The sequence below is a fragment of the Procambarus clarkii genome, chromosome 15 (genome assembly GCF_040958095.1).
Source record: "Procambarus clarkii isolate CNS0578487 chromosome 15, FALCON_Pclarkii_2.0, whole genome shotgun sequence".
Taxonomy (NCBI): Eukaryota; Metazoa; Arthropoda; class Malacostraca; order Decapoda; family Cambaridae; genus Procambarus; species Procambarus clarkii.
Window position 1 is genome coordinate 7,921,066 of NC_091164.1, and position 72,089 is coordinate 7,993,154.

The window sequence follows — 72,089 nt, forward strand, 5'->3', positions numbered from 1 at the left end:
ATGTTAAAACATCATGTTTTCAGTCGCCCAATCGAGCAAATACTGGCGAGACCATCCTGGTCCAGCGCGGAGGAAAGACAGCAATCTTCGTTAAGATATAAACAAGCAAGAGAACTGGTGTAAACACTCACACGAACGACAGTTGAGTAACTGTCACAGTTACTCAACCAATACGACAAAATCACACAGAAGCCTTAGAAGGAAAGCAAAATGCAGATGTTGTATACACAGACTTTGCACATTCGACAAATGTGACCACGAAGTGATAGCCCACAAAATGAGATCAATAGGAATAACGGGTAAAGTTGGGCGGTGGATTTTCAACTTTGTCAAGAAGAATGCAGAGAGTGACGGTCAATCAAATAAGATCAAGCCCAAGTGCAGTATACCTAGAGCATACCTGAAGACGGTTTTGAGCATTCTCCTACTCCCCGAGCCCGGCCAGGGAGGCCAGGCTCGACTTGTGATAACTTGGTCCAACAGGCTGTTGCTTGGAGCGACGCGCAGGGCCCACATATCCCCTACACTACATCTGCGACAATACTCAGGACGGGACAGCACCAGTGATATAAATAGTATTAGCATTGCTGTGGGATCTCTGGATCTGAACGTTCTCATAATCCATCTTAACATTTTCCTGGCCGCCGAGATATTTGCTCGGTTATGTTCACTAAATGTCAGGTCGTCAGACATCATAATGCCCAAATCTTTTACATGTTATTTTCCTTCTATGATTATGTCTGTGTTCTGTACCCTACGTTTCGTTTAACTTCCTTATATCCACAATACCTCAGTACCTGGAACTTGTCACCGTTAAACATGTTATTTTCAGTTGCTCAATCGAAGACTGAGCATATCTGAGTATATTTAATATCTTCCTGCAGTTTTTTCAGTGACTTCTACAGATGAAATTTCCATGCTCATTATTGTATCATCTGCAAAGCACGACTAAGCTGTGACTAGTATTTTTGTCTATTAATAGAAAAAAATATTAATATTAATTTTGACCAGTCACAGCTTCGTGTCATCCTTTACAGGTGATAAAACAATCAGCATAAAATTTCCTCTGTAAAACACATTCAAAAACTGCAGGCAGATATTAATAAGGTCTTCGATTGGGCAACTAAAAATAACATGATGAGGTTGATGTTGTGGGCCTGCGGGCCGCTCCAAGCAACAGCCTGTTGGACTAAGTTATCACAAGTCAAGCCTGGCCTCGGGCCGGGGCTCTAGAAGTAGAAGAACTGCCAGAACCCTCTCCAGGTCTGCCCACCACACGCTCATCCTGGCCAAGCCACCCACTCACCCGATATAAGCAATAGCCGGTACAAGCAAGAGGCGGTAAAGCCAACTAGGCCTTCAGTACAAGTCACAGCCGAACCAGTCACCCGATACAGGCCACTCGCTAAGCCAGTCTGCCAGCGAACCACCTCGCCGACACCAGCTGCTCTGGCTGATTAGGGGCGTGGGGGGCGCGGGCGGGCGTAGGGGGCATGGCCGGGCGTTGGGGAGCGCGGGCGGGCGGGCGCTGGGGAGCGCGGGAGGGCGGGCGCTGGGGAGCGCGGGCACGACCAGGCGGGCGGGCGCTGAGGCACGACCAGGCGGGCGGGCGCTGAGGCACGACCAGGCGGGCGGGCGCTGAGGCACGACCGGGCGGGCGGGCGGGCACAGGGTGGACTAGAGGAGAGAGTGTGAGCTTACCTTTGCCTCCTGGGGGGCGGGCCCTCCCCGCTACACACCACCTTCCGCTTCCCGGCCATACACGCCTTTATTCCTACGCTGTTCGATACAAACAGAAAACGAAATAAACTAATATGAATATAAAATAAGAGTAACAATAAACATAAAATAATAAGAGGTTTTAGATTAAATCTTAAAATGAGAGAATATAAACACACGAATCCACACCTACAAGCAACATCACCAGTGTAAATATGACATGACGGAGGGTTGGAAATAGCCTAAGCTACTCTATCCTGTTGAGATGTATTTTATAGTCTCAATAAACGTACTTCAATCTGACATAACGGGTTTAATGTCCCCGTACATGGGGAAGAAATACCTCCGTCAAGGCTGCCGCCACCTCGCGTCCCCAACCAACCTCACGGATGATAATGAACAAATCCACAAGTTTGAAAACAAATCCAAATAATGAACATCCCGTGCGAAGGTTCGAACCCTCATCACGGCCCTTGTGGATGTGTTCATTTGATATATCAGGTTATTGTGATTTCTCTGTGTTTCACAGATAATTAATTATCTACCACTTCAGCCCAGCTGAAAACCTCTACGGTGTTTACCTGCAGCATACCTGGAGAGGGTTTCGAGAGATGCACTCCCCGAGCCTGGCCCCAAGAGCTTGGTGAAGCAGGCTGTTGCTAGGAACGTCAACATGTGTACTTAAGACCACTTACACGATTACCCATACTGGTTGGCAGGTCCCCTGTGCTTCAACACTACGCCTGACAATTCCACGTATGTAAGACCAATCTTTTAGTATGCGACGCCAGCATGGAGTTCGTACCTTGTCAAGCATAAGACGAAACTGGAGAAGGTTCAGAGGTATGCCACCAGACTAGTCCCAGAACTAAGAGACATGAGTTACGATGAAAGCCTGAGGGAATTGCACCTCACGTCGCTAGAAGACAGAAGAGTTCTGGGAGACATGATTACCACATACCAAATTCTCGGGGGGAATAGACAGGATAGATAAGGACATTATTTAACACGGGCGGTACACGCACAAGGGGACACGGGTGAAAGCCGAGAACCCAAATGAGCCACAGAGACGATGTGGTGGAGGCCGATTCCATACACAGTTTCAAATGTAGATATGATAGAGCTCAGTATGCTCATGAACCGGTACACCAGTAGATTGACAGTTGAGAGACCGCGGGACCAAAGAGCCAAAGCACAACCCCCGCAAGCACAACTTGGTGAGCACCACTAGGTAAGTACTGGCGTCGTCATGAAACAAGACTGGCCACTCCGCCAATAACAACCATCACAGCACTAGTGACAAACTGCTTCACATCTATCAATATATCCAATGTAAACCATTATATACCTTTCCCGTAAAGTTTAAAAAAGGTATCATTGTGAAAGTAAGGCGCAAGATACTCAGTTTCAACACGTTACTCCACACTTGGGAGAGAAAAAAAAATGAATATTTGGTGGAGTGAATATCAGTAACTATATATGGCTAGATTTAAACAAAATAGTATTAAATCTTAGTATCGAGCTCAATAGTGATTATGAAACGAGTTATAAATGACAAATTCTCGCAAATGTGAATTAAAATGCTTAGCATTGACCATTTTATTATTATTCTTTTTTTGAGATATATACAAGAGTTGTTACATTCTTGTACAGCCACTAGTACGCGTAGCGTTTCGGGCAGGTCCCTGGAATACGATCCCCGCCGCGAAGAATCGTTGTTACAACCAAGTACACATTTTACTGTTGAGTTAAACAGAGGCTACAGTTAAGGATTTGCGCCCAGTAAATCCTCCCCGGCCAGGATACGAACCCATGACCAAGCACTCGCGGAACGCCAGGCGAGTGTCTTACCACTACACCACGGAGACTGTAAATTGAATATTGAATAACTGACGCTACGCCAGTGTTTAACTGACCTTAACATCATGTTAGGTGAACCATCCAGTGTTAACGGACCTCGCGCGTCTGATTCTGGACTGGCGTTAATGTGTTCTCGGTGACTTTAGTTACCCCGACATTCTACACTGAAAAAGATAAACTCAAAGCTCAGAGCAGCCAACTCGTTTTCTTTGTATCACGTCGCATTTGGACGCATACTTTACTTAAGGCCAAAATCTGTCGTGCAAGAATATAGTAGCGGCTAGCGAAATTGACAACGTCCCGTTTTCTGTTCGTGGGATACTCTGGTAGGTTGGGTTAGGGCACTTTAGTAGGACAGTTTCTTGACGGTGGGGACCCTGCCGAGAACGGCCTGAAGAAGCCAAGGGATTACGGTACCCCAACATCTTACCTTGCGGTTACCTTGCTATGATTCCGGGGTTCAGCGTCCCGCGACCCGGTCTTCGACCAGGCCTCCGTTATATAATGTCATATATAATAATAATGACCATATAACAACACGCCGCTATATAATGTGCTACTAAATATGACCAACGCGGTTTGATCTATATGACTAACAAACACTTGGGCTGGACGGTAGAGCGGCGGTCTCGCTTCACGCAGGTCGGCGTTCAATCCCCGACCCTCCAAAAGGTTGGGCACCATTCCTTCCCCTCCGTCCCATCCCAAATCCTTATCCCTTCCCAGTGCTATATAGTCTTAATGACTTGGCGCTTTCCCCTGATAATTCCCTTCCTCTAGCAAAAAAAACTATTTGCTATTAATGTTCTTCACTCAGGATGTTCAACAATTGTCTCTCCAAAGTTTATTGTAGTTTTATTAATCATAACGTGTTGCTGAAGAACGTATCAGGCAAACAAAATGTTATAATATACTTTTGATAACATTTTTGAGCTGCCTCCCTAAGTGAGGACGCTCAAAAGGTGAAGATGGATCTATAACATTCTCATTTTGTAATAAATAATTCAGTCAACTGCATGACTGGACACGCTTAAAATAAACAATGCGTTAGAATCCTGGAGTCGTGGTCAGAGACCGAGCCTCTGAGACATTGATCCTCGCAACTTCCTCAAGATCCTCCCGAACGCTGCTTCGTAATGTCCAGCCACACCATACCTTGAGGTGCTTCCGGGGCTTAGTGTCCCCGCGGCCCGGTCGTCGACCAGGCCTCCTGGTTGCTGGACTGATCAACCAGGCTGTTGGACGCGGCTGCTCGCAGCCTGACGTATGAGTCGCAGCCTGGTTGATCAGGTATCCTTTGGAGGTGCTTAAGAAATGAATGAAACCATGAAGGAAAAAAACTACCTGTTCCCCACCTATGGTAAGCCATGTATCAATACAATTCGATATAACCAGGGCATGTTTTCTTTATAAATACATATAGTAATAAAGATGACTATAACTGTATATCCTTGTGACGGGCACACCACCAGCTCGTCTCCCACTCAGCTTAACACACGGGAGGCGGGACCAAAGAGTCAGAGCTCAACCCCCGCAAAAACAACTAGGCGAGTACACGCTTGAGCAAGAGTTTTGGACACGCCACCAACAGTTACCTCAGGGAGAATGTTTAATCAAAGATGTCTTTATATCAAGACATTACAATCTTAAGTACTCGACTAATTTCAGTATCAACGACAGCAAAACTAATAATTTGTATGAAGTTTCGTTTCTTATTTTACAAACTGAAGAAATTGTTTCTAGCAACTTGTAAAGCGTTTTCAATGTCTTAGGATATTCTTAAACATTTATTTACAAAAAACTTATTGAAATGAGTACGTCTTGCAATTTGTAAATAAGGAAAAACCAGGGCTGTAGCTGGGTGTCAGTCTAGCAACTACCCACAGGTAAATCACAGGTAAACTAGTGCCACTGACCTCAGCTCCCAGACCACGCCTCTCCTGCCATATTGTTGTTGTTGTTGTTGTTGTTCAAGATTCGCTACCCGGAACAAAAAGTTCCAAGTAGCACGGGCTATGGTGCAACCCGTTCTCGCAAATTCGTAAAGTCAATATTGACTTATTAACTACGTGCATAGGTGATATACTAAACATAATAGATACCCTTAAAAAGATTCATAGAAAACACCGACCTTACCTAACCTTGTTAGTATCTTAAGATAAGCATCTTATTGCTTCGTAATTACAATTATTACTTAACCTATACCTATAATAGGTTAAGTAACAATTGTAATTACGAAGCTATAAGATGCTTATCTTAAGATACTAACAAGGTTAGGTAAGGTCGGTGTTTTCTATGAATCTTTTTAAGGGTATCTATTATGTTTAGTATATCACCTATGCACGTAGTTAATAAGTCAATATTGACTTTACGAATTTGCGAGAACGGGTTGTATGGTGAGCCCGCAGTATTCTCCTGCCATATCCTTCCCCCCCCCCACACCACACCACTACCACCTCATCCCGGAAACCCACTCGGTACCAGTTTACATGTAGTGTACCACATGGACCACCGGTAGCATTGCAGGGCGTGTCCATACTGGACTCATAGGCCAAGGGTCCTATAAGATCAGGGGTCCTATGAGGTCCCTACAGAGGTCACGAGTCATACAGCAAGGTGCGTGTATAGCCTATGAAGGGCAGACAAGGTTGGTTAATATGCCAGAGGTCTAAATGTAAGGCAACTGCCCAGGGAGGGGGGGGGGGAGCCCCGACGGAGCGCGCACACCCGTGAGCTAAACCTCACATCCCTGAAAGACAAAAGATAAGGGGAGACATGATCACCACCTACAAAATTCTCAGGGAAATTGACAGGGTGGACAAAGAAACTCTTTAGCACGGATGGTACATGAACAAGGGGACACAGGTGTAAACTTATTACTCAAATGAGCCACAGACATTAGAAAGAATTTTTTCAAGGTCAGAGTAGTTAACGGGTAGAATACATCAGGCAGTGATGTGGTGGAGGTTGACTCCATACATAGTTTCAAATGTAGATATGATAGAGCCCGGTAGGCTCAGGAATCTGTACACCAGTTGATTGACGGTTGAGAGGCGGGACCAAAGAGCCAGAGCTCAACCTCCGCAAGCACAACTAGGGGAGTACCCGCCTAGTGCCATCTCAAGACACCACCACCGACCGACAGCCTGCCGCACGAGCCACGTTGAGACCTGACGGTCAATGTAAATACCGTACCTCGACAACCCGGATGTTTGAGTGAATATCAAGACATTCTAGGTGCTGAAGAAACAAGGGCAGGAGCCGCGAACCACCACACTAACACGCTGCACGTCGCCAAGGTTAATGTGCATTCATAATAATTCATAATCATTCATAATAATTCTATTACGGCACCAAAGTGTAGGAAAATACAAGTGACATGCGCTGAGGAGAGGAGCACTCTAGTCCTGTAACTCTACACTTTGTTTCCTGTAGAGGTCATTAGCATTTACATGTAACACACAAACATGTCCCTGTTGACCTCCGTTTATAGGGCGGCGTTCCCCTTGTACCCCGCCTCCCTTGCCCTCTTATATGTTTATTGCCTGTGATGTGTGTCTATGTATGTATTAACACGATGTACTGAACGGGGTGAGAATAGCTTGAGCTACCTCATCCCTTTGTGTGTATTTTACCTCAATAAACTTTTTTCAATTTCCTTGCCCTCGCCCCACCACCATCAGGTCTTCCCTGTGACTGCAGCTCAACGCAGCACCGACGCCTAGACAACGTCCGCCTTGACCTTTATCAGTTCCTTGTCGTAGACCTGACGGTGACCTCGTTTCACCTCGACGACGTCTTTCACCCTCGCCTCCACCACTCCACTCTTTTGTCGCGGATTCGAAAAAATATCTGAGGAGTTTTACGCCCCTCCACAATAGAAGCAATTGTGTTCGCTGCCTCGCTCTCTGGCTCGAACAATGTTGTCTGACTTTCCATCGATGGCAAATCCAGACTCGGCCATGGACTTTCAAGTGATCCCAAATTTTGCTAAGAAACAAAAGATAATTGCCGTACACACAAATCACAATAGTGTTGCATCAAATGAACAAATCCACAAGGGCCGTGACGAGGATTCGAACCTACGTCCGGGAGCATCCCAGACGCACCAAGCATTTGACCATGTCGTAGCTCAGTCTATTAAGGCAGCGTCTGGGATGCTCCCGGACGTAGGTTCGAATCCTCGTCACAGCCCTTGTAGATTTGTTCATAATTGCCGTAGAAATGAAATCGACTCACAAAAGTGACGTACTGTTCCGTTTTCTGTTTGAGTCGTCCGGCCCTCCTCGGACAGCTTAGAAGAGGAACTTTCAATTAACGTTTTTCATAACGTTTTGAAACTTTATGAGAATTTCCTGCCCACCTAACCTATCAGAGGACTCTTAACTTACTGTTGTTGGAAAAAAAAAATCCCAAATTTATTTTCATTTTTTTTTTTTCATTTTCAAATTACGTCCAAATTCGGCCATACGGACAAACGGCCAAAAGCGACGTTCTTTTTAAGAGGACAGGTTGGGCGATCACCAGCGAGCTCAGGAACAACTATCAACATCAGAAGTTACACCATTGAGCGTCCACTATACAATTTACTTGGCATACGACTTCCACAACTCCCAGCGTTCAACTTCAAACATAACTGCAACAACCTCTCCCACAACAGTATTTGATCAGAGTCTGGTGTGAAGGTGCGAAAACGGGACACGAAGAGGGACGGGGAATCCGGATAGAAAGGGGACGGGGAATAACGGGACGGGGAATCTGGATAGTAAGGAGGAGATCCGGATAGGAAGAGATCCTGTAACTCGTGAACAAACTTATCAAGTTCCATTGTTTAAAGATTCAACGTTTGCTCCAGCACCATCTTAAGTTTCCTGCCAGAAGGTTGAAGAGTCGTGACCCTCTGATTCACACACACACACACACACCTGACTGGTCGCGGCTGAGTGTATACAGCGCTCGGGGGTCATAGACCCAAGGGTCCGGGTTCGATTCCCCGGCGGTGGCATAACCAAATGTAGTTTCACCCTGACGCTCCTGTTCACCTAGCAGTAAATAGGTACCTGGGAGTTAGACAGCTGCTACGGGGTGCTTCCTGGGGATGTGCGCGCGCGTTAGAAAAATATATGTAGTAGACATAATAGATTGGTTAGAAAGGCGGTGTCCAAGAGCTAATAGCACGATTCTGCAGACATAAATAGTAAATACACACTTATTCTCATCCTCAAACCTTGCCTCTCACTCCACCATCTTACATTTTTCTCAAGTTTTGTCACCTGTCATACAGGAACTGGTCATGTTCAGATTATATGATACAGCATCCATCTCATCATTATCATCATCCCAGAACACAACTTGAGAGCTTCCAGTCAGCCCCCCCCCCAATGTTTACATTAGTTGATTCCTTGCGGGCAGGAAAGGAACTTTGTATTTCAATTCTACTTCAGATGTCACGGATGCCAAGAAGGAAGAAATCAAAACCAATGCGAAAGTGGTAAATCTGATCAAAAGTGAGAGGGACAATCACCACTGGAGAGTAAGATGGGGGCCTTCAGGCCTAGAGACTGTTGCCAACTGTCTGGCCAGTTGACAAAACCAATACAAGCTCTGTGTAACGTCTACCAGACAGACAGAACCAAAGCTAGCACTTGCTGACCGTTTACTGGAGTGAACGATATGGAATGACATGCAGAATAGAACCAGTGAAGAATAGAGGTGCCATAAGCACAATAGAGGTGCCATAAGCACAATAGAGGTGCCATAAGCACAATCAGATAACACTGTACAGACATCAGAGGTTCAGGGTGGTTCAACATCCTCCCAGCAAGAAATATTGCCGGAACGAAAGTGGAAATCTTACAGAAAAAGCAAAAGTTTTCTGAAAGTAGTGCCAGACCAACCAGGTAAGTGAATATGTGGACTTGCGGGCCGCAACAAGCCTGTTGGACCAAGCTGGAGTAGAATAGCCACACCATCATCCAGGTACTAGTCCCATACCAGTATGGAAATGTTAGGCAGCATAGCATATGATCACGGTATTAAAACTATACCGGAACTAATGGCCGCCACACACCGGCGAGCCCGACCGTCAGCCAGACGGTTCACACTCTCGTACACGCAGGCTAACACTACACTTCTGGCTGGACGCGAAATGTGCGCGAATCACGGCTTTCTTACCGTTAAAACACACTACATCATGCCATGTAAAAACTGGAGGATCGGGAAGGGAAGGAGACGGGCTTGTTGGGGCGGGGAGGAGATGAGCTGGGTGGGGTCTCGCTGGGGTGGGACTGGGCTGGGCTGGGCTGGGCTGGGCTGGGCTGGGCTGGGCTGGGCTGGGCTGGGCTGGGCTGGGGCTGGGGCTGGGCTGGGCTGGGGCTGGGGCTGGGCTGGGCTGGGCTGGGCTGGGGCGTTACCTTGGAGTTGTTCCGGGGCTTAGCGTCCCCGCGGCCCGGTCATCGACTAGGCCTCCTGGTTGCTGGACTGGTCAACCAGGCTGTTGGACGCGGCTGCTCGCAGCCTGACGTATGAGTCACAGCCTGGTTGATCAGGTATCCTTTGGAGATGCTTATCCAGTTCTCTCTTGAACACTGTGAGGGGTCGGCCAGTTATGTCCCGTATGTGTAGTGGAAGCGTGTTGAACAGTCTCGGGCCTCTGATATTGATAGTTCTCTCTTGAACACTGTGAGGGGTCGGCCAGTTATGCCCCTTATGTGTAGTAGAAGCGTGTTGAACAGTCTGGGGCCTCTGATGTTGATAGTTCTCTCTCAGAGTACCTGTTGCACCTCTGCTTTTCAGAACCCGTTCTCGCAAATTTAATAAGTCAATATTGACTTATGTCACCTATGCACATATTTAATAACATAATAGATACCCTTAAAAAGATTCATAGAAAACACCAACCTTACCTAACCTTGTTAGTATCTTAAGATAAGCATCTTATTGCTTCGTAATTTCAATTATTACCTAACCTATAATAGGTATAGGTTAAGTAATAATTGTAATTACGAAGCAATAAGATGCTTATCTTAAGATACTAACAAGGTTAGGTAAGGTCAGTGTTTTCTATGAATCTTTTTAAGGGTATCTATTATGTTTAGTATATCACCTATGCACGTAGTTAATAAGTCAATATTGACTTTACAAATTTGCGAGAACGGGTTGGCTTTTCAACGGGGGTATTCTCCACATCCTGCCATGTCTCCTGGTTTCATGTGGTGTTATTTCTGTGTGCAGGTTTGGGACCAGCCCCTCTAATATTTTCCATGTATAGATTATTATGTATCTCTCCCGCCTGCGCTTAAGAGAATACAGATTTAGGCTTTTTAGTCGGTCCCAATAGTTTAGATGTTTTACTGAGTGGATTTTAGCAGTTTATTATTATTATTATTATTATTATTATTATTTTCTATCACAGACGTGGCCACACATTTACAATGCTAACCAGCATATATACATTTTCTTCTGTCCTCCATGGACAGGGTTAGAGATCTGTTAAACATATAGTTCAGGGATTTATTGAACAATCAACCACAGAAGGTGATTCGGCGTTTTTAAAATGCTAAGCTAACCTACATACGTAAATACATAGATACACAGATTTACGTATGGCCTACATAAAGTGTTCGAAGTGTCAAAGTAAAGGATCTCTGCACGCTCTCCAGGTCAACAATTTCTCCAGCTTTGAAAGGGGCTGTCATTGTGCAGCAGTACTCCACTCTAGAAAGCACTAGCGTCTTGAAGAGTATCATCATCGGTATAGCATCTCTAGTGTGAAAGGTTCTTGTTATCCAACCTGTCATTTTTCTTGCAGTTGTGACGGCTACTTTATTGTGTTCTTTGAAGGTAAGATCTTCCGACATGAGTACACCAAAATCTTTTACATTCCCTTTACGTCCTATGTTACGATTTGACTGCGTGTTGTACTGTACGTGGTTTCCGTTTTTATATTGTCATTTTTTCATTTTTGCACTGAGCAGCACCTCACACTACTGTCCAAGAGTCAAAATGAGATTATACTAGTGAAAATCACTGAGAAAGATGTGGGAGGGAAGACGCCATACACTTTGATCCTTGGTGGTGTGGAGCTTTGAACGTCTTATGAAATGTGTACAACTTTTCCTTACTCATGGAGATCTTTTCTACATTTACTGAACAATTTACGAGCTTCAAACCTTCCCAACGCAAGGTTATAAACAACCTCCTAGGTGCTTTGGAGCTCATAAACGGTTTAATAAAAGTAAACATGGTCCCCATGACCGGGGAAAGATGTACTGGGTTCGTAGGTGGTTGCGGAAATGCTTAATGAATCTTGTGCCTGTCAGGTTTCTGTTGGTGCTATTTTCTGCCACATACGTGGCCAGCCCAAGGAGGCCTGGTCGACGACCGGGCCGCGGGGACACTAAGCCCCGGAAGCACCTCAAGGTAGGTAGCCGTCCACAACACACACACCAGCGTGAACCCATCCTGGTGTGTGGGGCACAGGCGAGGCTAGAGCCGTGTTCTCGTATGGGTCTCAAGAAGACCAGGATAAACCTGTTACCTTGAGGTGGTTACCTTGAGGTGCTTCCGGGGCTCAGCCCGGTCATCGACCAGGCCTCCTGGTTGCTGGACTGATCAACCAGGCTGTTGGACGCGGCTGCTTGCAGCCTGACGTATGAGTGTCCCTTCCTGTCCTACAAACAACGTCGCTTTTCGCTCGTATGCGTTACACAAGGCCAAACATTGTCGTACTAGAAAATGGCAGCGGCTGGCGAAAGTACTGTGCCGTTTTCTGTTTTGGGTCCTCTGGTAGGTTAGGGGATGACACTTTAAATTAACCGTTTTCTTGTCGTTGGCAAACCTTAGGAGGACGGGCTGGGCGGTGACCTCCAAAATGGCCGCCCGTCTTGTGCCATGACAAACTTAAGCCTCCAAAAATCCTAATTACAAATAATTAACCATTTACCCGATCATGACAATTCATTACTGGCCCTTCCCCCAAAATGTTCTTAATCTCTGCTGTCAAAAAATAAAGACCAAGTGGGAAGCCAGTTGAACCTCCCGACCTCCTGCCGCTCTCAACACCGCCCTTACCACCACAACCACCACCCACCGCAACCACCACCACCACCCCACCACCGCAACCACCACCAACACCGCAACCACCACCACCACCCACCGCAACCACCACCCAACCCCACCACCAACACCGCCCTTACCACCACAACCACCACCCACCGCAACCACCACCACCACCCACCGCAACCACCACCCAACCCCACCACCAACACCGCCCTTACCACCACAACCACCACCCACCGCAACCACCACCACAACCACCACCCACCGCAACCACCACCCAACCCCACCACCGCAACCACCACCACAACCACCACCCACCGCAACAACCACCCAACCCCACCACCAACACCGCCCTTACCACCACAACCACCACCCACCGCAACCACCACCCAACCCCACCACCAACACCGCCCTTACCACCACAACCACCACCCACCGCAACCACCACCCAACCCCACCACCAACACCGCCCTTACCACCACAACCACCACCCAACCCCACCACCACCACCAACACCGCAACCACCACCACCACTGGACCTGAAGCGGCACACCCCAGCAGGGACTAACATCAGCAAAGCAGCAAGACGGCGTACCGCATGGCGGTGGCCTGGCCGGGGGCGCTCTTTTTTTTTTTTTTAAATTTATATTTTGCCCCGAGGGGCGAGTTTATTGGGCAGCGCCTTCATTACTCTCCATCACCCCCACCTCGCCACCTGTAGGTCTATATAACCTTGACATTGGCGCTTCACATCCTTTACCCAACCACCTGCGAAACCTGTACATCTTTCCTTAACCATGGCGGCTTTCTTTACATTCATTCAACATTTCATAATTCCTCAAGCAATATCAGATTGCTTTATAACAAAAATAACCTGTTCAACTAATGCAAACAAAGCTGCCATGCTTCAGGCAAGATGTACAGGTTTCGTAAGTGGTCGAGTAAACATGCGACGAGTCGTAGTCAAGGTATGAGGTCGAATTGGAGTGTGGTCCACACTTACAGAACCCCCCCCCCTCCCCGTCAGTCCCTCCCCACGCCCCCCCCCTCCCCGTCAGTCCCTCCCCACGCCCCCCCCCCCCCCCCACCCACTACATGCACACTGACACCCCTCCAGGAAGTAGCAACTGTGACACCTTTGTCAACAAAAATCCCGCCTGTGGCTTTTCGTAGCCGCTCCTTGAAGGCAGCCACGGAGATGAAGACAGTGTTTATGATGAAGGTACATCTTCAACACCCCCACCCCCCCTTCAGTCTCTCTCGCACGCACGCACGTAGTCCTGTGCGGCCAGGAAAAGATCTTTGTACATTTTCTTGTTCGGATATCGCGCATGCTTAGATGGGGGGAAATAACCAGTTGGAAATCAGATCTAAAGTGAAGGGGAAAATCAGGATCGACTTTAGGAAGATCAATTAAATGAACAAATCTGGGATGCTCCCGGACGCAGGTTCGAATCCTCGTCACGGCCCTTGTGGAGTTGTTCATTTGATGCATCACGTTAGTGTGATCTCTGTGCGTGAAAATCAATCAAGACACGGAGGTGAAGGGAGAAAATGAGAGGCGAGGAGTGTGTGAGGGGCGTGGACAGGCCAAGTCTCCATCCCACACCCGTGCCAGCTCTGACTGACCACTCGGGGTGAACGGTAGAGCAATGGTCTCCCTTCATGCAGGTCGGTGTTCAATCCCCGATTGTTCAAGTAATTTGGGCACCATTCCTCCCCCCCCCCTCCCCATCCTAAATTCTTATCCTGACCCCCCTCCCCCACCTTCCAGGTACTATATAGTGTAATGGCTTGTCGCTTCCTCCTTTACGGGCTCACCATAGCCCGTGCTACATGGACACTTCGTCCTGAATAGCTAAATCTTTAACAACAACAACAACAACGCGTCCTCCTGATAGCTTTCTTTCGACTCCTGCAAGCTTTAGGTGACACATTACGAGTCTGTGTCAGAAAGGCAGGTGCCGACAGTAGGTCAGTGCCAGATCAGATGGCAAGGAAAAAGAAGCGAGTCAAATGACAAATTATATATACCATTTATCCAAGGACAAGGTGGCAATAGATGAGTGTAAAGGGGGGGGGGGGGCGAGGGTCGCTCGATGCTGTGAACAAAGCCAAAATTACCCCACTGACCCCTTGTGTCTTGGAGGTTGGGGGGGGGGGGGGGGGAAGGGAATTATCAGGGAAAGCGCCAAGCCATTACGACTATATAGCACTTGGGGTCAGGATAAGGATTTGGGATGGGACGAGGGGAAAGGAACGGTACCCAACCACTTGGACGGTCGGGGATTGAACGCCGACCAGCATGAAGCAAGACCGTCGCTCTACCGTCCACTCCGAGTGGTTGGACAAGGAGGGGGGGGGGGGGAAGGAAGCAACTAGACCATGACGTAGATTCAACATTTCAATTATACAATTAAAATTTTATTTAAGCACTCGTACACTTAATTTACATTTATGTAGAATAACGGTTCAGTTTTAAGGCTGTTTCCCCGTAGCCAGTTTCACCAGGCTACGGGGGCCTCGTAGCCTGGTGGATAGCGCGCAGGATTCGTAATTCTGTGGCGCGGGTTCGATTCCCGCACGAGGCAGAAACAAATGGGCAAAGTTTCTTTCACCCTGAATGCCCCTGTTACCTAGCGGTAAATAGGTACCTGGGAGTTAGTCAGCTGTCACGGGCTGCTTCCTGGGGTGTGTGTGTGTGTGTGGTGTGGGAAAAAAAAAAAAAAAAAAAAAAGTAGTTAGTAAACAGTTGATTGACAGTTGAGAGGCGGGCCGAAAGAGCAAAGCTCAACCCCCGTAAAAACACAACTAGTAAACACACACACACACACACACACACACACACTAACGTGCCTGGCACCAAGGACATAATCCGTAGACGTCATGAGGATTCGAACCTATGCGCCGGGTGTTCCCCAGGGCACACGCTCTTAAGGCAACTATACAGCCATGACATGGTATAAGGATGGCAAACAGATGGCAAGCAGTTACGCAAGTACTTACCAACGTGTACATCTTTCCTCAATCTTTGACGGCTTTGGTAACATTTATAAAACAGTTTACAAGTATGAAAACTTCCCAATCAACTGTTGTTATTGTTATAAACAGCCTCCTGGTGTTTCCGAGCTCATTAACTGTTTCATAATTGTAAACAAAGCCGCCAAATTTTGAGAAAAGATGTACATGTTCGTAAGTGCTTGCGTAACTGCTTCGTGAATCTGGCCCCTGGAGTTCTACTGAACACACGAGGGTGTGTGTGGCACACTCCTACATGGTATTTACATTAGTGGTACACATGCTTCAAGGTAACGCCGGAGCCTTCACCTGAAAGGTCACCAGCCCACAACACCAGCCGCCCTCCCAGGCCACACTCCCACACCCACCAAATTACCGACTACCTAATGTGAGTTGGAGGAGGGCCCTGACGGCTGAGTGGACAGTGCCCGGGATTCGTAGTCCTAAGGTTCCGGGCTCGATCCCCGGCGGAGGCGGAAACAAATGGGCAGAGTTTATTTCACCCTGATGCCCCTGTTCACCTAGCAGTAGATAGTTACCTAGGAGTTAGACAGCTGCTACGGGCTGCTTCTTGGGAATGTGCGCGAGCGCGTGTTCGAGAAATATATGTAGTAGATATAATAGAGGAAAGAGAGATTGGCAAGAGAAGCGAGGTCCAAGAGAGCTAATAGTTCGATTCCGCAGACACAAATATTAAATACAGGCACACACATACAGGCGCTTGCTCGCTTGCTTGCTTGCTTGCTTGCTTGCTTACTTCCCAGAAGCTACCCCAGCCGCTGTCACACCCACCCACAACACCCAGCCAGGTTTATTCTGGCCCACACAAGTATATCCGCCACCCACGCGCCAAATGCTGACCCTATTTATACCTAACATTCTAATCTGAAATGACAACACACACACAAACTCTCAATGAAGAGCTGGTTCGTGTAGGGGCAGGCATGCCTCCACACCCTTTCAAATGTAGATATGATAGAGCCCAGTAGGCTCAGGAATCTGTACACCAGTTGATTGACAGTTGAGAGGCGGGACCAAAGAGCCAGAGCTCAACCCCCGCAAGCACAACTAAGTGAGTACCCTCCAAATACTTGTGTAAAGGAGGAAATGTATATGTTTATCTCTCAGAATGTTCGGTAATACGTTTATTGCTTGTGATGTGTGTCTATGTATGTATTAACACGATGTACTGAACGGGGTGAGAATAGCTTGAGCTACCTCATCCCTTTGTGTGTATTTTACCTCAATAAACTTATTTCAGTTTCAATACCCTCCAAGTGCTGTCCATGGAGGAGAGGGCCAGCAGTAGTGAGCAGTGTCCAGATGACCACACATCACATAGATGGAAAACGATCTGTGAAGACCCCGGGAATAATGCCAGATGACCTAACGTTTATCGAGCACAATACCCGGGGCATATACCTGGAGTGGGTTTTGGCCGCTCTTCTACGCCTGGCCCCAGGCCAGGCATTACTTTTGAGAGCCTGGTCCAACAGGCTGTTGCTTGGAGGGGCCCGCCGGCCCACATACCCACTACAAACAACATGGTTGGTTTGACGCTTCCCGAAGAAAATCATCTAATTTTATCTCAAATACGTACATTTTTGTACCGGCAATATTTCTTATGTTTGCTGGGAGGGCACCGAATAGCCTATCTACGGCTATTTTATACAGTGTTCTCTGGGCTTATGGCATCTCTACATTCCCCTGGCTCTAGTCTGCATTTCCTGCCATATTTTTCACTCCTGTATGTTATTCTACTGTGCACATTAGGAACCCGGGTCTTCCAGCATCTTCCATGTATATATTATCATCCTCTCTCGTCTCATTTTCCAGAGCTTCGAGACTTGATAATGGTCCAGGACGGACCGAAACGTGGACCTCTCCTCATCTCAGGACTGTGCCCTGGGGTACAGCGGAGCCAGGACTATGCCCTGGGGTACAGTGGTGCCAGGACTGTGCCCTGGGGTACAGTGGTGCCAGACTATGCCCTGGGGTACAGTGGTGCCAGGACTGTGCCCTGGGGTACAGTGGTGCCAGACTATGCCCTGGGGTACAGTGGTGCCAGGACTGTGCCCTGGGGTACAGTGGTGCCAGACTATGCCCTGGGGTAGTGGTGCCAGGACTGTGCCCTGGGGTACAGCGGTGCCAGGACTGTGCCCTGGGGTACAGCAGTGCCAGGACTATGCCCTGGGGTACACAGTGGTGCCAGGACTATGCCCTGGGGTACACAGGAGGTGACAGGACTGTCCCCTCGGGTACACAGTGGTGCCACGACTGTGCCCTGGGATACAGTGGTGCCAGGGACTGTGCCCTGGGCTACAGAGAATTTCACAGTGCTTGGACTTGGCCTTGTCTGACTGCTACTCTGTGCAATATTGACAGTTAAGTAAATATCCACCGCCTACTTTACCCGTTATTCCTACTGATCTCATTTTGTGGCCTATCGCTCCGTGGACACATGCATCAACTGTGCACACAACATCTGCATTCTGCTTTTCTTGCAAATGCTTCTACGATTTTTGTCATTGCGGTACTCTCTAGAATGGAGACGAGAAGGGGGACTGATATTTACGAGATACTGGAAGAGAAGGTTCCTTATAGGCAGAGTAAAATATCATACCGGGGCAGGAAAGATATGGCAGGAAATGCAGAACTTGTTTTCAGGGATATTCCTGCGCGGGCCTTAAGCCTATGGCTGGCCCACTATTAAGTGAAGAACATAGGTGCCATAGGAAGAATCAGAGAACGCCGGGATGAGCATCCGACCTCCACAGCTCTTTTAATAATAACCTTGCAACAAATATATATATATATATATATATATATATATATATATATATATATATATATATATATATATATTGCCCGAACAAAAGTGAATGCGTTTGAAAAGGGACTAGACAACTTGCTCCGGGATTTTGATTGCTGCCGCCGGAGTCCCCGCTAGTTCCTTGTGCATTCCATACTCATTCCTGTGAGCCGTAGCGCAAAAAAAAAGTATTAAAGAGAGCACAAAAGGTCTTTATCAGACCTTAACGTAGATTATTACATCTGTCCTGCACACCTTACATGTCAGCTAGTAACACATTATACCATTTCAATAGCTATGTATTTACAGTTAATCATTACACATTAATGATAGGTCCTTTTGCTAATATATAATTGTTTGAGCTTTGGAGATATTACAAGGTCACTGGGAAGCTGCTGTGTGTTATTATAAGTCTTCACAACACACACTACTTGCGTGTTAATCTTGCTTGTCACTTATCTACTGCAAGCTAAATATTGATACAATGAAAAGATTTCAGATATTTTATCCTTAAAATATCTTAAAGACACGTCATCGAGTCCTCTCGATCACGTGACTTCCTTAATCTAATTACCAAATTTTCCACAAGAAACCCCCCCCCCCCCTATGAGTTATGCTCAAGCGGTCGTTTTCTCCCCGCCGGGTTAGGTCTACCACTCAACCTACACCCAAACACCTGTGTTCTAATGGTAAACCCTCACCCAAACACCTGTCCTGCCGGTAAACTCACCCAAACACCTGTCCTACCGGTAAACTCTCACCCAAACACCTGTCCTACCGGTAAACTCTCACCCAAACACCTGTCCTACCGGTAAACTCTCACCCAAACACCTGTCCTACCGGTAAACTCTCACCCAAACACCTGTCCTGCCGGTAAACTCTCACCCAAACACCTGTCCTACCGGTAAACTCTCACCCAAACACCTGTCCTACCGGTAAACTCTCACCCAAACACCTGTCCTACCGGTAAACTCTCACCCAAACACCTGTCCTACCGGTAAACTCTCACCCAAACACCTGTCCTACCGGTAAACCCTCACCCAAACACCTGTTCTACCGGTAAACTCTCACCCAAACACCTGTCCTGACGGTAAACTCTCACCCAAACACCTGTCCTACCGGTAAACTCTCACCCAAACACCTGTCCTGCCGGTAAACTCTCACCCAAACACCTGTTCTACGGGTAAACTCTCACCCAAACACCTGTTCTACGGGTAAACTCTCACCCAAACACCTGTTCTACGGGTAAACCTACAGCCAAGCACGTCGTATAGCCAGATAATTACAAGCCTCCAGAATCAGGTGAATGAACCGATATACTTCCTGCTAGTTAACTCCACCCCCCCCCCTCCCCTCACAACCCCCTTCCTGGAGGTAAGCTGTGCCCACTCCTGAGGACACGCACATCTCTCCCCCCGAGGACACACTCACACATACATACATACATACATACATACATACATACATACATACATACATACATATCCATCTCTCTCTCTCTTTCTCTCCGAGGACACATCTCTTCTGCACCAGGTAAAGCCGTCCGTCCAGCCGTGTACAAGAGTGGTGTGTAATAATATTATATTATAAATATATATTATTACACCCCACATATTATATATATTATATATATATATATATATATATATATATATATATATATATATATATATATATATATATATATATATATATATAAATAATGAACACGTTGTACTGAACGGGGTGAGAATAGCTTGAGCTACCTCATCCCTTTGTGTGTATTTATACCTCAGTAAACATATTTCAATTTGGTGGCCTACGTCACGGCTGCCCCCTCTCACCCCCCCCCCCAATCTGGTGCCAACCAGCGGTCATCCAAGTCATAAATGCATTACAATTACAAACCCATCACATCTCGACACGAAACACTATGATGGCCGGTATATATATTGGTTAGTGTTACACCTTCACCCATAACGACGAGTCTGGCGAGGCACTGAAGAGGACAGTGGAGGTAAACCTTTACCTTGGAGGTAAACTGGGCCCAGCCTGCGGCGGCCAGACACCGTGTAAACTCTCCGGTCACCGCCGGCCAAGCTAATATTATCTGCCACCTGCTGACTGATGGCACAACCAACCAAGAGGGAACGCCGCCACCGTCCCTGGGAGCCGGTCGGCCGAGCGGACAGCACGCTGGACTTCTGATCCTGTGGTCCCGGGTTCGATCCCGGGCGCCGGTGAGAAACAATGGGCAGTGTTTCTTTCACCCTATCCCCCTGTTACCTAGCAGTAAAATAGGTACCTGGGAGTTAGTCAGCTGTCACGGGCTGCTTCCTGGGAGTGGAGGCCTGGTCGAGGACCGGGCCGCGAGGACACTAAAGCCGCGAAATCATCTCAAGATAACCTCAAGATGACCCACATACAGAAAACGGAACATTATATCAATTTCGCGAGCCGCTTCCCATTTTCTTGTACGACCGTTTATGGCCGTTAGGCAGGTTATACGTCAAAATGCGACGCGCTATTACGACGACGGCTTACTGTCCCACCTTAATTACTGCTCAATACTCGCTTCCTCTCTCAGAGTAGGAGGCGCCTGAAATAGAGGGAATACACAGAACATGTACACACACACACACCATTGGGGGGGGGAGGGAGCCGGTGGCCGAGCGTACAACACACTGGACACGTGATCCTGTGGTCCCGGGTTCGATCCCGGGCGCCGGCGAGAAACAATGGGAGTTTCTTTCACCCTAATGCCCCCCCTGTTACCTAGCAGTAAATAGGTACCTGGGAGTTTGTCAGCTGTCACGGGCTGCTTCCTGGTGTGTGTGTGTGTGTGTGTGTGTGTGTGTGTGTGTGTGTGTGTGTGTGTGTGTGTGTGTGTGTGTGTGTGTGTGTGTGTGTGTGTGTGTGGTGAAAAAAAAGTAACAGTTGATTGACAGTTGAGAGGCAGGCCGAAAGAGCAGAACTCAACCCCCGCAAGCACAATTAGGTGAACACACACACACACGTGCATGGAATCTTGCAAATTATCATAATTATATCCAATTGCACAAGACAAAATCCGTGATCACAGACAAAAATAGCGCTGCAGTAGGCCTCCTGGTTCACTCACAGAATAAACAAGTATCAACAGAAACCACTGAATAAGAATGAGTGTTTCTCCTGTGTGGAGCCTCGTGGCTCCGCAGTGACACAACCGACCACCTGAGCACCCACCTCGTACCCAAGGTAAGCCAGGTGCAACTCTTCCCCCCCCCTACATTCCCTAGTATAATGTTGCTGTGTTTATGGTACTCGCTCACGACACACACACACACACACACACACACACACACACACACACACACACACACACACACCATATCTCTTCATATCTCAAGTGTAGATATGATAGAGCCCAATAGCCTCAGGAACCTGCACATCAGTTGACTGACAGTTGAGAGGTGGGACCAAAGAGCCAGAGCCCAACCCCTTGCAAGCCCCCCGCAAGGGGAGTACACACTTAACATACATTATATATCTCTCTCGTACATAACAAATGGTCAACAAGATCACGCAGAGTCATGAACTTAACATTTTCTTTCTTACGGACTAGCAACAACGAGCATCGTGATATTTATTATACCTGATGTTTGCTGGTCACGTGAGCCCCCTGGCGGAGGAGTGTGTGACCGTGTGCTCGTGCCTGACCTTCCTCTACACCGAGTAACCACTCGAGACAAGGTACAAAGCAGCAAACGGTAAAAGTGCACAGGAGACATCTCCCGTCACGCAGGGTGCAGTCGCACCTCCACAGATCTCCAGTATCATCTATTGATACTGGCGATGGGTCAAAAGGGCCACTACTTACGGGCTATTCATGCCCGTGCCACCTTTTGGATGGCTTAATCTTCATCAATCAATCAATCGGTAAAAGTGACTACAGCAGCAGCACACTTCTCCAATACTACACTGGCACCAGGGATTAAGCGCCCATGTCGAACCTCGGGGGTTATAGGCCGTGTTGGAACATGAGCAAATATGTTTGCCTCAGGTTCCGCGGGCCAGCACTAGGTCACTTGGTCAAAGGCCCTCCCACATGCCCCCCGCCGCCACCCTGCTGATATTTCCAGCACACAAACACACACACCCATACTTAAGGGCCCGCATGTTTGCCTCCGCCGGCCGCCACACCCGAAACATTACACTACGCCAATACTCCAAACCTGCAAATATTGCGGCACTCTCAAACATCCACATCGCTAAGAAACATTAATTACGTGAGCAAACACAAAGCCCTGTTGGCTTTTACGTAAACGTTTTACGATACTATTTTATGGCGGTGTGTCCACTCACAGGACGAGTGGCGCTGCCCAATACTGTCACTATGGCGGTGTGTCCACTCACAGGACGAGTGGCGCTGCCCAATACTGTCACTATGGCGGTGTGTCCACTCACAGGATGAGTGACGCTGCCCAATACTGTCACTATGGCGGTGTGTCCACTCACAGGACGAGTGGCGCTGCCCAATACTGTCACTATGGCGGTGTGTCCACTCACAGGACGAGTGGCGCTGCCCAATACTGTCACTATGGCGGTGTGTCCACTCACAGGACGAGTGGCGCTGCCCAATACTGTCACTATGGCGGTGTGTCCACTCACAGGATGAGTGGCGCTGCCCAATACTGTCACTATGGCGGTGTGTCCACTCACAGGACGAGTGGCGCTGCCCAATACTGTCACTATGGCGGTGTGTCCACTCACAGGACGAGTGGCGCTGCCCAATACTGTCACTATGGCGGTGTGTCCACTCACAGGACGAGTGGCGCTGCCCAATACTGTCACTATGGCGGTGTGTCCATAAGAACATAAGAACATAAGAACAAAGGTAACTGCAGAAGGCCTATTGGCCCAAACGAGGCAGCTCCTATTCTATAACCACCCAATCCCACTCATATACTTGTCCAACCCGTGCTTGAAACAATCGAGGGACCCCACCTCCACAATGTTACGCGGCAATTGGTTCCACAAATCAACAGCCCTGTTACTGAACCAGTATTTACCCAAGTCTTTCCTAAATCTAAACTTATCCAATTTATATCCATTGTTTCGTGTTCTGTCCTGTGTTGATACTTTTAATACCCTATTAATATCCCCCCGGTTATGTCCATTCATCCACTTGTAAACCTCTATCATGTCACCCCTAACTCTTCGCCTTTCCAGTGAATGCAACTTAAGCTTTGTTAATCTTTCTTCATATGAAAGATTTCTAATTTGGGGAATTAACTTAGTCATCCTACGCTGGACACGTTCAAGTGAATTTATATCCATTCTATAATATGGCGACCAAAACTGAACTGCATAATCTAAATGGGGCCTAACTAGAGCAAGATATAGCTTGAGAACCACACCAGGTGTCTTGTTACTAACGCTGCGATTAATAAATCCAAGTGTCCGATTTGCCTTATTACGAACATTTATGCATTGATCCTTTTGTTTTAAATTCTTACTAATCATAACTCCCAGATCCCTTTCGCAATCCGACTTCGCAATCACAACACCATCTAGCTCGTATCTTGTAACTCTATCATCATTACCTAACCTCAGAACTTTACATTTATCAGCATTAAACTGCATCTGCCAATCCTTTGACCATTTCAAAACCCTATCTAGATCAACTTGAAGTGATAGTGAGTCCTCCTCCGAATTAATTTCCCTACCGATTTTCGTATCATCGGCAAATTTGCAAATGTTGCTACTCAAACCTGAATCTAAATCATTTATATATATTATAAACAACAGAGGTCCCAGGACAGAGCCTTGAGGCACTCCACTTACAACATTTTCCCACTCTGACTTGATTCCATTTATACTAACTCTCTGTTTCCTTTGGTATAGCCATGCCCTAATCCAGCTTAATATAGCACCCCCAATACCATGAGACTATTTTTTTAATCAGTCTTTCATGTGGCACTGTATCAAAAGCTTTGCTAAAGTCAAGGTATACAACATCGCAATCCTTACCACTATCAACTGCCTCAACAATGCTAGAATAAAAAGATAACAAATTTGTTAAACATGAACGGCCATTTATAAAACCATGTTGCGACTCAATTATTAATTTATGTTTTTCAAGATGAAGACGAATTTTATTTGCTATTATAGATTCGAGTAACTTTCCCACAATAGACGTTAGGCTAATTGGTCGATAGTTAGACGCAAGTGATCTATCTCCTTTCTTAAAAACTGGTATCACATTAGCAACTTTCCAAAACTCTGGCACTCTGCCTGACTCTATTGATTTATTAAATATGGTTGACAGTGGGTCACAAAGCTCCTCTTTGCATTCTTTAAGCACCCTAGCAAACACTTCATCCGGCCCTGGGGATTTGTTTGGTTTGAGTTTTACTATTTGTTTAAGAACATCCTCCCTGGTAACTGCTAAACTCGTCAACCTGTCCTCGTCCCCACCCACATAGACTTGTTCGGCTGAAGGCATATTGTTAAGTTCCTCTTTAGTAAATACAGATACAAAATATTTATTAAAAATACTACTCATCTCTTCATCACTATCTGTTATTTGACCTGTCTCAGTTTTTAATGGACCTATCCTTTCCCTAGTCTTAGTACGATATAACTGAAAAAACCCTTTAGGATTTGTCTTTGCTTGCCCTGCTATGCGAACTTCATAGTTCCTTTTTGCTTTCCTTATCTCTTTTTTAACATTTCTAACCAGTTGTACGAATTCCTGTTCTAAAGTGACCTCCCCATTTTTAATCCTTTTGTACCAAGCTCTCTTTTTACCTATAAGGTTCTTCAAATTCTTTGTTATCCACTTTGGGTCATTAGTATACGATCTATTCAATTTGTATGGTATACTACGTTCCTGTGCTTTGTTTAGAATATTCTTAAATAAGTTATATATTGAATCCACATCGAAATCCCCATTTAAGTCACCTATCGCTGGGTTCATGTCTCGCTCCAAGACCGGCCCACACCCCATACCCAAGCCTTTCCAATCAATTTGACCCAAAAAATTTCTTAGGCTATTAAAATCAGCTTTTCGAAAATCTGGCACTTTAACAGAATTTTCTCCTACTGGTCTATTCCATTCTATGCTAAATCTGATTTCTTTGTGATCACTGCTCCCTAGCTCACTCCCTATTTCGATGTCATTAATTTGCGTTTCCCTGTTAGTTAACACTAAATCTAAAATATTATTTTCCCGTGTTGGTTCCTTAATGTGTTGCGTAAGAAAGCAATCGTCAACTAATTCTAGAAAATCTTCTGCTTCACTATTCCCTGTTTTGTTCAACCAGTTTATTCCGCTAAAATTAAAGTCACCCATGACATAAATACTGTTAGATCTAGATGCTCTAGATATTTCATCCCATAGATGCTTTGCTTCCATTCTGTCTAAATTTGGTGGCCTATATATTACTCCTATTATAATATTATTAGCTTTTTCGTTTAATTCAATCCAAATAGTTTCTGTGTGTGGCTCTGTTTTGATTCCCTCTTTGAGACTACATTTCAAATTGTCCCTAACATATATGGCTACTCCACCTCCTCGTCTAATATATCTATCAGTGTGAAATAGTTTAAATCCATATATTTGATATTCAGCTAATAGTTCTCTATTTTCTACATTCATCCACGTTTCGGTAAGTGCAATAATATCTATTTTTTCTGTGCAGACAAGAGCATTTAATTCGTTAATTTTATTTCTTAGACTTCTACTGTTAGTGTAATATACCCTAAGTGAATTGTTATTTTGCGGACCTTCTCTTTCCCTGATCGTTTTGCCAATTCCTTTCTCCCACAAACACATACTTTTATTACCTCCTTCCTCCAAATCAATTCCCATACCTCTATCTACTAACAGTTTAAACCCAAACAAACACCTCTAACCACTTCTTCTAGCGAGTTCGCAACAGCAACAACCCCAGCTCTCGATAGATGCACCCCATCACGAGCATACATTTCATTTCTTCCATAGAAGTGTTCCCAGTTGTCTATGAAAGATATTGCATTTGATTTGCAATATCTTTCCAGCCGGCAATTGACACCAAGTGCCCTCGATATCCATTCATTTCCCACTCCCTTTCTTGGAAGAATGCCACATATGATCGGGATTCCTCCCTTGCTCCTAACTAACTCTATGGCTGTTTTATACCTCTGAATCAGTTCCTCACTCCTGACTCGACCAACATCATTTCCTCCCACGCTAATGCAAATAATGGGATTGTTCCCATTACCAGCCATAATATCATTCATGTTGTTTATAATATCACCAATGCCAGCTCCGGGATAGCAAACCCTTAACCTGTTCCCCCTATCTCTAGCACAAAACGTTCTATCCAAATACCTTATCTGGGAATCTCCCACAACTAATGTTTGCTTAGGTACTTCCTTTACTTTCTGAGGGGCCTGCGCTTCCTTTCTCTTCGTTGCTTTCCCTTTTGCGCGATCCACAGTCTCTCCACAGCACTCGTCCTCCAAAACGTCAAATGAATTTGAAGTTGCTATGGCGTTTGAAGGCGGCTTTATCAAAGTCTTCTTAAGGCCCCTGTCTTTCGCAACTCTCCAAGACGAGGTCCCTTTACTGCTGGTCTCCTCCTTCGTTACTTCTCGTTGTTTTTTAAGCTGACGCACCTCCTCCCGCAGAGAGTCCAACTCTGTCCTCAGGGCTCCCACTAGAGTCACCAGGTCCTTCACTACAACTTCCATATTTGCTATGATAATATAACAACACTCAGGAGCTCCGGTTAACACAACCTCTCACTGTGACTTCACCTGACCGACCTAGTGGACACACCGCCATAGTGACAGTATTGGGCAGCGCCACTCGTCCACTCACAGGACGAGTGGCGCTGCCCAATACTGTCACTATGGCGGTGTGTCCACTCACAGGACGAGTGGCGCTGCCCAATACTGTCACTATGGCGGTGTGTCCACTCACAGGACGAGTGGCGCTGCCCAATACTGTCACTATGGCGGTGTGTCCACTCACAGGACGAGTGGCGCTGCCCAATACTGTCACTATGGCGGTGTGTCCACTCACAGGACGAGTGGCGCTGCCCAATACTGTCACTATGGCGGTGTGTCCACTCACAGGACGAGTGGCGCTGCCCAATACTGTCACTATGGCGGTGTGTCCACTCACAGGATGAGTGGCGCTGCCCAATACTGTCACTATGGCGGTGTGTCCACTCACAGGATGAGTGGCGCTGCCCAATAAACTCGCCCCCATGGGGCAAAACTTAAAATGAAACGTTTTTCAAAAGCTTAGTTTACGCTACGGGAATGTCTTATTAAACTTTTTTTAATTTTCTAACAGGACATAGATATTTAGGTTAACCCGGTTGCTATAAAAATAAGCGTCTCAATACAAATAATAAGGAATATTCTCAAGATAAATACTACCATTAATACTGCAAATGTATATTACTACCATAAATAATTACAATAAACTATTATACAACTGAGCGTGTATGTCCTGGGATATACAGTGCTTGCGTGTGATTGTGCGCATGTAACCATAGAAGCTGATGATTGATTAATGAAGATTAAGCCACCCAAAAGGTGGCACGGGCATGAATAGCCCGTAAGTGGTGGCCGTTTGGAGCCATTACCAGTATCAGCTCTGTATCAAGAGCTGATACTGAGATGAGATGAGATCTGTGGAGGTGCGACTGCACCCTGCGTGACGGGAGATGTCTCCCGTGACAGAAGCCGAGGAACGATGAGTCTCTTAAAACCTCGATGGGGGGAACAGGGGTCAATAATCGCACGTTTAGGCTAATGCCGGGTTTATTGACACTCCAGTGAGGTGGTGATCTCCAGCCGTCGTCGCTGGGGAGTGCCAGGAGGCCATGAGGGTGCCAGCCCCACACTCCACCGAGCTTCAGGCCAACTCCCCAGAATTGGTGAAGATTCGCACGTTATCGCCTCCCTCTGCCCTGCTGACTGGGGATGAAAGGAAACATGTGCTGACGAGACGCTGCCAGCGCAACTTGGGGACGAAATATTGTAGTCTCGCAAGTTGGTTGTATTCTGGCCTCGGGATGGTCATGCTAACCTACACAGACTAGAGAATCCGTATTATCTGGCATACAATACACTCCTGTACCAACGTCGCAACGCATCGTGTCCCACAAGGAAACGTCTAAATAATACATCTCTCACACTTATTATATAACACACACTTCCATACACACACACACACACATACACACAGAAATCACAATAACGTGATATATCAAAAGGCCCTCGTGGATTTGTTCACACACTTCCATCGTGACTATCCCTTTCATCCCGACTCCATCACTATCCTCCCACAAGCTCCAATTATTTATAACACGGGTGGTACACTCACAAGGGGACACAGGTGGAAGCCGAGTACCCAAATCATCCACAGAGACATTAGAAAGAACATTTTCAGCGTCAGAGTAGTTAACAGGTGGAATGCATTAGGAAGTTATGTGGTGGAGGCTGACTCCATATACAGTTTCAAATGTAGATATGATAAAGCCCAGTAGGCTCAGGAATCTGTACAACAGTTGATTGATAGTTAAGAGGCGGGACCAAAGAGCCAGAGCTCAACCCCCACAAGCACAACTAGGCGAGTACAAGGTCGCCTACTCCTCCATACTTTATCGCCCAGAATCATTCAGTCTAAGGTTTCCCAACGTCAAGAAATTGTCGTACTAAAGTGTCCACATGCTAACCAACCAGACGACTCTATAGGAAACATGACGATATGTCAATTTCGCGAGCCGCTATCATTCTCTCGTACAACAATCTTGAGGTTATCTTCAGATGATTTCGAGGCTTTAGTGTCCCCGCGGCCCGGTCCTCGACCAGGCCTCCACCCCCAGGAAGCAGCCCGTGACAGCTAACTAACACCCAGGTACCTATTTTACTGCTAGGTAACAGGGGCATAGGGTGAAAGAAACTCTGCCCATTGTTTCTTGTCGGCGCCCGGGATCGAACCCGGAACCACAGGATCACAAGTGCAGCGTCCTGTCCGCTCGGCAGACCGGCTCTGGCCCATCACAATGTGGCCTTAAGTAAAGTTTACGTCAAAATGCGACGTTCTATTAGGAGGACGGGTTGGAATCTTCCCAAGAGTACAAAGGACACTCGTAAAATGGATGAGAGACTCATTAGAGCACACTCGAGGAAAGGCCGAGGTGTTGAGAGCCATCACCCGGGCCACCACAACCAGACCTGGCAGCCACGGAAGGGCTCACATTCTCCCGCTCCCGTGTACATTCTCCCACCAACCACATGCTCCCAGATACGACCATTGCTCTCCTTACTACTTCCTTACTCCCTGGCACCTAGATCCCATCTTTCTAGGAAGTTAGATATTCTACAGCGGCCGGTTACCTATATTTGACCAGTTGCGGTTTAGTTCCTCCAGTGTACCAGCTATTGGTACTGGTAATGGCTCCAAAGAGCCTCCACTTACGGGCTATTCATGCCCGTGCTACCTTTTGGGTGGCTTAATCTTTATCAACCAATCAATCAATCTTAGTGCCTTCATTATGCAACCTGTCCTCTAACAGAGAACGTCGAATTTCGCTCGTATGCGTTACGTACGCCCAACAATTGTACTAGAAAATGAAAGGTGATCGCGAAAGTGACGTATTGTCTCGTTTTCTGTTTTGGGTCCTCTGGTAGGTTAGGAAAGGACACTTTAAATTGACCGTTTTGTTGACGTTGGGACACCTTAGGAGTCCGGGCTGTATTACGGGCGCCACATCCCGTGAGTGACAGTAAAAACGTTAGTCACATAATGGACTCTAGAACTGAAAACCCATGTTCAATAGGCTAAGCATTTTACATTTGGGCTGTATTAGCAACGGGCTTCATATTCAGCCCGTCCTCTCAAGCGTTCACGACGTCACTAAACTGATGTGCTTAGTTTAGGGGTTAGGAAGAAATAAAGCAGTTGGACCTGATGGAGTTTCACCTTGGGTACTGCGAGAATGTGCAACCGAGCTGAGCATTCCACTCCAATTAATATTCCAGACATCCTTATGCACAGGAATTTAAGCAGATATATGGAAAACGGAAAACATGGTACCAATCTATAAAAATGGTAGTCGAGAGGAACCTGTATAAACTATAGACCTATATCATTAACAAGCGTGGTGGTTAACACACTAGAAACACTAGTTAAAGCCAAATGGGTTGAACACCTAGAGAGTAATGGCCATGGCAATCATCAACGAGGGGCCTTCCGGCTGAGTGGATAGCGCTTGGAGGTCGTAGTCCTAACGGCCCGGGTTCGATTTCCGGCGGAGGTAGAAACAAATGGACAGAGCTGCTTTCACCCTGATGTACTTCTTTACCTAGCAGTAAAAAGGTACCTGGGAGTTAGACAGCTGCTACGGGTTGCTTCTTGGGTGTGTGTATGTATTCACCTAGTTGTGATTGCCGGGGATGAGCTCTGCCCTTTCGGCCCGCCTCTAAACTGTTACTAACTACTATTTTTTTTCCAACCCCCCCCCCCCCCCAGGAAGCAGCCCGTAGCAGCTGTCTAACTCCCAGGTACCTATTTACCCAGGTACACTAATTATATATATATATATATATATATATATTTTATTAAATATGACCGAAAAAGTAAGATTAATAATTCTAACACGAATTTTCTCAATCTTTCGTACATTATGCTTCACTGTTGGAGGTAAATCAAAAATCACTTCTCCAAAATTCATTTTTATTTCTAGTCTGACGCGACACGGGCGCGTTTCGTAAAACTTATTACATTTTCAAAGACTTCACAAATACACAACTGATTAGAACTTGCGTTTCCCTGATTTTATATCTACATTTGAGTGAGGTGGGAAGGGTGATGTGGCATTACATTTGAGTAAGGTGGGAAGGATGATGTGGCATTAGAGGATATTAATAGGGTATTAAAAGTATCAACACAAGACAGAACACGAAACAATGGATATTGAATAGAAGTGTTTGTAGAAAGCCTATTGGTCCATATTTCTTGATGCTTCTATATTGGAGCGGAGTCTTGAGGTGGGTAGAATATAGTTGTGCAATAATTGGCTGTTGATTGCTGGTGTTGACTTCTTGATGTGTAGTGCCTCGCAAACGTCTAGCCGCCTGCTATCGCTGTATCTATCGATGATTTCTGTGTTGTTTACTAGGATTTCTCTGGCGATGGTTTGGTTATGGGAAGAGATTATATGTTCCTTAATGGAGCCCTGTTGTTTATGCATCGTTAAACGCCTAGAAAGAGATGTTGTTGTCTTGCCTATATACTGGGTTTTTTGGAGCTTACAGTCTCCAAGTGGGCATTTGAAGGCATAGACGACGTTAGTCTCTTTTAAAGCGTTCTGTTTCGTGTCTGGAGAGTTTCTCATGAGTAGGCTGGCCGTTTTTCTGGTTTTATAGTAAATCGTCAGTTGTATCCTCTGATTTTTGTCTGTAGGGATAACGTTTCTATTAACAATATCTTTCAGGACCCTTTCCTCTGTTTTATGAGCTGTGGAAAAGAAGTTCCTGTAAAATAGTCTAATAGGGGGTATAGGTGTTGTGTTAGTTGTCTCTTCGGAGGTTGCATGGCTTTTCACTTTCCTTCTTATGATGTCTTCGATGAAACCATTGGAGAAGCCGTTATTGACTAGAACCTGCCTTACCCTACAGAGTTCTTCGTCGACTTGCTTCCATTCTGAGCTGTGGCTGAGAGCACGGTCGACGTATGCGTTAACAACACTCCTCTTGTACCTGTCAGGGCAGTCGCTGTTGGCATTTAGGCACATTCCTATGTTTGTTTCCTTTGTGTAGACTGCAGTGTGGAAACCTCCGCCCTTTTCCATGACTGTTACATCTAGAAAAGGCAGCTTCCCATCCTTTTCCGTCTCGTAAGTGAAACGCAGCACGGAACTCTGCTCAAATGCCTCCTTCAGCTCCTGCAGATGTCTGACATCAGGTACCTGTGTAAAAATGTCGTCAACATACCTGCAGTATATGGCCGGTTTCAAGTTCATGTCGACTAAGACTTTTTGCTCGATGGTACCCATGTAGAAGTTTGCAAACAGGACACCTAGGGGAGAACCCATAGCGACCCCATCTACTTGCTTATACATGTGCCCATCCGGGCTCAAGAAGGGTGCCTCTTTAGTACAAGCTTGATCACGATACACTCTGTCGGCTATCATTCCGATTGTCTCGTCCACAGGTACGTTGGTAAACAGCGATTCTACGTCCAACGAGGCTCTTATCCCTGTGGCCCGTGCGCCCCGCAGTAAGTCCACAAATTCCTTTGGAGACTTCAGGCTGAAGGCGCAAGGAACATAAGGAGTCAGCAGGCCGTTGAGTCGCTTCGCCAATCTGTACGTGGGTGTGGGTATCTGGCTAATGATTGGCTGAAGTGGGTTTCCAGGCTTGTGCGTCTTGACATTTCCATACGCATATCCAGGTTTATATTCCCCAATGATCTTTGGCAGGTGGAGTCCGGATTTCTTGGCGTTCACAGTTTCGATCAGTTTGTTGACCTTTGCTTTTAATTCGGCTGTAGTGTCCTTCGTTACCCTTTGGAACTTAGTTTGGTCAGAGAGTATGATGTTCATTTTCGCCAGATATTCGTCTTTTTTAAGAATGACATATATTGGCGACTTGTCACCTCTCCTGACAACTATCTCCTTGTTCTCACGAAGGCTTTTAGCTGCCGCTCTAAGCTCGGGGGACAGTATGGTGCTTCTGTAGTTGCCTCGATTCTTTCCTCCTTCTGCAATAAGTTCAGCTTGTAAGGTATCTTTGGTAGTGACCTTCTTTTGTGTCTCGAGGTCGAATATGTCGTCCAACAGAATTTCCAACTCCACTTTCCGGGCCATTTCACTCGGTCTGGACATAACATGACAGTTTATGCCCAGATTTAGGAGAGTGACTTGGTCCTCAGTGAGGTTAATTCCTGCAAGGTTCAGGAAGCCATTTCTTGGTCGTGGAATTATATGGAGGACCTATGGCAATTCCACGACCAAGAAATGGCTTCCTGAACCTTGCAGGAATTAACCTCACTGAGGACCAAGTCACTCTCCTAAATCTGGGCATAAACTGTCATGTTATGTCCAGACCGAGTGAAATGGCCCGGAAAGTGGAGTTGGAAATTCTGTTGGACGACATATTCGACCTCGAGACACAAAAGAAGGTCACTACCAAAGATACCTTACAAGCTGAACTTATTGCAGAAGGAGGAAAGAATCGAGGCAACTACAGAAGCACCATACTGTCCCCCGAGCTTAGAGCGGCAGCTAAAAGCCTTCGTGAGAACAAGGAGATAGTTGTCAGGAGAGGTGACAAGTCGCCAATATATGTCATTCTTAAAAAAGACGAATATCTGGCGAAAATGAACATCATACTCTCTGACCAAACTAAGTTCCAAAGGGTAACGAAGGACACTACAGCCGAATTAAAAGCAAAGGTCAACAAACTGATCGAAACTGTGAACGCCAAGAAATCCGGACTCCACCTGCCAAAGATCATTGGGGAATATAAACCTGGATATGCGTATGGAAATGTCAAGACGCACAAGCCTGGAAACCCACTTCGGCCAATCATTAGCCAGATACCCACACCCACGTACAGATTGGCGAAGCGACTCAACGGCCTGCTGACTCCTTATGTTCCTTGCGCCTTCAGCCTGAAGTCTCCAAAGGAATTTGTGGACTTACTGCGGGGCGCACGGGCCACAGGGATAAGAGCCTCGTTGGACGTAGAATCGCTGTTTACCAACGTACCTGTGGACGAGACAATCGGAATGATAGCCGACAGAGTGTATCGTGATCCAGCCTGTACTCCTCTTGACATGCCAGAAAGTATTCTGAGGAAACTACTCCAAGCTTGTACTAAAGAGGCACCCTTCTTGAGCCCGGATGGGCACATGTATAAGCAAGTAGATGGGGTCGCTATGGGTTCTCCCCTAGGTGTCCTGTTTGCAAACTTCTACATGGGTACCATCGAGCAAAAAGTCTTAGTCGACATGAACTTGAAACCGGCCATATACTGCAGGTATGTTGACATTTTTACACAGGTACCTGATGTCAGACATCTGCAGGAGCTGAAGGAGGCATTTGAGCAGAGTTCCGTGCTGCGTTTCACTTACGAGACGGAAAAGGATGGGAAGCTGCCTTTTCTAGATGTAACAGTCATGGAAAAGGGCGGAGGTTTCCACACTGCAGTCTACACAAAGGAAACAAACATAGGAATGTGCCTAAATGCCAACAGCGACTGCCCTGACAGGTACAAGAGGAGTGTTGTTAACGCATACGTCGACCGTGCTCTCAGCCACAGCTCAGAATGGAAGCAAGTCGACGAAGAACTCTGTAGGGTAAGGCAGGTTCTAGTCAATAACGGCTTCTCCAATGGTTTCATCGAAGACATCATAAGAAGGAAAGTGAAAAGCCATGCAACCTCCGAAGAGACAACTAACACAACACCTATACCCCCTATTAGACTATTTTACAGGAACTTCTTTTCCACAGCTCATAAAACAGAGGAAAGGGTCCTGAAAGATATTGTTAATAGAAACGTTATCCCTACAGACAAAAATCAGAGGATACAACTGACGATTTACTATAAAACCAGAAAAACGGCCAGCCTACTCATGAGAAACTCTCCAGACACGAAACAGAACGCTTTAAAAGAGACTAACGTCGTCTATGCCTTCAAATGCCCACTTGGAGACTGTAAGCTCCAAAAAACCCAGTATATAGGCAAGACAACAACATCTCTTTCTAGGCGTTTAACGATGCATAAACAACAGGGCTCCATTAAGGAACATATAATCTCTTCCCATAACCAAACCATCGCCAGAGAAATCCTAGTAAACAACACAGAAATCATCGATAGATACAGCGATAGCAGGCGGCTAGACGTTTGCGAGGCACTACACATCAAGAAGTCAACACCAGCAATCAACAGCCAATTATTGCACAACTATATTCTACCCACCTCAAGACTCCGCTCCAATATAGAAGCATCAAGAAATATGGACCAATAGGCTTTCTACAAACACTTCTATTCAATATCCATTGTTTCGTGTTCTGTCTTGTGTTGATACTTTTAATACCCTATTAATATCCTCTAATGCCACATCATCCTTCCCACCTTACTCAAATGTAATGCCACATCACCCTTCCCACCTCACTCAAATGTAGATATAAAATCAGGGAAACGCAAGTTCTAATCAGTTGTGTATTTGTGAAGTCTTTGAAAATGTAATAAGTTTTACGAAACGCGCCCGTGTCGCGTCAGACTAGAAATAAAAATGAATTTTGGAGAAGTGATTTTTGATTTACCTCCAACAGTGAAGCATAATGTACGAAAGATTGAGAAAATTCGTGTTAGAATTATTAATCTTACTTTTTCGGTCATATTTAATAAAATATGTCTACAGGAAAGACTGCTACCAAAATATACTAATATATATATATATATATATATATATATATATATATATATATATATATATATATTATATATATATATATTATATATATATTATATATATATATATTATATATATATATATTATATATATATATTATATATATATATATATTATATATTGTGACAATAATCTCCTTCAAGAGATTGAGCCTGCTCTTCCCTCCACAAACACGTCGTTGAAATTATATAAAACGACTATGGAAGACATGTCCAACAACAACAACAACACCAGCAAGGCTTGCCAGGGTGAGCAAAACATATGCAGCCAGCCACCTGTTCGGACTCAAACCACCAAACTACATGTTGATCGCTACCGGCTCCGCTGATTGGTCGCCGGTCTGGCTGCACCTGCACTCGCCCCCCCATACTACTTGATGTCTGGGGTCGCCCCAACCTCCTACCTCAGAATGTTCAGTGCTCTCGTTGTCACCACTCCTCCCGGCTAGACGCTAGCGTGTACTGAGAGAAGTGGTGGCTTAAAGCCAATATTCCAGCACCTTCCCATTTACTTGTATATTGCACTTCTTGTTATTTTGCCTTAACGTAACTTTTCATTGTGTCATCTAATTATTCTTATTATTTTGATTGATTTTATTATAAGAATTTGTTTGTGCATTTTATTCATGTTTTGATTTAATTAACGTAATTAAAATTTCATTGTTAAAGTTTACTTGTGTTTTGTGTGTCTTCTCCTTACCTTACCACAGACGAAGTTCCAGTATTTTCTATTTTTTTTTATAACTATGTGACGAGGCCATACCCCTAGCCTTAAACAGCCGAACACCAACGCGTTACCGTCATATATATATATATATATATATATATATATATATATATTATATATATATATATATATATATATATATATATATATATATATATATATATATATATATATATATGTGAGTGAGAAAAATACAAGTAGTTGATTTAATAGAATAAAAATATTGGTTAGAAAGGCAGGAGTCCAAGAGCTAATAGCTCGATTCTGCAGACACAAATAGTAAACAGTTAATACCCATGAGGTTGTTCTGGAAACTGGAACATGCTGGAGGGGTGACAGGGAGACTTGACAGGGATGAAAATTTTTCTAACTGACAGACAGATGAGGGTGATAATCAGAGACAACGTACTGTATATGGCTGGAGGAGTGTTACTAGCGGAGTACCACAGGGTTCAGTGCTTGCACCAGTAATGTTCATCCTCTACATAATTCTGATTTCCTTCTGGTAGATCGTTTAAGATACTGGGGAAGATAGGAAGGAAGGAAACTATCAAGGGGAAAGCACCAAGCCATTACGACGACGGACGACTGTAATGCCCTTCAAATTGATCTAGATAAAGTAAGTGCTTGGAGCGTCAAGTGGCAAATGGAATTCAATGTGAATAAATGCCATGTTGTAGAATGTGGAATCGGAGAAAATAGACCACACACAACTTACAAATTATGTGCAAAGGAATTACAGAACTCTAATAAAGAACGAGACCTGGAGATGGTTTTGGATAGCAAGCTGTCGCCAGAGGAATACAAAAAACATTGTGAGAGGATGTTGTTGTTAAAGATTCGCTACCTGGAACAGAGTTCCAAGTAGCACGGGCTATGGTGAGCCCGTAGTGCCTTAAGCGTATGCGTCGCTTTCCAACATTACACTGGCTTTTAATTATATGGATGGTGAGATACTAAAGAAACTGTTCATGACTTTTGTGAGACCTAACTTGGAATATGCAGCAACTGGAATAGACACGGTTCAAGCCAAGAAAATAGAAGTGCTGAAAAATATATTATACCAGTTCTTTTGCCGAGTGGTAGACGGTTGGAACAAACTAAGTGAAAAGGTGGTGGAGGCCAAAGCGTCAGTACAGTAGTATCAAAGCGATATACGACAGAGTACTGGGAAGACGGGACACCACGAGCGTAGCTCTCATTCTGTAACTACACTTAGGTAATTACACACGCACGCACGCACACACACGGCTGCACAAACTGTGTTGTTTTGAGGAATGTCCAAAGTATACATTTATTAACTAAATAAAATTGACAAATTTAACCATAATAAAAACATATGATTTAAAACAAATCCGAATGTTAAATTTAAACTGTAACTGTCAACTTAACCATAAAACATTATGTCTTACACAAAGCACTACAGAACACTACAATTTGTTCACTAACTCAAATGTTATCAAATACTCACCGCAGACGTCGTGAGTCACTACCTTCAGCTCCACGAATCACTGGAATGAGTTACACACAAACACACTAATATTTCTATACCTCTCAAACCCCGCATCACTGTGGCAGGAGGCCAGGCAGGAAGGTAATCCTTGGTGCGAGGCGGACCTCTCTCCCCTTCTCTCTCTCTCTCTCAACCCCTCCAGACCTTCTTGGCTTGCCCCTCACACTAGACGGCTTGCCCCTCACACTAGACGGCTTGCCCCTCACACTAGACGGCTTGCCCCTCACACTAGACGGCTTGCCCCTCACACTAGACGGCTTGCCCCTCACACTAGACGGCTTGCCCCTCACACTAGACGGCTTGCCCCTCACACTAGACGGCTTGCCCCTCACACTAGACCGCTTGCCCCTCACACTAGACCGCTTGCCCCTCACACTAGACCGCTTGCCCCTCACACTAGACCGCTTGCCCCTCACACTAGACCGCTTGCCCCTCACACTAGACCGCTTGCCCCTCACACTAGACGGCTTGCCCCTCACACTAGACGGCTTGCCCCTCACACTAGACCGCTTGCCCGTGAGCAGGACTGGGCAAGGAGAGCAGAGGTTGTATCCTGCTGTTCCTCCACGGCCCGTTCAGAGTTCGTCAACCTGGAATCGTCGTCCTCCAGTCTTAGTTCGTCAACCTGGAATCGTCGTCCTCCAGTCTTAGTTCGTCAACCTGGAATCGTCGTCCTCCAGTCTTAGTTCGTCAACCTGGAATCGTCGTCCTCCAGTCTTAGTTCGTCAACCTGGAATCGTCGTCCTCCAGTCTTAGTTCGTCAACCTGGAATCGTCGTCCTCCAGTCTTAGTTCGTCAACCTGGAATCGTCGTCCTCCAGTCTTAGTTCGTCAACCTGGAATCGTCGTCCTCCAGTCTTAGTTCGTCAACCTGGAATCGTCGTCCTCCAGTCTTGATTCGTGTTTCATTGTCACCAACTGAATTCCTTCGGCTTCGCTGAACTCTAAACTGCTCGATTCCGTCCACTTCAAGTGATTGACTTCACTTGGCCAATACAAACCGAATCATTCCACTTCAAGTCACTAGTTCAATACTTCCACTTCAAGTTAATTTAAATCATTTTTTTTTTATTAATCATTCACCAGTCACATCAGTTACGCTATCTTAGCTTCAGCTATTTTCAAGACGTCCAACTCTTAGATCAACATCATCTGCCTCCTCCTCCTCCTCCTCCCCCAGAACATTGACAGCTGCTCCTGTCTATCAGGGGGGGGGAAGAAACAAGAACAGTTGAACATGAACAGCCATGAAACGTCAGTCAAAGATATCCTTACCCCATCCATCACCCAAGAGATATATTTCTGGGGTTGCTGATCCATGGATGTATATATTATTCCATCAACAATCCCTGAAATATAGCCATTACATCTGTGATCCCTGAAATATATCTAATACACTTCTGATCCCTGAAATATATTCACAGATTTATATTATATATATATATTATATATATATATTATATATATATAAAATCACACACACCTCTCAACAATCCTTAAAACACATCCCATCCCTTGTGATATATCGATCAAGTTCTCAGATGATGACTGATGAAGATTAAGCCACCCAAGAGGTGGCACGGGCATAAATAACCCGTAAGTGGTGGCCCTTTTGAGCCATTACCAGTATCAAGAGCTGATACTGGAGATCTGTGGAGGTGCGACTGCACCCTGCGTGACGGGAGATGTCTCCCGTGAGTTCTCAGAGAAGACCACTACCCCCCAAGCCTGGCTCCAGGAGACCACACACCACCACCGGTGCTTGGAGAGTACACATTGTCAACCCACGTGGCAGAGGAGCAACACAGGACAGCCAGCTCCCGTGCGCTGCGCCCCCCTGCTTCAGGAGCGCGCGCAGCCCCCCGCGTCAGGAGGGCGCGCACCAGTTGCCCCCAGTCTGGGTACCTTGGCGGCAACAGGAGTCGCCGCCGCTCGCCCAGCACGCCAAAAGGCAAGTGACTTCTCCCCTTTCTCCTGGTAGTGGAGAGTTTGTACAGGCAGATAAGGCCGGGACTTTAGTAGTTCGCACATGCATACTCAAATTCGCACAGCGTTATGCTCGTACACAATACTGTGCCATATTCACATATAAAGTATATTTATTATACATATATATATACATATTTATATATGTACACGCTCGAAAATACTAGTAGTCATGTTCACAGTACCGTTTCCCAACGCACTCCTCATTATCTCCAGTGTCGCGTGTGAATATTCTGATGTCTGTATTCAGTGTCGTGTTCGTAAGTACTCCTCTGTGTTCGAATGTGCAGTTTCAGCAGTGCTATACTGCCACTGTCAACACTTCACCGCCTTAATGCGACATGCAGCTCAGCCACTTCAGTGGTAACGACCACGATACAAGCCGTTTTCAATGATTTTATAGCGTTAACCACCTCAAACACCCACTCGTGGTACCTGTGTACCCTTTCTATGTAACTTGTAGGGCAATGCGCGGGGCCACTGCTGCAGAATTCAAGGATTGCGTTGGTCAACTAAAATTCGCAGACACGTTGACTCCACTAGTGTGGTTAGTGTATGGGTGCGCGCGACTCGCGGTCGCGGCCACGACTGAGCGATGGCCGCGAAACGTGCGCGCGCACGTCTTCCGGCCCCTACCTGGCTCTTTTTACCGCGCGCACGTGTGTTCCGGCCCCTAGCTGGCACTCTCTTGCCACTATGGCCTGCCACATGCCACACTCCCTCGCTCCCATACTACGTCCCACACCCACTTTGGTCAATAATCTTGGCTTCCTCTTGGACGGTCACCACAACTCTGTATCTTACCTATTAACCCCACTTGGGTCAATAATCTTGGCTTCCTCTTGGACGGTCACCACAACTCTGTATCTTACCTATTAACCCCTCTTGGGTCAATAATCTTGGCTTCCTCTTGGACGGTCACCACAACTCTGTATCTTACCCATTAACCCCACTTGGGTCAATAATCTTGGCTTCCTCTTGGACGGTCACCACAACTCTGTATCTTACCTATTAACCCTTCACAGGCTACCAGATCACCCGTGTTGTAATGCACTGGTCAGGTTGCCGGCAGCGGTGTCAAGCAGCATGGCCCACCAAACTACCAACCAGGAAGTCTAGTCAAAGACCGGGCCGCGGGGACATTGATCCTAAAAACCACTCAAGGTAAGTCACCTCACAGTATCCCACCTACCTAAGCTCATCGTACAAACAGAGGGTAATAAAACAGAGGCCTGGTCGAGGACCGGGCCTCGGGGACGCTAAGCCCCGAAATCATTTCAAGATATCCTCAAGATAACCCTCAAGAAACTACATAACCACCCATCTCCCAACTGTAAAACCAAGTTACAGCCCCGCTCCTGTGCCAGATAAGTCCACTACGGGCTCACCATAGGCCGTGCTGCTGGGAACTTTTGTTCCCAGTAGCTGAATCTTAAACAACAAGAGCAGCAACCCGTCCTCAGGCCCAAGTCCATTCCATCCAGCGGTCGACCCCCAAAGAAACATTCATCAATTTGAACACGCTGTTAAGCAATTTTCAACGGCATGTTAAAATTGATGTATGCGTCTTTGCGGTCAACCACTGGATGGAATGGACTTGACCCCCTTGACCCATGGAAATATGACCCCCCTCAGTGTGTCACCCTGACCCCCCCCCCTCCTCAGTGAGTCACCCTGACCCCCCCTCCTCAGTGTGTCACCCTGACCCCCCCCCTCCTCAGTGTGTCACTCTGACCCCCCCCCCTCCTCAGTGTGTCACCCTGACCCCCCCTCCTCAGTGAGTCACCCTGACCCCCCCCCTCAGTGAGTCACCCTGACCCCCCCCATCAGTGTCTCACCCTGACCCCCCCCCTCCTCAGTGTGTCACTCTGACCCCCCCCCCTCCTCAGTGTGTCACCCTGACCCCCCCTCCTCAGTGTGTCACCCTGACCCCCCCCTCCTCAGTGTGTCACTCTGACCCCCCCTCCTCAGTGAGTCACCCTGACCCCCCCTCCTCAGTGAGTCACCCTGACCCCCCCTCCTCAGTGAGTCACCCTGACCCCCCCCCCCTCCTCAGTGTGTCACCCTGACCCCCCCCCCTCCTCAGTGTGTCACTCTGACCCCCCCTCCTCAGTGTGTCACCCTGACCCCCCCTCCTCAGTGTGTCACCCTGACCCCCTCCTCCTCAGTGTGTCACTCTGACCCCCCCCCTCCTCAGTGTGTCACTCTGACCCCCCCCCCTCCTCAGTGTGTCACTCTGACCCCCCCTCCTCAGTGAGTCACCCTGACCCCCCCTCCTCAGTGAGTCACCCTGACCCCCCCCCCTCCTCAGTGTGTCACTCTGACCCCCCCTCCTCAGTGAGTCACCCTGACAACCCCCTCCTCAGTGTGTCACTCTGACCCCCCCCTCCTCAGTGAGTCACCCTGACCCCCCCTCCTCAGTGAGTCACCCTGACCCCCCCTCCTCAGTGAGTCACTCTGACCCCCCCCTCCTCAGTGTGTCACTCTGACCCCCCCCTCCTCAGTGTGTCACTCTGACCCCCCCCTCCTCAGTGTGTCACTCTGACCCCCCCCTCCTCAGTGAGTCACCCTGACCCCCCCCCTCCTCAGTGAGTCACCCTGACCCCCCCTCCTCAGTGAGTCACCCTGACCCCCCCCTCCTCAGTGAGTCACCCTGACCCCCTCCTCCTCAGTGAGTCACCCTGACCCCCCCCTCAGTGAGTCACCCTGACCCCCCCTCCTCAGTGTCACCCTGACCCCCCCCTCCTCAGTGAGTCACCCTGACCCCCCCTCCTCAGTGTGTCACCCTGACCCCCCCTCCTCAGTGTGTCACTCTGACCCCCCCCCTCCTCAGTGTCACTCTGACCCCCCCCCCTCCTCAGTGAGTCACCCTGACCCCCCCTCCTCAGTGTGTCACTCTGACCCCCCTCCTCAGTGTGTCACTCTGACCCCCCCTCCTCAGTGAGTCACCCTGACAACCCCCTCCTCAGTGTGTCACTCTGACCCCCCCCCCTCCTCAGTGAGTCACCCTGACCCCCCCTCCTCAGTGAGTCACCCTGACCCCCCCTCCTCAGTGTGTCACTCTGACCCCCCCCCTCCTCAGTGTGTCACTCTGACCCCCCCTCCTCAGTGTGTCACTCTGACCCCCCCCTCCTCAGTGAGTCACCCTGACCCCCCCCTCCTCAGTGAGTCACCCTGACCCCCCCCTCCTCAGTGAGTCACCCTGACCCCCCCCTCCTCAGTGAGTCACCCTGACCCCCTCCTCCTCAGTGAGTCACCCTGACCCCCCCCTCAGTGAGTCACCCTGACCCCCCCCTCAGTGAGTCACCCTGACCCCCCCTCCTCAGTGTCACCCTGACCCCCCCCTCCTCAGTGAGTCACCCTGACCCCCCCTCCTCAGTGAGTCACCCTGACCCCCCCTCCTCAGTGTGTCACTCTGACTCCCCCTCCTCAGTGTGTCACTCTGACCCCCCCTCCTCAGTGAGTCACCCTGACCCCCCCCTCCTCAGTGAGTCACCCTGACCCCCCCTCCTCAGTGAGTCACCCTGACCCCCCCCTCCTCAGCGAGTCACCCTGACCCCCCCCTCAGCGTGTCACCCTGACCCCCCCCCTCCTCAGTGAGTCACCCTGACCCCCCCCTCAGCGAGTCACCCTGACCCCCCCCCTCCTCAGTGAGTCACCCTGACACCCCCCCTCAGCGAGTCACCCTGCCCCCCCCCTCAGCGTGTCACCCTGACCCCCCCCCTCCTCAGCGAGTCACCCTGACCCCCCCCCCCCCTCAGCGTGTCACCCTGACCCCCCCTCCTCAGTGAGTCACCCTGACCCCCCCCCCTCAGCGTGTCACCCTGACCCCTCTGATCCACACAAAAACCACATGGAGTCATGTGCATAACAACCTCCGTCCTGCTCACACGCATCATCTTTACGGGGCTATTCATGCCCGTGCCACCTCTTGGGTGGCTTAATCTTAACATCAATCATCCATCACACGCATCAGTTCTCAACCCCCCATCACTGGCGTAGGGAGCAGCCTCGCCGCCTCCTCATGCTGTAGTGTACACCAAACCTCCCGGAGGGGGAGGGGGGGGGGGGTAGAGTGTACACCATACTACCCCTTCGTGGACAGAGTTGTTGTAGATTCAGCTACTAGGAAAAAAGTTCCAAGTAGCACGGGCTATGGTGAGCCCGTAGTGGACTTACCTGGCACAGGAGCGGGGCTGTCGTCGTGGACAGAGACAGACAGAACAATAACCCGTACATGTCACCCTAATGTCACCGTAACGTGTCACCGTAACGTGGTGGAGGTGGGGTCCCTCGATTGTTTTAAGCGCGGGTTGGACATGTATATGAGTGGGATTGGGTGGTTATAGATAGGAGCTGCCTCGTATGGGCCAATTGGCCTTCTACAGTTGCCTTTGTTCTTATGTTCTAACCGGGAATGGTCAAGTGCCCCCCCCCCCGCCCTCCCAACCACTGTATCTAACAAAACAGACTTGTGTTTGTGCGCCAAATTTGTCTGGAGCATTATTTATAGTCATTAATACATCCAATAAACATTATGGGTTGTGTGAATTAAAAGCATTATACAATTCATGAGGCAGATTACGTGTAAACGGTGATGTGGTGGTGGCGGTGGTTGTATCATGTTGGGGGCCAGCCACCTCGCCTCACCAGTTGATTGACAGTTGAGAGGCGGGACTAAAGAGCCAAAGCTCAACCCCCGCAAGCACAATTAGGCGAGTACCTACTTCACACATGCCCACAGGAGCCTCTAATGAGGAATGCTTTTCGTTCGGGCGTGGAGAAAAAAAGACAGACAGAGAGAAACTCAGTCTCTCCAGTGAAGTAACACTGTACTAACAAGATTATCTGGTCTACTTTTAACCATTTCTTCTAGCTACTTTCGCGTGACGAAAGTAGCTAGAAGCTTCCTTCTTCCTTCCTTCTTCCACACAGCTTCCTTCTGGGTCACACCAATAATTCCACCACTGAATACGAGTGTAAGGTTTACCTGCATGTTCTGGCGCACACACAAAGGGGAACTGTGTACAAAGGAGCAAGGAACAAGTACACAAAGCCTACCTACCTTTCTGGTACAAAGTGAGGGTCGTCCCGCCTAGCCGGAGGCCTGGAACTACCTGCCTGAAAGTCAAGGGCACGACCACCATATTGATAAACCCTGGGTGAGTTCTGTGCTCGCATACCGTCAGCTCTCGTTCCGAACACAGCCCTCCCCCGCCCGCCGTCAGCTCTCGTTCCGAACACAGCCCTCACCGCCTGCCGTCATCGCTCGTTCCGAACACAGCCCTCCCCCGCCTGCCGTCATCGCTCGTTCCGAACACAGCCCTCACCGCCTGCCGTCATCGCTCGTTCCGAACACAGCCCTCACCGCCTGCCGTCATCGCTCGTTCCGAACACAGCCCTCGCCGCCTGCCGTCATCGCTCGTTCCGAACACAGCCCTCGCCGCCTGCCGTCATCGCTCGTTCCGAACACAGCCCTCCCCCGCCTGCCGTCATCGCTCGTTCCGAACACAGCCCTCACCGCCTGCCGTCATCGCTCGTTCTGAACACAGCCCTCACCGCAAGCCGTCAGAGATCGTTCTGAACACAGCCCTCACCGCACGCCGTCAGAGATCGTTCCGAACACGGCCCTCCCCGCCTGCCGTCAGCGCTCGTTCCGAGCACAGCCCTCCCCGCCTGCCGTCAGCGCTCGTTCCGAGCACAGCCCATCCCGCCTGCCGTCAGCGCTCGTTCCGAGCACAGCCCTCCCCGCCTGCCGTCAGCGCTCGTTCCGAGCACAGCCCTCACCGCCTGCCGTCAGCGCTCGTTCCGAGCACAGCCCTCCCCGCCTGCCGTCAGCGCTCGTTCCGAGCACAGCCCTCCCCGCCTGCCGTCAGCGCTCGTTCCGAGCACAGCCCATCCCGCCTGCCGTCAGCGCTCGTTCCGAGCACAGCCCTCCCCGCCTGCCGTCAGCGCTCGTTCCGAGCACAGCCCTCACCGCCTGCCGTCAGCGCTCGTTCCGAGCACAGCCCTCCCCCGCCTGCCGTCAGCGCTCGTCGATCTCACGCCTAAACCCAATTAACTCAACCTTTTCGAACGAGTAAGTCTCAAAGAAGACTTTCACACTAGCAATAATTCGTGAAACACCAATTCAGCGTGCAATAAGCGAGTCAGTGGCCTGGTGCCAGACAGACCGCCCCCGAGCACTGCTTCAAGCAGCACTGGCCTTCATAGTTCCGGCCGCATGGTCACCACCCAATTACCGAAGGCGTCATACCAAGGAACTTGGTATGACGTACGACGCTTTGAAATGTTAGCATGCGGGTCGGGGGGGGGGGGGGGGGGGTTGTACCGTAGCAAATTTGCAGCATTATGATGGCCTGGAGAGTAGGCGTAAGAGAGTGTGAGAGAGAGGGTGTGAGAGTGAGTGAGAAGAGAGAAGACAGAAGAGAGAAGACAGAAGACAGAAGACAAGAAGAGAGAAGACAAGAAGAGAGAAGACAAGAAGAGAGAAGACAAGAAGAGAGAAGACAAGAAGAGAGAAGACAAGAAGAGAGAAGACAAGAAGAGAGAAGACAAGAAGAGAGAAGACAAGAAGAGAGAAGACAAGAAGAGAGAAGACAAGAAGAGAGAAGACAAGAAGAGAGAAGACAAGAAGAGAGAAGACAAGAAGAGAGAAGACAAGAAGAGAGAAGACAAGAAGAGAGAAGACAAGAAGAGAGAAGACAAGAAGAGAGAAGACAAGAAGAGAGAAGACAAGAAGAGAGAAGACAAGAAGAGAGAAGACAAGAAGAGAGAAGACAAGAAGAGAGAAGACAAGAAGAGAGAAGACAAGAAGAGAGAAGACAAGAAGAGAGAAGACAAGAAGAGAGAAGACAAGAAGAGAGAAGACAAGAAGAGAGAAGACAAGAGAGAGAAGACAAGAGAGAGAAGACAAGAGAGAGAAAGAGGAGAGACTGCCATCCTGTTGCCCTCTCCATCTTCAGAGGTGCACCTTTTCCAAGATATTAGAGAGCTATGCTATATTCTACTGTGCATATTTCGCAGCCAAACCGCAAACAAATTACCCTATTATTAATTCAGAGCCTTCCTTCAGACGCATAATATTTCAAGTTAACCTCCCCCCCAACTACACACCATACTGAAGGAATGGTTTAACAAATGACATTAAAGTTCAACCCAAGTAAATGTAAGGTAATAAAATTAGGTGGAGAAAATAGGAGCCCAGATACAGGATACTGAATGGGAGATGAAGTCCTTCACGAAACAGAGAAAAACTCTAGGAGTTGATATCATGCCAAATCTGTCTCCTGAAGTCCACATCAAAAGAATAACATCGGCGTCGTATGCAAGGCTGCCTAACATCAGAACTGCCTTCAGAAACCTGTACAAGGAATCTTTCAGAACCTTGTATACCACGCATATAAGGCCAATTCTGGAGTATTCGGCCCCAGCATGGAGCTCGTACCTTGTCTGTTAAGCACAAGATGAAGCTGGAAAAAGTTCAGAGGTATGCCACTAAGCTAGTCCCAGAACTAAGGGGCATGAGTTACAAGGAAAGGCAGAGTAAACTGCACCTCATGTTGCTGGAAGACATAAGATCTCGGGTAGATATGACCACCACATACAAAATTCTCAGGGGAATTGACAGGGTAGACAAGGATGGATTATTTAACATGGGTGATAGTTGCACAAGGGGACATAGGTGGAAGCCGAGTACCCAAATGAGTCACAGAGATGTTAGAAAGAACTTTTTCAGTGTCAGTAGTTAATAAATGGAATGCACTAGGCAGTGATGTGGTGGAGGTCGACTCCATACACAGTTTCAAATGTAGATATGATGGAGCTCGAGAAGCTCGGGAATCTGTACACCAGTACTTGTAGATTGACGGTTGAGAGGCGGGACCAAAGAGCCAAAAGCTCAACCCCCGCAAGCACAACTAGGTAAGTACACACACTCAACCCAAAAAGCCTAAGAAAGGAACAGTGCAGTAAGCGTACTCCATCAAATGAGAAAGATCATATGTACACGACTTAAACATCTTGAAAATAAATATATGGCGATTCAAATATTAAGAATAAGGAAGTAGACATGAAGCCGGGAAGACATGCCCACGTCAATGCTTCCCGTCATTTACCACCCCCAAGCAATTGTGTTAACTTCTGGCTACACTGGCACTCACCTCCCCTACCTCCAACACCTCAGGGGTGCAGGTGGCGGGGTTTGTAGTAAAAGTGCGAGTGTAGACGACAAGCAGACCTGTCTACACCTGGTTGGCACAGTGTCAAGCTGGGGCCAGAAGCACATGTGGCACAAAATCCATCTTACTGCAACCTTCCCTTCCGTCTCCTCAGACTAGTGTCTCTCTGCTAAACACTCCACCGAGCACCACATCCTCCTAAGGTTTCCCAACATCAAGAAAACAGTCAATATAAAGTGTCATCTCCTAACCTACCAGAGGACCCAAAACAGAAAACGGGACAGTACGTCACTTTCGTGAGCCGCTTCCATTTTCTAGTACTGTACAACACTTTTTGGCCTTGTGTAATGCACATGATCACATACAAGGTCATTTGTGTGTGCACTTGAATTATTTAGGAGGCCAGCTATAAAATGGACTCAAGTTTGATTTGAAGGTTTTTGTAATGTTGGTAAATATGAATGATGTTATCCTATTTGTGGAAGAGCTGGGCACTTTAATTGGTGTTAATATCTGTGGTCCTGGTAGGAGTGGTACTATACATGTGTCCTATCTAGCATTTGACCGAGTAGGTGGTAGTCTTGACATTTTTAACCGTTCTTCTTACTAAAAAAAAAAAAAAAAAAAAAAAAAAAAAAAAACCCTCCCTGGTATGTAGAGTTGGGAGCCATTTTCATAATGGAATTCTTTTGGTTTATTTGCCTTGTTCTTCACATATGAAAAGATAGGCAGTCTCTGTTGAAACATTCTTATTTAAAAAGCTTTTACACTGAGTGGAAAAATTTGCAAATTTTGGAACACTAGCCTGTACACACACACACACCTTTTCCATCCTTCCTCCACCAGCCACACCCACTGGCTGACCAACCCGTCATACTAAAATTACGTCGATTTTTGCTTGTACGCGCTCTATGGACAGAATTGGACGTACTGTATTGTACAGTAATTTCAAATGAAATCGGCTCATGAAAGTAATGTACTGTCCCGTTTTCTGTTTGAGTCCTCCAGCTTTCTCGGTTAGGTTAGAAGAGGAAACTTTCAATTAACTGTTTTCAGGACGTTCTGAAACTTTAGGAGAACTTCTTGCCCTCCTAATCTACCAGAGGACCCTTATCTTGCCATTTTGAAAATTTTCTTTTATTAAATTACAGTATTTTTCATTTTCAAATTACGTCCATTTTCGGCCATACTGGCAAACGGCCAAATTCAGATGTTATTTGTAAGAGGACAGGTTGGGCTGACTGAACATTAGACCATTGCACTTCTATACACTGCTTGGTATTTTATAAGATCTACCAGTGAAGTATCTATTATATGATCTGTCTCTGTCAGTGAAGATCTGCTCAGAAGTACTGTAGTACAATAGCTAATGTTACTAGATAAAATTGAGCAGCAAATTCAGATGCCAAGAAAATTTTAATGAAATAAGTCATATAGGGAGAGGGGGGGGGGAAGTCAGAAATGGTTAAAAAGCAGGTGGCAAGCAAGTCAGGCAGGTTAAGCCACAAATCAAGGTCAACACATACAATCACAAGGCAAGGACAAGATCATAAATTATAGTTGCACAACAGTCATCCAAAGACCAACACACAGTGTCAACAGGCGCAGCCAGCAAACAGGTTTGCCGAGTTAGGCTTCGCTAGTGATGAACAAGAGGTACAAGTGCCTTAAGCTACCTTCACTTGCCAGTACCCACACTGTGCCACACTCCTCCCCTCTTTCCCTCTGGCACTCCAACTTATTGGCCAATCATACCAAGCATATCAGTATGGGAGGAAGGGAAAAATATGTGAAAGGGAAAGTCTTGGATGTCAAAGGGGTAATGGGAAAGACAGAAAATGTGAGGTATTTACTCTTCCACTTTCCTCCTTAAACTGCCATTGTAATGGTGTGGAATGAGTAGAAGGCACCACTTAGTAGAGAGGCGAGACTGAGAATGCTGTCCCAGTCATAACCCACAACCACCAAATTGGCACTGGACCCACACCATTAGAGGAAAGGATGGGGAAGGTCAAGACTAAAGTGCCATCTTCCACAATGCCACTTTAAACATTCGGTTAAACATCCTCTTTGAATCCATTTCCATTACATTCATTATATAATTATTTTAATAAAGGTAAAATAAAATAAACATTATACTCTTGCATCATGCAACTAAATGGTAAAACACCATATAATGATTCTGCGAACACACAAGAAGACAGGCAGCCACCCACCCCACACAGCTAACAGCCGAGATAATGAGAAACAGATGCAGCGAGAGCCTGGCCAAGGTAAGGTGAAGTGGCATGTGAGAGAGATGCTGGTGGACAATGTGCGGCACAGTGCCAAAAGCAAAGCTTCTTGGCACCAAGAAGATGCAAGAGGGAGGGGAAGGATACGAGGAAGTTTGCTGCTGTATACAACTGCTTCCCAGCTGCCCCCACCCCAATACATCCCTTCTTATTCATCCACATATATGCATATGCATAAACATAATAATAATAATAATAATAACAACAATAATCATAATAATAATAATAATGATAAAAAAATATTCAATAACACCGTACTAACATTTTATGGCCACTTTTGCCTAATACAACGGCACCTCGACTTACGATTGCCCCGACTTTCTATAATTTCGAGTTATGATATAAATTTGATCGGAAAATGCGACTCGACTTACGATAGTGTCGTCGACTAATGACATTTGTTGATTGAGTGATTGATAAAGATTAAGCCACCCAAAAGGTGGCACGGGCATAAATAGCCCGTAAGTGCTGGCCCTTTTGAGCCATTACCAGTATCAAGAGCCGATACTGGAGATCTGTGGAGGTGCGATGGCACCCTGCGGGACAGGAGATGTCTCCCGTGGTAAAGTCGGAAGATGATGAAGATGAAGCCACCCAAAAGGTGGCACAGACATGAATAGCCTGTAAGTGGTGGCCCTTTTGAGCCATCACCAGTATCAATAAATGATACTGGAGATCTATGGAGGTGCAACTGTACCCTGCGTGTTGGGAGATGTCTTTCGTGTGAATGTGTTAAGATGAAGATGAAGCCACCCAAAAGGTGGCACGGGCATGAAAAGCTCGTAAGTAGTGGCCCTTTTGAGCCATCACCAGTATCAATAGAAGATACTGGAGATCTGTGGAGGTCCGACTGCACCCTGTGTGACGGGAGATGTCTCCTGTGGACATTTGTCGATACACGTTCGGGTCGACCGAGTGCACGGTTCCCGGTTGTGCAGGCCGACCTGCCTCAGTTTACTAGAGCCACCTGCCCAGTGATGATCACGCTTATAAGACATTCAAATTTTTTGCCGATTTTTTGCTGTTTGGACATAAAACTTATTATTATATATCACGCCATGGGTCCCAAAAAAGTCAGTGCTAAAGTTCAACATATGAAAACACATGTAAGGATGACCATAGAGCAAAAATAAGAGATCATTCGTAAATATGAAGATGGTGTGCGGGTTGCTGAACTAGTTAGGCAGAACAACAAATCTCAGTCAACGATGTCCACCATACTTGGTGGTAGCAAAAGGCATATCAATAATCACGAAACATAGAACACAAACACTTGAGGATGTTGAACAATTATTATTAATTTGGATACACAGCAAGGAGTTAGTGGGTGATAGCATTTCAGAGGCCATCACTTGTGAAAAAACAAGGAAATTGCATGAAGACCTTTTAAAGAAAACCCCTGGAACGAATGACGCAGATGCGAAAAAGTTTAAGGCGAGCAGGGGATGGTTTGAGAAATTTAGAAAAGTAAGTGGCCTTCGGTGTTGTGAGTGTTGTGTGTTGCGAGCTGGTGGAGGAACACAGAAGAACTGACCACCAAAGAACTTCACAAGGAGCAGCAACAAGAGACAGCTGAGGAAATTTCTTCAGGGGAGGAGACAGTACAAAAATGTCCCTTCCTCATTAAGAAAATGTGTGCAGCATGGGAAGAATTGCAAACTTTTGCACCTATGAGGACAATACAGCAAGCATATCCAGTTGTAGCTCTGAGCGCCACCCTTGCCCACCTATGCCATCTCTAATTTATATAGACGATACATAGATGAATCATTTTCTGGGTTCAGTGATGATGCATCCGATAAAAGTAGCATAGATGAACAGTGTTAGCGGCTTCCATGGTGGTGTTTTCCATAGATATTTTCAAGAACAGCTGAATCTCTTCCAGTAAGGGACCTGACAAAGTGATCTTTTCAAGACTACCTTACAAATTGATCTTTTCCTATAATCTTTTCAAGATTACCGTATGTTATACAAGCTTGGCTACACACCACCTACAAGTACTAAAGCCAAGGGTGTACGTGAGTGCGTTATTTGCAAGCACACAGAACGAAGAAACAGGAAGCGAAAGTCTACCTGTACCTGGTGCAACGAGAGCGAAGTCGCGCTGTGTACCATGGACTGCTTCATTGATTATTACTCACTTTCAAAGTACTGAGTGTATAATACAATGTGTTACTGTGTAAATAGTGTGTTAAACTGTACATATTGTAATTTTAGTGAATTTTAACAAGTAATATTGTGACAATAAACATTTATTGTGGACACATTACCGACACATGTATCTCAGTTCCATGGAACATAATGAACGTTCTGTATACATATTGTAAAGGACACAAATATGGATCATATACGATAAAAAAATAAATAAAACCGCATTGGAAATACTGTATATAGAACAAGTACTGTAATTGAAAATATATTTGTGGCAACTCGCTGTGCTTGAATGGCCCGCTCGACCGCCTCTGGGAGTTTCACACACAGGCGACCAGCAAGTGATGACATCACAGTGCACCTTGTCCATGTCCCCACAGCCAAAGTAAGTGGAATTTGGTATTTATTTTTACATAGACATGTTCAGATAAAGGAATTTATCATTTTACAAACAAAAAAATGGGGATGGGGGGGGGGGGGGACACCTGATTTCATGTACACGGGGAATGTCACATTAAACTCGGCGCATCACAGTGGTTAAACTTGAAGGTTGAAGTCTTCAGGAGAGATCTAGAAAAGTTCCCACACAAAATAAACCGATCACCTGAGTTGTGATGGTTCAAGAGCTTGAAGGTTACTACAGTACTATGAACAAAATTACCTATCAGGTGATCATCACTGAAGACCGAGCTGCACGATTGGAAAAATTCTCAAACAGCCGAAGGCAAGCTATACTCTCAACGAGATGGATAAAAATCCAGGTATCTAACACAAACAGCCTAAACTAAAGCCAAGGAGTTACATATGCAAGACTGTGTTTAAAAAAATGCAAGGGAAAATATTTATTATATGTCCATATTGCAATATAAAGCATCATGGGTAAAGTCGCACATCTCCAGATCGTCAACAGCCACCAGACATCACAGTGGGGGGAGGGAGGGGGGGGAATGCTTATAGAATACCGTATTAATTAAAATGCCAGGAATTCACTAAATATAAGTACCTCAAAACAGACTGAAACATAAAAGTTATATACGGTAACAGACGCCCATTAGAATAAATAACAAAATTCCACAAATCGGTGCATGGTTCTCACATGTCAGGTTTTTTATCATAAAATTTAAGGGGCCAGGTGCATGTGCACTAAAACTTCCTCACTCATTTTTTTTTGTGCATAATCGTCATGGTAAATGCTCCAACTTTTCCTAATAGACAAACATAATACTGTACCATGAACAGAAAAAAATAAAAAGCAAAAATCAAACTTAAAATTTCATGATTTCAAATTAGGAATAAAAGTTAAAATGTCACCAATTATTTTATGCATCATGGTGTCAGAATAGCATGTAACGTTCATATTGCTCACTGCAAAATATTGTTTGAGAGTATAGTTGACTGTCAAAAAATTATTCACTGTGGCCTTCCAAATATGTGCAAAATTTAGACTCAAAAAAATTCATAACTCTAAACGTTATGGGGTTTATGACTAAACGACAGTGAGGACTAGAACTAAGCACTTTGCACATATAGTAATATGTAAAAATGTCGAGATTTGGTCAGAAACTGATTTTTTTATTAGGTCTCAAAGTTGAAATGAATTATTGCCCATATACTGTATCAGTGATAATGCCCTCATCTGGTTCTCATTCATGAATACAACCTAAAGAGACAAAGAGAATACTGTAGTTTGAAATCTGTAAATAAATTGGTCCCCCCCAAAAATTAGTGACAACTTCTGCCACCTGTGCCTCATTAACATGTTGACCAATTTCGTTCCAACTTCACATTGCTTAGTGCTGGACTCTCCATGAGTGCCGCATTCTCCAAGATGTAGAAGTAACAACAAAATCCGCATAGAAACAAAGGGGAGAGAAAAAAAGGTCGTTGTTAGCTTTTCGTACACAGGGACATAAGAAATATTGCCATTGGGCGGTGAATTTATATGATATATAGTATAATAAAATAAAGCATAACAACATACTAACTCATTATTATGAGTGAAATTTGGCCCTCCAGATTGCTCTAGCTGCATATCCACTTTGTGGACCCTTCTTGCTACTACTTTTCTTCTTTGTGCATTGGACAGGTGCTTGCATCTCTATCTCTGATTGCCAGTACTGTATGTAGGTGGTGTTATTCTCATCAGTACGGTAGCCGCCCATTGCCTACACATTTATTTAAAAAAAAATATTAAAAACATCCATTTCTTAACATATTGGGATGAAATTTTCATGACGCTGATGTCAAATAACGGGAGACTTTTTTTTTTAAATTTCACTATTTTTCATATTTGGAAAAGTCTCCACATGCACCGGGCCCCTTAATGTTTTATTTAATTAGTTTACTTTTCATTTCAGGCAGATGTACGTTTCTTAAGCTGTAGGACGACAAAGGCATGGACACCTAGAAAAGTTCATTATGGGCAATAAAAGGTGCCCAAATATTGATAGTGAAGTTGACACCTTCTCTGGTCTTGGGACACCACAAACTAAGTACAGTATAGTATATCCAAATCAACTAAAAATGTCATTAATGCATACCAAACACACCATGCTACTTTGTATATTATTAGACTAACAGTCAGTAGTTCCCAAGAAACAAGTCGACAAACCATGGGGACCCTAGTGCCAGAGTCCGACTAGCAGATGCTGGTCTCTCGACACTCAAGAGACCAAATAACTAGAAATCAAGTCAATATGTTATTCTAGGAGTATTTCCCAATAATCTGGAAATGAAGGTATGATATAGACCCCTAATACTGTATACACAAAATTTCTTTGCAAATAGGCACAGTACTGTATATATCTTTTGCTGTATGGAGAGAAGAACCAGATTTTCACAGTTCATTCCAGAATCATTTTATATAATAAACTTTCCCATTAAGTTATAATTTAGTCCACCAAGAACATTAATTTTCTTATTTCTTCAAAGACGAGCGACTTTAATCATACTGTAAGTGCATTTGCCGAACTCTACATAACAAAATAGAAGAGGAAATTGTTCCTAGTGAGAAAGCAATACCAGATACTGTACAGTTACTGAACTGCTAAACTATGCATGCTAGCTGTACTTTTAATGTCAAGTCAGTACAGTCATTTAAACGGCTTATGTACACTATATTAGCCAGTAATGCAACCGATTATCCCAACTTATTTATAAAGTAACTATTCGAGAAGTAAATTACAGTACTATGCTAAGCCTAATTTTAAAGAATACAGTACAGTACAGCGTCATAACTACCAGTAAGTAAAACAAACAAATCATCATCATACAGACCACAAGTTCCTCATGCCTGCTATAAAGTTTATACTCTACTGGTATACTATACATTCAGTATTTATGTACATACTGTACTGCAATCTAGAAAGTTGCATGTACTCAATCCGGTTATCCACAATTCCGATTGGATACAATGAAGTTTTGCTGAAAATTATCCAAACCCAATTTTGTCCGGAAAATCCAAACACTGTATTCGGTTCAGCAGGTATCTGATAATCAAGCTCATACAGTATACAGTAAAAAGTATAGACATTTATAGCAGTAGCAATCACAACCGAGGTGTTAAGACAAAGCAAATTACGCTATAAATTAGATGCTACGAGAGACTGAACTTTTTGTAAATGATCATTGCCCTGCGAGTGTTGTGAAGAATTTTAAGGTAGGCTTGAGCACTCTGGTATAGTATAGGGAAACAATGATCAACACATGCAAAAAATACATAACTACTTGTGCGAATCAGAGCAAAAACTTGTAGCGATTGTAATGGAAAAATCTTGATGCATGCACAGCTTGCACAGTTGGATGAGGCTGGTTATAAATAGTTTGCACAGTACAATACAGTGCTAATGACAATTTGCAGTCAAGAAATAAGGAGTGCAGCAGGCAGGTTTACAATCAATCTAGGATTAAAGGAATGCAAAGTAAGGTAATTATCAGGAAAAAGCACCAAGCCATTACAACTCTAGAACTTGAAAAGGTTAAAGATTTTGAATAGGGCAGTGGACAGGAATGGTGCCCAACCACTTGGATGGTTGGGGATTGAACGCCAACCTGCAAGAAGCGAGACTGCCGCTCTACCACCCAGAGCAAGCAATGGTTGGGGCATCAGATTTAAAAAGGAAAAACATTATCAAGAGGAAAATTGTCAGTAAAAAATTGAGTACATATGAGTGTGTGGAGCCATTTAAAATTAAATTGGACACTTTCTTAATTTATATCTGTTTCAAATCTACAAAGGGTGATGAAACAGGTCTATATTGGAGGAGTATACTTGAAAATACTTTAGCACTGAGGAGTGAGGCAAGTGTGCCAGGGACAAAGTTAACAAGAATAGATTGTCAGCAATTGTGTGCACCAATACAGATGGTGCACACAGCCATGTGTACAATTGTTGGCAAATCACAAACTAAGAGCCTTAAAAATTCCTTTAACAATCTGAGAGTTATTACAGCTAAAAATGCATGCTTTACACAACAGATGTTTTTTTTTTTGGTTTCATGACGTGTTTTGCAAGAATTTTATCATCAAATCAAGAACTATAAAGTGAGGCCAAGTGAAGTTCGACCTTTTATACTGTTGGATAACGTGCCTGCTTAAAGCAATATTAATGCCTTACCTTGAGGTACCTTGAGGTGCTTCCGGGGCTTGGCATTAATATTAACTTAACTTCAAATGATGAATTTTTTTTTTTTATGTATGACACTACCTCCTAATATCACAACTCTCATCCAGCCCATGGATCAATGCATTATCTGTGCCACAAAGAGGAACACTAAAATGATGCAGAATGAAATTATAGTGGTTTTTAACTCTCGAAGATGATGATGAAGTAGGTGTGGATACAAGAGCACCAAAAAGACATGAAAATTAGAAAATATTCGATCAAGGAAAAATATACAAGTGGACAAGCGTGGGGGAATGAAGGCAGCCACGTTGAAAAATTTGTGGAAGAACCTACTCAGTTCCAGTTGATGAAACTGAAGATGTTTTATACAAGCTTTGAAGGATTTATTAACAAGATCCCTAGCATTTTCTGACAAGCTGGTGAAAACTTAGACAGGATGTAGTCGAGTGGTTAGAACGAGATGCTGATGACCCGAGTGATGCTGATGTGTGCCGAGTGAAGATTCTCCAGTCCATTACCAGTGTGGTAGAGGAAGACGAAGAGGAAAAAGCAACACTAAATTCAACTACTACAGTCAACTAAATTCTGCGATCATATGACCTGTTGATAAATTATTAATGTATCCAACTGTGATACTCACAAAATTGGAAGTTCATATCATTATTTAAGACTGACCAATGAGCTGATCATAAAAAATGAAAATGAAAAAATGAGACAAGTCAAAATCAATTCAGATTTGGTAAGATCAGAAAGCGAAAGTCCTTCAAACCAGCACAGCCTCAGCAGCTGACAAAGCTGGCTTTACCAAGCACAATAATATTAGGTGTAAAATTTTAGGTGCTCATTCTGTAACTACACACAAAAAATTAATAACAAATCAAACCAAAAACAAAAAAAAACAAAAAATACAAAAATATAAAAAATACAATACAGTACATAGAAGACTGTGCATTCAACCTCAATGACAGGTCAGGCAAGTGTGCCATAATGTTTAGAAATGCACTATTCCTCAACCTTACGACAATAAGAGTCGTAAGTACTGAAGCTCAAATCAAGAGAAGTGGGAGCCATAGTTAGCAGCAACCAGAGGCTAAGACAGCAATGCATTAAAGCACGAAATAAAGAAAATTGGGTGCTGGGATATAAAACCACATGTATTTATGCTGACAGTGTCAGCATAAAACACTTATATTATCCTTTATCTTTATCACAGGTTAGACCCAACTTGGACTACGTTGTACCAGTCTGGTTGGCACACTACAGGACACAGACCGACTCTTGAGAAGAGAGAGAGATTGAAGACAAGGCCAATACCTGTATCAGACTTTTCCTATGAAGGCAGATTGAAGAGCCTCAGTCTGCATGGAGAGATGCAGAACAAGGTTGTATTATGATAGAGGTGTTCAAATTAATTAAGGACACAAACAAGGGGGAATATAAACAGGTTCTATAACTGTCAAACAGCAATAAAGTCTACAGGCTATTGGGAAAATATTACTTTAGGAATGATACAGGGAAGTACTGATTTGGAAATAGGGATGTAGACAAATTGAATGGACTGCCAGCTAGCATTATTAAGAAACTGTTTAACAGATTTCAAGAAAAGATTAGATATGTATATGGGTGAGAGGGAGCAAATTTAAATGGAACTAGCCTTCAATGTGCAGTGCTCCCTAATTATAAAGTTTAAACTGAGGATTAATATATTCATTCAAGTGAGAGCGAGGAGTGAGATATACCTACATTTTGCATACACATGGTAACACCTCTTTTGGAAAGTAAAAAATTGAAAATCTAACACATCTACATCTACTATCATAGTCAGTGTAAGATGCATTACAGCATATATAATGTGTGTGGTGCACTACATGATGCCCTTACCACATGCCCTGGTGATGGAATCTGGTCAGGTGACCACCTGTTACTACTGTACAGTACTTTATTTAACCCCCTGCATTGCTCATACATTATCTCTTGTTGATGGGGGGGGGGGGTACACCCACCAAGAAAACTCTTCAGGTATAGGGAATGATTCAAAACTCCTGCGTGTACACAGGGCTCACATCCTGTTTCTCAGGACTCCAGTAAACAGACACCATCTGGAAAAAACTTATGTACAACCCTCCTGGCTGCAGTCTCACTACTGCCAGAGTGACTAAGGCTGGTGCATGTAGCAGGAGCTCGCAGGAGCTCATGCAGGTCGGGGCCGCAGTACCATTTAATAATGATGAATAATATAAGTAACTGCACTTATTTTATGATTATAGCATCACATACGATACTGACTGCAATAAAAATGATGTACTGTACAGAGCAAGTACCCTTTGATCATGTACATAATATCTAAGTCATCTGTAGAGTTCAAGATAGATAGGTATCGAGCGAACATTGCGTGACCTAGAAGTGCCGCTATGAATAATCTAAGTGTGATGCCCGGGATTCAGTCGGCACAGTGCTAGTTGTGATGTTCACAGCAGGAGGCAGACATTCGCAGAACACAACCCAGGTTTTGTGCATCTACACATTCATCCAACATGACCTCATGTTCCTTTAGAAAATAATCTTGTGGAAAATGATTCATATTCATGATTTAGTGACAGTAACCTGATAATACAGCAGTAGTGTTATGGCCAGATTTAACAATATGCATCATATACTAAATGGCATTTTTCTGCATCAGGGGACATCATCTGCAGCCATCTTCTGGTTGTAGTGTATGGCTCTATACCAGGAATGGCCAAACCGTGGCTCTCTGACCTTCAATATGTGGCTCAAGAAAAATGATAGAGAATTCAAATATTGTAGACATTTTGACCTGAATTCAGAGTAAGAAATCTGCAGCTACATAAAAGCGTTCCAATATCTACAAAAGGGTGTCAGTATAAGTTAAACGAGTCAAAATCATCAATAAATAGTAAACAGTGTTAGAGCCAAATAACAAAACTTTAGCCACTAATACTGTAGCACAAACACCACCTTCACACCACGCTACAGAGGCACCTCTATCAGATCAGCCGATGTTGCAGTCAAAATGCAAAATTATTTAAACAATTCTATTGTATTCAGCTTAGCTCCTGACAAATCAATATACAGTACAAGACAACCCACAACTGGCAATGTTGTTGTTGTTTTCACTCAATATAAATGTGAAAGAAGAGATGTTGGACTTAGTGGCATTTAAAATAAACTCGTGGTGAAGACAGTAAAAATGAGCTTGACGGAACCTTAATAAATGCCAATGTTCCACTGAATAAACTTGTCAGTGCTGCAACAGATAGAGCACCTCCAACAGTTTAAAAAAGTGCATAAATATTATTGAATAATAATATGAATAATATGAGGTGAATAAATATTATTGCATTTAATATGCATTTTTTAAATTATATAAAATTGTTGTACAAAAGGTATATGTAACAACAAAAATGTAAGTAAATTTTGTTCATGTCTTGAGGCTCTCAAACTTCGGAGCTTTATCATTTGTGGATCTTACAAAAAGCGAATTTGGCCACTCTTGCTGTATACTATGCTAAGATTTCATTACCATACCCACCAGAATTACTTTGTGATTTGTTATGGTTAATAAAAATATATATAACTATATATGATGTGCATAAAGTGTAACAAAAGCAAAAACCTATATTTTATTCTTCAAAGAACATAATATTTTCCCCATATTAGTGAAATCTGTGCGTACCTACGATACAAATAACATTGCCACCCCAATGCATCACTGCACATAAAAAACAAGGCATTACAAATAAAAATACAAAGAAAAGAAAATAACCCCATTGCATGTACTAACAACTTGGTGCAAAATGTGTGTGCGCCAAGGCTGACCTTGGATCATGGCTACAAGAGAACAGCATAACTGGCCAGACCAGGTTAATGGTTCGTTACGGTGTACAAAAATGTGGATAGCTATATATAACTATACTGTATGTGTATAGAGTATAGTGAAATGACAGCAAAAACCACTTATTATTCTAGGAAAATAAATATTACACATGTAACTAAAAAAGTGCACTGTATTTCTGAGCATAGCAATGTCCCACAAATTTAATTACAGTACTGTATATAAATTCTTCAAATTACACACTATTGAATAATATTATTGCAAACACTAGAGAAAAAACAAATCAGAAACATTGAAATACTGTATTTTAAAATGTCTGTGGCAAACTCCAAACCCTTGGAGGCACGAGGTAAGCATAAACGGGTGAATGCTTGCTCGGCGCCTGTGAATTTGGGAAATTTCCTCGCTCCATCAAGACCAAACAAGGTCACATACAATATTTTTTTTTGTTAGTTTCTTGTGATCAGAAAACGCACTTCAACAATATCGGAAAGAACAAATTTGGGAGGAGGAGGGGTGGGAGATGAATAATTTTTTTACATGCACCACAGGGCTGTTATATTAAATGGATGTACAGTACATGAATTAAGGGCAATGATGAAATGCACACGTACAGTGTAGATCTTGTTCCTGGTATAGACACAAAATGACTATTCCAGAAAAAAAACAAAAACATAAACCAAAACAAATATGGGACACCTGGCAACATCCGACTGCCCACAGCAGAATATTCACTAGCCACCCACAGTGCAACTACCTTCAACAGACAGCAAATACATTTTTCAGTGAACCCCTGGAGAACTACAGTCAAGCGTGCACCTAGATTCAAGGTCGAGTCAGGAATCAAGTGACCATACAGACAGCCTTGCTACTGACTAGCGAGGCCTCAATAAGCCTAAAAGGTTTCCTGTCCAACAATGTGGCAACAGTGAACAATGGTGAAAAATTTGATACAATAAAATCGTTGATAATTTAGGATATATCCAGCCCAGTTAGTATTTTTACTGAGGTTGCACTGTATGGTATTCACAAATTTGATTTAACATTTAATTTTCCCAGATTTATTGTCTGGTAGACCTACCTCATACTTGTGTAATTTTATAACAATGAATTCTTGAAGAATAGTAATAATTATTAACCGTCTGGTACAATACAGTGAGACAATATTATGTTATTTGCCAAAGATGCAGGGTTGGGTTATTTGTAATCATCCATGTTATTAGAACTTATTCCCTGCATAAATATAGAATTATTAAAAAGGTCTGGCTAGCGGAGAAATTACGTGATTTACGGCAAGAATCAATTTACAAAGGTAAACCTCGTGTATGATTTACATCTATATAAAGTGTGAAAACATTACTTTTCATACATAATTTATAAGATCATATTTTCAGCCACATTATTGTGACTCATCAGTTGCATAATTAATAATATGGCTTCATTACTCTGATGGGCCCCTTAAGTCACAGTATCCCACATCTACAGCTAGGCAGGGAGCAACTTAAGTGGCTGGATAACCTAATACTAGTACAGTTCTATGCATTCACTGGGAAACAAGAACCCAAGTCCTTAATACAGAGGCAGCATACCGAATTCAGTATTTGCACCAGCTGGTGAGACCACTGCATGGTGAAAATACTCGCTACACTATTTAGTAAACAAAATAATCCCAATTACAGTCCCTTCTATGCATGTGCATATGGCAAAAATGTTCCTTAATGAATGAACTGGTTTAATAAATGTTTGATAAATACCAATGTTCACTTCATGAAGTAAACTGTTTATTCTTATTAATTTATCTATTTACAGTGTATAGGGAAGTAATATTCACTAGTCGATTACTGAATTTAAATCACGAACTAAACCACAAAATATTTAACATACAAATGAAAGCCTATGTTGCATAAAATGAAACCTGTAAGTATTCTAGAAGCTTCCTTTATAAGAGGGGGTTAGGCTTCATGTGTTTCATTTGTACAGTACTTTGGAGGAAACAAATGCAACACACAAATGTTACATATTATCTCAAGCAGCACGTGAAGTACTTTCTAGCATCAAACTCTTCTCATCTCAAGGTAAACATATATGCACTAAGAAACGTTGATCGATCGCAATGTTGCAGGCTTTCATTCCTTTACGGCCTATAACCTAACGCAAGTATCTACAGCCTGCACACTACTTAGAAACACACAACTAGTACTTACTCATTAACAGTGGGCGACTCCTCGATGATCACTACATCGTCATCGGAATTATAGGACAAATCATTTTCCAAATCCATTTGTTGTGGTTCAGCCATCTTTGCACTGGAGGCGAAGGCTCAGCAACTAGCGAGTCCAACGTGGCGACAGAAGGGCTGGGCTCACCTGGCAACGTATGCGAGTCTACGTGCATCACCAAAACATTGCGCTGGGTGTGTAGGCTCCTAAACTAGATTTTGCTTCAAGTCGTCATCAGAGCCGAGGTCATATGTGTACTAGAACGAGTTTATACACTTAACCAAAACATTGAGCTGGATGTGCAGGCTCGTAAACTAGTAAATATTATCTGCCATAATAGGGAGCTAGCTCATCTGATTTCAAGAGCGAGTTTATCCGCCTAGTATGAAGCATTCAAGTTCTCAGCTGATCCGTCTCATTCATTATTTGATTCATACAGTACGTAATTATTTATTTATAAATTTATCACGTGTTTAAGTACAAAACATTCACATTCATTCAGTGAGTACAAATTAATCACGTGTTTATTTTCGTGATATACACACATTTATAAATTTATATACAAGAAGGTACATTGGGTTTGTGAGGATACATAGCATGTTATTTACAATCTTTTAAAGCCACTAGTAAGCTCAGCGTTTCGGGTAATTTAATAATTGTCGTTAGTGGCGTTCCGTCTTTCTAGTATTTTTTTTTTTTTCATGTAACGCTTTGAAACTACTGACGGTTTTTGCCTCCACGTTCTCACTCAACTTGTTCCAATCATCTGTTTGTAAAACCGAGCTCTCTAATAATGCTTCTTCGGTAACATTGTTTCGTTAGTTTGAACCTATGTCCACTTGTTCTTGAAGTTGCAGTTTTCAAAAATTCTTTGTCAATTTTGATGATCGCTTTGTGGGGAGTGGTCATAGTCCCTATTTTTCTTCTATCTTCTTTAGCTTTGGGATATTGAACTCTACTAACCGGTCCATAGAATTACCCAAGTCTACTCAAATCCTGCTAGCATTCAAGTTCAAGTTCAAGTTCAAGTATGTTTATTGAGATAAGCAATAAATACATCTCAAAGGGATAGAGTAGCTTAGGCTATTTCTACCCCCTCTACTTCAAGTCCCTCAAGGGGCGCACAAATTCAGTGAGTACAAATAGACAAATAACATTACAAGAATCCCATTTAACATTGCAGGTTTATATAGTAAGCACAGCATATAATAGTTACACTCGGGGCAAAATAATTGTAGCTCCTAAGTATACTGTCTATCATACCATTATCACACATCCAAACAATTTGATGTGGTACACTATTTATTTCCTTATTTCTATAGTTTTCAATAAGTTGACACTCTAATACATAATGTTCTAAGGTGCGTGCGGCATACTACATAATTTACACTCCTTATCTTTTTCACTGACATCAACACCGTATTGCCAGATATATTTATATCCTAATCTTAATCTCATGTAAATTGAATCCTTCCAAGTAGACTTTCCTTTACCATAAGTGAAGGACGAATTTGTATTTATTATTGAATAATTCTTAAGTGTGTTACTCCTGTCCACCATTGCCATTCTCTTTACCATTTCTTCACCCTCCTGGATCATCTTGACTCTTGTTTTTATTTGTTTCAAGGTTAACTGACATACAACATCAACAAGAGTTTTTTCAGTGGCTCTCTTTGCTATGTCATCAACTACCTCATTCAACAGTATTCCCACATGTGAAGGGATCCACATGAATCTTACTTTATACCCAGTTTTTTCTAGTCTCTTAACATTCTCTCTACACTCTATCACAATATTCTGATATACTGGGCGTCTGCTATTTAAAGACTCTAACGCTCCTCTGCTGTCAATAAAGAAGCAAGCATTTTTACCACATTTGACTACTTCCTGTAATCCTGCTAATACTCCTTGGAGTTCAGCCTGCGTTGAAGAGACATTGTCAGTTAAGCGGCGTCCAATAACAGTATCTACAGTGCCGATGTCAGTGTACTCCCTGATCAAGACTCCACATCCTGCCTTCCCATCCCTAGCTACTGACCGATCACAATATACATGTAGAGTGTTTTCTGTAGGCAGTTTTCTAATTATACAATCATATGTTGCCCTCAACTCTCCTATTTCATACATACTTTTTTTCTTATGCAAGGGAGTAATTACTACATCTACATTACAATCCTCCCATGGTGGTGTAAATTTTCTCTTGGGCACAGCAATACACTCTGTAATAACATCATACTTTATAACATTTTAACATAATTTATTCATATACAGTACTGTATACTCTCTTCATCATACACTGTTCACTACTTCCCACCTTTTGAACCGAGAGGATTAATTCATTAGCTCCCCCCACCTCTCATTAATCTAATGGCAGAGGCTACATTTATCTCTTCAATTCTATCCCCAATACTCTGCAGATTCAACTCCATCCTCATTATCTCAATCATAGCATTTCTTGGGCATCCTAAGATAATTCTCATGGCTTCATTTTGTACCTTCTCCAACTTGCCCATCCTACCTTTACCAAAACAAGAAATGACAGGTGCAGCATAATCAATAAGAGGTCTTACAGTACTCAAGTATATCATTCGTAGCACAGGGACTCCCACTCCCTTTCCACAGCATGCCAAGGCCTTCAGAGGTTGTAATCTCTTCCGACATTGACCCAACAGTCTGTTCATCTCAGCTTCCAAACTCTCATGGGTATATCCAACGTATATGCCTAAATATTTATATATATTAACTCTCTCTCTATTTTTACTGTTTATTTTCAATATACTGTAATGGGCCTCCGACTTCTACATTCAAACTTAGTTTTGTTTTCATTAACCACCAGTCCCCCTGCTAGCATTACGTAAGTAATGAAGAAATATGGTACTGTACACAGTATTTACTCACTATAATGTTGGTGCTGAATGCAGAACATGATCAAACTAATTTTACCTCTGAAATAATCTAATTTCATAACGAAATTAGAAGTAAATATGTAGCAGGTGACGCCATCGGAAGTCAAAGGTCCAAGCGACAATGTTATGGAGTGACTTGTCCAAGATATATGATCGCCTGGAGTGTGTTTGCTGCCATATCAGCCTCCTGTACAGAGGGATTCAGTCGTCGCACTTTGCTCAAATTGTCGCAAATTTAATTGGTGATATTAACAAGTAGAATGCGTATTTATAATACAGTAATATCTTTCATAAACAGCCATGAAATATTCTAATATTTATTAAAAAAAAATGTGTCTGGAAGTTAAATCGACTCCATAGGACAATAATTTTGTTATATAGATACTAACGTTATTCATTGGTATGCGTTCGCTACTTAAACTACTCATGTCCTTTTCGTTCATAGAACACCGAACCCTACACACTCTGATATATTGCTTAATTAACAGAGATTCACAAATAAGATTATATTTGTATATGTTATCAGAAAGGCAGAGATAAAATAGTTTTTGTGAATACATCAGAGATTATACCTTATTAGATAGATAGGGTGGTTATAGATAGGAGCTGCCTCGTATGGGCCAATAGGCCTTCTGCAGTTACCTTTGTTCTTATGTCTTATGTTCTTATGTTCTTAACTGATAATGTCTCTTCAATGCAGGCTGAACTCCGAGATGTATTAGCAGGATTGCAGGAAGTAGTCAGATGTGGTAAATATGCCTGCTTCTTTATTGACAGTAGAGGAGCATTAGTCTTTAAATAGCAGACGCCCAGTTTACCAGAATATTGTGATTGTGTAGCGAGAATGTTAAGAAATTAGAAAAAACTGGGTATAAAGTAAGATTCATGTGGATCCCTTCACATGTGGGAATACTGTAGAATGAGGTAGTTGAAGTAGTGAAGAGAGCCACGGAAAAAACTCTTGTTGATGTTGTTTGTCAGATAACTTTGAAACAAATAATCAAGATGATCCAAGAGGGTGAAGAAATGGTAAAGAGAGTGGCAATGGTGGACAGTAGTAACACACTTAAGAATTATTCAATAATAAATACAAATTCGTCCTTCACCTATGGTAGAGGAAAGTCTACTTGGAAGGATTCAATTTACATGAGATTAAGATTAGGATATAAATATATCTGGCAGTACGGTATTGATAGCAGTGAAAATGATAAGTTATGTAAATTATGTAGTATGCCACACACCCACACCTCGGAACATTATGTATTAGTGTCAACTTATTGATAACTATAGAAATAAGGAAATAAGTAGTATACCACATCAAATTGTTTGGATGTGTGAAAATGGTATGATAGACAGTATACAGTACAGTACTTAGGAGATACAAAAATTTTGCACCAAGAGTGTAACGCTTATATGCTGTGTTTACTATATTAACCTACAATGTTAAATGGGATTCTTGTACTGTGATTTGTGTATTTGTTCTCACTGAATTTGTGCACCCCTTGAGGGACTTGAAGTAGAGGGGGGGTAGACATAGCCTAGGGTATGTTACCCCTAGCAGTGTATGCATAAATTTGTATATGAAATTGTATATGAGATTTGTGTACACTGTACAGGTTCCTGAGCCTATTGGGCTCTATCATATCTACATTTGAAACTATGTACTGTATGTAGTCTGCATCCACCACATCACTGCTTAGTGCATTCCATTTGTTAACTACCCTGACACTGAAAACGTTCTTTCTAATGTCTCTGTGGTTTGTTTGAGTACTAAGTTTCCACCTGTGTTCCCTTGTTCATGTTTTGCCCATGGGGCCCATGAACATGGGTCATCTTCAGTGTCACTGGCTACTGGAGATTGCTTAAATTTGAGACTTGTCTTTGATAACACAGTAGCCAGCTTCCTGTCGCTATTGAGGACAGTAGAGAGATAGTGGCCCCTCAGGTAAATTTAGGTAAAAACACATTCTAAGCAAAATGAAAGATACCATTCCTGCTCTGTTTTCTCCGCCTTCTGTGGGCAAAGTTTAGAGTGTAATTTTAAGTTCAACTTGTCACACGATAGATATTTACCGGTAGATCCTGACTATAAAGAGATTTTGCTATCCATTTTTTCTCAATTTTATTATATGTTTTCTCTTCTCAGTGGTTATCTCAAGCTTTATATTTGGAGTAATGAGTTGTCTGTTTGTCTTCTGATCAACTATTTTTAATGAAAATTTTCTCAATGAACAGCTGAAATTGCCCACAGAATGCACAGTAGATCTAAACGTAGCATGAGAATACAGTGGGGCCTCGATTTACGATGGTAATCCGTTCCCAGAGACGGCTCGTAAGTCGAAGCGATTTTTCCCATAAGAAATAAAGAGAATTGAATTAATCCGTTCCCCACCCTCCAAAATATTAACTTACAAATACATTTTATACTGAATACAATTTTTTTCTCTAACTACAATTCAGTACATATGTTTATCTTACCTTTATGGAGGACTCTTGATGGCGTATGGAAGATGGTGAGGGGTGGGGAAGAAGGAGAGTGTTACTGTTTGGAAGGAGAGTCCCCTTCCATTATAACATCAGGCAGTGAGGACGTCTCTGGGGTACACACACTGGCACGTTTTGCCTGCATATCACTAGGACCTGCTTCTGGCTCACTGCTTGATTTTCTCGCTAGAAATCGTTCAATTGAAGATTGTTTTTCCCTTCTTTCCAACACTTGTCTGTAGTGAGGCATCACATTGTCATTAAAAAGATCAATGCAAAGGGCTGTTACAGCTTTATCTGGGTGATTCTTTTCAGCAAAACTTTGCAGTCCTTCCAATACTGCACACATTATCTTAATTAATGAGGAAGGGACATCCTCTAATGCCGCCTCCTCCTCCTCTGAAGATTTATTGTACTGCCTAGCTAGTTCAACAACACTAGTACCATTTTCATGTTTACATATGACGTCTTGTTTTTCCTCTATGGTCATTCTTACATGTCTTTTCATATGTTGAACCTTACCACTGACTTTCCTGGGACCCATGGCATGATGTATAATAATAAGTCTTATGTTCAAAAAGCAAAAAATCACCACAAAAACAGAATTTCTTATAGGCGTGATCGTCACTAATTGGGCAGCTCTAGTAAATTGAGGCAGGTCGGCCTGCGTGACCAAGAACCACACGCTCGGTCGACCCAAACATGTACCAACAAATATCGTTAGTCGACGACACTATCGTAAGTCGAGTCACATTTTTTTATCAAATTTACATCGTAACTCAAAATTATCGTAAGTCGGGGCAATCGTAAGTCGAGGTGCCACTGTACAGCAGACTGGAGAAGCATGGGTTGGCTGCAGGGTACTAGTGAACATAAAAGTAACACCTTACTAAACCCACCTCAACCCTACTCAAAGGTAGTAATGCTTCATGCAGGTACTAGTATATGATGGAGGACAGTGGAACAGGTTTGTATAGCATATTGAGACTAAACTACGACTTGGGAGGCTCTTGGTAAGATCTAATGTTCATAAATGGGGAAACTTAAGTATAGATCATATTCTCAGAGTGAATAATTGTTTCCCCTCTTTTTTTCTTTTTTTTAGATGTGTGAAGTTGCTGAGGCATTCATTTCTGCCTCGTGCATTTCTCGTGTCAACGGCATCAGAACAAAATGCAGTTGACATGAAAAAGTTAAGAGCATTAATAAACTTGTTTACAATATAGTACAGTACTTCATCCACTTGTATTACTGTACAGTACTTTAATTGTTTTGTAAATTTTCAGAATATGTGATGGCAGTCGATAGCCAGATGTGTGGATACCCAAAAGCCAGGTGGTGCTGGTTTTAAAATGCAAATCCTCTGAAGCTGAAAGTGCCAGCACTCCCAAGAGGGGTCAAAGTCACTCAGAAGATAATAAAATCAAAGGAATTTTGAATACTTTGGGTTAAAGCTTTGCATGTTTTGTTTTTTTAATTTGCAATTAAATTTTTGTTATAAGATGAAATATTATTATGTGTATTTTTTATGTGTGCATTTTCATAGTATAAAACCCATTAGTGTAATGATAATTTAATTTTGATGTGAATTTTTATTTTCAGAACTTGTTGTATCATGTCTGTGTGTGAAAAATTTCTAGATATTTGATATAACTTTAAATTAAATGAAGGTATAGGTTGTTCAGATTGGTTTACATGAGATAAATATTTGGAAAGAATTCATGGTACAGTATACAGTGCAGTACTGTAAAAATATGGATAAAACACCAATTCTGCAGAATTGAAAGGCATTAGGAGGTTTGCTTGTTGGCTGTAGGTTTATAATGGATCCTCCAAAATTGAGTTTATATTGCTCCAATCATATCCACAGATTTAAAATTTCATTGAAACACTAGAAGCGTGTCCGCAGGATAGCGAGTAAGTTTGTTCCCGATGTCTCGCCGGTCCTTCACCTCCATGGTACTTTTGTGGCGGGCACGTTGCAGGTCACTACCTAACTGGGTTTCCACTTTTCTTCTGTTAGCTCTGGTTCTCATCTTTCTCAATCTTTCCTTCTTCGTTAACCTGCCCTTGAATCTCGTCCTTTAGATTTCTGCACTCATTTCTAACTTCCCTATAACGATCCCTTATCTCTCTATCTCTGAACCTCGGTCTGCCCTGGTCCTCTGCGGTTCTACGGCAGCAGGCTCCGATGGCATTCATTATGAGATGCTTCGCCATCTCCCTCCGTGCACGTCTCAGTATTTACTGAGTCTGTACAATCGGATCTGGGAGTCGTCGTCAGTCCCTGAGGACTGGCTCGATGCCGTTGTCCTTCCTGTTCGAAAACCAGGGTCTCTGGGGACATCCCCTAAGGACTTTCGCCCTATTGCCCTCACGAGTTGTGTCTGCAAACTTTTTGAACGTATGGTTAACGTTCGTCTGATGTGGTTCTTGGAACACCATCACCATCTCTCCCCTTCTCAATTTGGTTTCCACAAGTGCCTCAGCACAACAGATGTCCTTGCGAACTTGGAAGTCTATATTCGTACTGCTTTTGCTGCGAAGACCTCCGTTGTTGCCGTCCTTTTTGACCTGGAAAAGGCTTACGACACCACTTGGCGATATCATGTGCTGTCCCAACTTCATTCTTTTGGCCTTCATGATAATCTCCCTCTCTTTCTCCAAAGTTTCCTCTCTCGTCGTTTCTTTCAGGTGAGGCTTGGTACCACTCTCTCTGCCTCTTTTCAGCAATACAAAGGTGTGCCCCAAGGTAGTGTTCTGAGCACTACTCTTTTTCTGGTTGCCCTCAATGATCTTCTTTCCTCTCTTCCTTCTGGCGTCTTCTCTGCTCTCTATGTCGACGATCTTACCCTTTGTGGTCGGGGTGATGATTCGCCTCTCCTTCAACGCCGGCTTCAACTTGTGATTGATGCCGTGTTGTCTTGGGCCACCGATCATGGCTTCAGGTTCTCTACGTCTAAGACTTGTGCGATGACTTTTATTCGGAAGCGTGTCATTCTTTGTCCTTCTTTGTCGCTTTATGGTCGCCCCATTGTATACAAGGATTCCGCTAAGCTTTTGGGGTTGATTTTTGACACTCGTTTGTCTTGGTCGCTCCATATCTCTTACCTCCAAGTTGAATGCTCTAAGGTCCTTACCCTCCTTCAGGTGTTGTCCCATACTTCTTGGGGAGCGGATAGGCACACTATCCTCGCTTTACATTTCTCTCTAGTCCTTTCTAAACTCGATTATGGTTG

At 44.5% G+C, this 72,089-nt stretch overlaps 3 protein-coding genes across 3 annotated transcripts; 2 read left to right on the forward strand and 1 right to left on the reverse strand.

The window, feature by feature from the left end:
• Positions 1-1,457: 1,457 nt before the first annotated feature.
• Positions 1,458-41,083, reverse strand: LOC138364872 (uncharacterized). The gene is made up of 3 exons (XM_069324877.1): positions 41,080-41,083; positions 38,299-38,680; positions 1,458-1,677 (listed from the first exon to the last, which is right to left on the reverse strand). The coding sequence occupies exons 1-3, from the start codon at positions 41,081-41,083 to the stop codon at positions 1,458-1,460; spliced, it is 606 nt and encodes a 201-aa protein (XP_069180978.1).
• Positions 41,084-41,187: 104 nt separating this feature from the next.
• Positions 41,188-46,190, forward strand: LOC138364873 (uncharacterized). Its single transcript, XM_069324878.1, has 2 exons — positions 41,188-41,303; positions 45,329-46,190. The coding sequence occupies exons 1-2, from the start codon at positions 41,188-41,190 to the stop codon at positions 46,188-46,190; spliced, it is 978 nt and encodes a 325-aa protein (XP_069180979.1).
• Positions 46,191-46,362: 172 nt separating this feature from the next.
• On the forward strand, positions 46,363-56,758 carry LOC138364875 (uncharacterized). Its single transcript, XM_069324881.1, has 4 exons — positions 46,363-46,430; positions 46,554-47,106; positions 55,122-55,127; positions 56,624-56,758. The coding sequence occupies exons 1-4, from the start codon at positions 46,363-46,365 to the stop codon at positions 56,756-56,758; spliced, it is 762 nt and encodes a 253-aa protein (XP_069180982.1).
• The last annotated feature ends 15,331 nt before the right edge of the window (positions 56,759-72,089 follow it).

What these genes read in the sequence shown, in the direction of transcription:
- LOC138364873 (XM_069324878.1), top strand. Translation starts at nt 41,188, where the DNA reads ATGCACTGGTCAGGTTGCCGGCAGCGGTGTCAAGCAGCATGGCCCACC. An exon ending in GATCCTAAAAACCACTCAAG is followed by an intron (nt 41,304 to 45,328) that starts GTAAGTCACCTC and finishes GCATACCGTCAG; the next exon opens with CTCTCGTTCCGAACACAGCC.
- LOC138364872 (XM_069324877.1), bottom strand. An exon ending in GTGAGGGGCAAGCCAAGAAG is followed by an intron (nt 1,678 to 38,298) that starts GTCTGGAGGGGT and finishes TCTCTCCTCTAG; the next exon opens with TCCACCCTGTGCCCGCCCGC.
- LOC138364875 (XM_069324881.1), top strand. Translation starts at nt 46,363, where the DNA reads ATGGTCACCACCCAATTACCGAAGGCGTCATACCAAGGAACTTGGTAT. An exon ending in GACGTACGACGCTTTGAAAT is followed by an intron (nt 46,431 to 46,553) that starts GTTAGCATGCGG and finishes GTGAGTGAGAAG; the next exon opens with AGAGAAGACAGAAGAGAGAA.